Source organism: Sapajus apella, unplaced genomic scaffold (genome assembly GCF_009761245.1).
Source record: "Sapajus apella isolate SASKATOON/1434 unplaced genomic scaffold, GSC_monkey_1.0 scaffold51, whole genome shotgun sequence".
NCBI lineage: Eukaryota > Metazoa > Chordata > Mammalia > Primates > Cebidae > Sapajus > Sapajus apella.
In genome coordinates this window covers 15,958,716-16,026,137 of record NW_022436991.1, presented here as the reverse complement: position 1 = coordinate 16,026,137, position 67,422 = coordinate 15,958,716, and the positions used below count along the sequence as shown (strand labels likewise).

Here is a 67,422-nt window from a genome sequence, read left to right as displayed (position 1 = left end):
CTTGATGAGATAGATGGAGGGATGGATGGTTGGATGGCTGTCAGGGAAGCCTTGCAGAGTGGAACTAGGCCTGGACCTTGCTGAACCGAATTTACTCACTAAAAGAGATGGTGAAAAGATATGGTCCTCAGGGCTGGGCGATTATGGGCTCATGCCTGTAATCCCAACACTTTGGGAGGCCAAGGCAGAAGGACTGCTTGAGTCCAGAAGTTTTTTTTTTTAATTAAACTTTTTTATTTTTATTTTGAGATGGAGTCTCACTCTGTCACTCAGGCTGGAGTGTGCAGTGGCGTGATCTCAGCTCACTGCAACCTCTGCACCCCAAGTTCAAGTGATTCTCCTGCCTCAGCTTCCTGAGTAGCTGGGATTACAGGCCCCTGCCACCTCACCCAGCTCATTTTTGTGCTTTTAGTAGAGATGGGGTTTCACCATCTTGGCCAGGCAGGTCTTTAACTCCTGACTTTGTGATCCACCCACCTCGGCCTCCCAAAGTGCCGGGATTATAGGTGTGCTGGGATTACAGGTGTGAGCCACTGCACCCAGCCTTTTTATGTTAAAGTTCTGACATACATGTGCAGAACGTGCAGGTTTGTTACACAGGTATACATGTGCCATGGTGGTCTGCTGCACCCATCAACCTGTCATCTAGGGTTTGTTTGTTTAGACAGAGTCTCATTCTGTTGCCCAGGCTGTAGTGCAGTGGCGTGATCTCTGCTCACTGCAACCTCTGCTTCCCGGATTCAAGCAATTCTCCTGCCTCAGCCTCCCGAGTAGCTGGGACTACAGGTGCGTACCACCAACCTGGGCTAATGTTTTTTTCTTTTATTTTGAGACACAGTCTTGCTCTGTCGCCAGGCGCCAGGCTGGAGTGCAGTGGCACGATCTCGGCTGACTGCAATCTCTGCCTCCCGGGTTCAAACAATTCTCCTGCCTCAGCCTCCCGAGTAGCTGGGATTACAGGCGCGCGTCACCATGCCCAGCTAATTTTTGTATTTTTTTAGTAGAGATGGGGATTCACGATGTTGGCCAGGATGGTCTGGATCTCTTGACCTCGTGATCTGCGTGCCTTGGCCTCCCAAAGTGCTGGGATTACAGACGTGAGCCACCGCACCTGGCCAATTTTTTTTTTTTTTTTTTTTTGTATTTTTAGTAGAGATGGGGTTTCACTGTGTTAGCCAGTATGGTCTCGATCTCCTGCTTGTCATCTAGGTTTTAAGCCCTGCATGCATTAGGCGTTTTTCCTGATGCTCTCCCTCGCCTTGTCCCTTGAGTCCAGGAGTTTAAGACCAACCTGGGCACCATGGCAAAACCCTGTCTCTACAAAAAAAATTAGCCAGGCATGGTGGCACATGCCTGTAGTCCCAGGTACTCAGAAGGCTGAGATGGGAGGATCGCTTGAGCCTGAGGGTTTGAGGCTGTGATGAGCTATGATCCCACCACTGCGCAACAGCCTGGGTGCATGACAGAGTGAGACCCTTTCCAAAAAATATCTGAGAAGCTCTTAAGGAGGCTGGGTGCACACTCTCTGCAATTTGTCTTTTACACACATGCACCTCTTGGTCTACCTTCCACTAATGTGCTTTTGATTGACACAGGTTCCAAAAATCTATTTCTCTGTTCTATAAAAAACATCTATGTGGCTGGGCAAGGTGACTCACACCTGTAATCCCAGCACTTTGGGAGGCTGAGGCAGGTAGATCACAAGGTCAGGAGTTTGAGACTAGCCTGACCACCATGGTGAAACCCCATCTCTATTAAAAATATAAAAAATTAGTCGGGCATCGTGGCAGGCACCTGTAATCCCAGCTACTCAGGAGGCTGAGGCAGGAGAATTGCTTGAACCAGGAAGGCGGAGGTTGCAATGTGCCGAGATGGCGCCACTGCACTCCAGCCTGGGCGACAGAGCAAGACCCCATCTCAACAAGAAAAAAAAAAAAAAAAAAAAAGAGAGAAAGAAAAACATCAATACAAGTTGATCCTCAGGCTCTGAGTCAGGAAGATACTGAGGAGTAGTGGGGACTCTGGCAAACTTTGTGATGCAGCCTGGTCTAAAGGGAGCAGCTGGGCCAGGCACAGTGGCTCATTCTTGTAATCCCAGCACTTTGGAAAGCCGAGGTGAGAGGGTCACCTGAGCCCAGGAGTTCAAGACCAGCCTGGGCAACACAAAGAGACCCCATCTCTACAAAAGAGTATTTAAAATTATCTGGGTGTGGTGGTATGTGTCTGTACACACCAGATACTTGAGAGGCTGAGGCGGGAGGATTGCTTCAGCTTGGGAGATCGAGGATGCAGTGAGCTAAGATCATACCACTGCACTCCAGCTGGGGTGGCAGAGCAAGACCGTGTCTCCAAAACGAATAAATAAATAAGAAATAAAGGGGGTAGCCACTCCTCAGATCAAGCCAGTTGCTGAGTGCACGAACATGAGTGAAGTGCTTCTAGCTCTTTTATTAAAAAAAAAAAAAGGGCCGGGCGCAGTGGCTCACGCCTGTAATCCCAGCACTTTGGGAGGCCGAGGCGGGTGGATCACAAGGTCAAGAAATCGAGACCATCCTGGTCAACATGGTGAAACCCCATCTCTACTGAAACTACAAAAAATTAGCTGGGCATGGTGGCACGTGCCTGTAATCCCAGCTACTCAGGAGGCTGAGGCAGGAGAATTGCCTGAACCCAGGAGGCAGAGGTTGCGGTGAGCCAAGATCGTGCCATTGCACTCCAGCCTGGGTAACAAGAGCGAAACTCCGTCTCAAAAAAAAAAAAAAAAAAAAGAAAAAGCTGGAAACCTGAGGTTTTCCAAATGAAATCTCTCAATTTTAAAATAAATAATGGCTCCAATTTATTTATTTATTTAGAGACGGAGTTTTGCTCTTGTTTGCCCAGGCTGGAGTGCAATGGCGTGACCTTGGCTCACCACAACCTCCCAGGTTCAAGTGATTCTCCTGCCTCAGCTTCCCCATTGGCTGGGATTACAGGCACGTGCTGCCACGCCCGGCTAATTTTGTATTTTTAGTAGAATTTTGCATTTTTAGTATTTCTCCATGTTGGTCACACTGGTCTCAAACTACCGACCTCAGGTGATCCGCCCACCTAGGCCTCCCAAAATGCTGGGATTAAAGGCGTGAGGCACCGGGTCCAACCCAAATTATTTATTTAATTTTTCTGATACAGTCTCACTCTGTCACCCAGGCTGGAGTGCAGTGGCTTGATTTCGGCTCACTGCAACCTCCGCCTCCCGGGTTCAAGCTATTTTCCTGCCTCGGTCTCCCCAGTAGCTGGGACTACAGGCGTGCACCACCATGTCCAGCTAATTTTTGTATTTTTTAGTAGAGACGATGTTGTTGGCCACGTTGATCTCGAACTTCTGACCTCAAGTGATCCGCCCACCTCAGCCTACCAAAGTGCTGGGATTGCAGGATTGAGCCACCACGCCCAGTCACTGGCTTCAATTAAAAAAACAAAAAAGAAACTCTCCAGGCTTTCGAAACACACTTCCCAGTTGTATCTGCCAGTCTGTGACCTCTACTTAGGGAACCAACAGAGATTAGGTTAGAGAGGTGGTCTTGAGCCAGGTTTCAAATCGCCTTGAATGGCAAGCTAAGGAATTTTGACTTGAACTCACAACCTGTGAGTAATCACTAAAAGGTACTTTTGGAACAGGAATGTGGCCTGAGGCAAGGATTTGAGGACTCCTTGTAGTGGAGTTCCACGTGAAATAAAGGGAGAGGCAGGCAGGGTTGCAGGGTGTTGCAACGACACAGGTTTGCGGCTGCCGAGGGGAGGACTGGAAGGACGGGTTGGATGAAAAAGATGAAGCCTAAAAGTATAGTCAGAGAAGGATGAGGGGAGCAGGCGCGAAGCAGGAGAGAAAAACTGAGGCTCCGAGTTTACTAAGAATGAACCCACTCTCTTGGGAGGGGCCAGGAAGTTTGGTGCCGGGTGTGCTGAGTTTGAGAAGCCGGCCCAAACATCTGGTCTTGACAGCAACACGAAGCGGGGCCTGAGCTCCTTAGTGCAGCCCCCGCTCCGCTACACGCTGCTGAGCGACCTGGGACGAGCCCGTGTTGATAAACCAGTCGCCTCTAAGGAGGACCTGGGATCCCCTCCTTCCCAGTCTGGCGCTCGGGAGAGGAGGATGGAGAGCGAGGGCCCTCCCCACGGGGGGTTCAGGGTCAACAGCGAGGCGGGGAGGGGTCCCTTCCAGAAGAGGCAAGAGAGGGCCGCTCCCTCGGCCAGCCTCAGGTTGCCTGAGCTCCGCGGGCACGAGCAGCCGAGGTCCTGGTAGACTCGCTGGCAGCCCCCGTGCAGAGCCGCAGCCCTCTGCTTGCCTCCCCAGCGCCTGGTTCTCCCTTGCTGGAATTCTGGGGTCAGCGATGCCTTTGGGGGACTCCCTTCCCTCCTATGGTCCGAGCGCCAGCCCGGGAGCCGCAAGTCAGGAGCCGGAGCCGGAGCCGGAGCCGGAGCCGGAGCGGGACCCAGGCCGGAAGTGCGGCACTCTCCGCGGGCCTCTCTAGGAGCGGGGGCGCTGGCGTCTCAGTGGGAATAACCCCTTCCGCTCCGGGAGGGCAGCGCCACGGGTTCGCTCGCTTTCTTCCTGAGAAGGGCGGAGTGGTCGCCGCTAGTCACTCTAGGGACATTTGGAGGATTGAGTGCCTGTAACAGCGCAGGGCCCCGATCCGCCTCATGGCTTAGCTCCTCGGACAAGTTATTCAACGTCTCTGAATCTCAGCTGTCTTCCTCGCAAGCGGTTGCTGTAAGGATTCCATTAATTAATGCACCACTCAGAAGAGCGGCTGGACCCGGCGTGGTGGCGCGCGCCTGTGATCCCAGCACTGGGAGGCCGAAGCGGGAGGATAGCCTGAGCCCAGGGGCTTGAGGCGCTGCAGTGAGCTATGATCACACCACTGCACTGCAGCCTGGGTGACAGTGAGACACTGTCTGGAGGGGGAAAAAAGCTAGGTGTCATTCTTTTCATTATTTTTACTCTGCTGCGAAAGGACTGTTGGTGGAGGGTCAGGTTTGAGAAACATGATAAAAATGATAGTAATAACTGCTATTTACTGAGGGCCTTCTGTGTGCTAGGTTCCTTATACACCTTATCTCTATAACCTCAGGGCAATTGTGTGAAGGGAATGTTAATATTATTCCCATTTTATGGATTAACGAGTTAATAACTGAGTATATGTCAGAGTCTGATTTGAACTCAAAGCCGCCTGATTCCAGAGTGCATGATTTTCGCTCTCCTCTGCACTGAATCTCCATTTGGGAAATTTTCCTGGGAATTCCAAACTAAAGCATCAAACTTGGATGTCTAGTTAGTTCAGAGCTGTGCTAAATCACCTAATTCCTACAACAGGATGAAAATCAATCATGAACAGTACTGGCCGAGAACAGCCACCAACTTCATTTAAAGAAGAGCTCACACCTGTAATCCCAGCACTTTGAGAGGCCAAGCAGGGAGGACTGCTTCAGCCCAGGAGTTCCAGACTAGCCTAGGCAATAAGGACACCCAGACTCTACAAAGGAAAAATAAAATAAAATAAAAAGCCAGGTGTTGTGGCCTGTACCTGTGGTCCCAACTACTCAGGAGGCTGAGGTGGCAGGATCGCCTAAGCCCAGGAGGTCGAGGCTGCAGTGAGCTGTAGTCATGCCTCCACACTCCAGCCTTGGTGACAGAGTAAAACCCTATCTTAAATTTAAAAAGATAAAAAAAAAAAAGGCTGGGTGAGGTGGCTCATGCCAGGACTTTTCGAGGCCAAGGAGGGTGGATCAGGAGGTCAGGAGTTCAAGACCAGCCTGGCCAAGATGGTGACACCTCATTTCTACTAAAAATACAAAAATTAGCTGGGCTAGGCATGGTGGCGGGTGCCTGTAATTCCAGCTACTCGAGAGGCTGAGGCAGAGAATTGCTTGAACCTGGGAGATGGAGGTTGCAGTGAGCTGAGATCACGCCACTGCACTACAGCCTAGGCAACAGAGCAAGACTCCGTCTAAAAAAAAAAGACGCCGGGCGCGGTGGCTCACGCCTGTAATCCCAGCACTTTGGGAGGCCGAGGCGGGTGGATCACGAGGTTAAGAGATTGAGACCATCCTGGTGAACACGGTGAAACCCCATCTCTACTAAAAATACAAAAAATCAGCTGGGCATGGTGGTGCATGCCTGTAATCCCAGCTACTCCAGAGGCTGAGGCAGGAGAATTGCCTGAACCCAGGAGGCGGAGGTTGCGGTGAGCCAAGATCGCGCCATTGCACTCCAGCCTGGGTAACAAGAGCGAAACTCCATCTCAAAAAAAAAAAGAGGACCTTGTGACCTTGAAAAGAAGCAAGTTTTAGACAAAGACAGAAAGCAGACAGGGACTGTGTTTTAAAGATAAAATAAAATCATGCTCTTATGTGCAAGAACAATTACCAACCAGCCCCCTGTTCACACAGCCTGTGGAGTCTTGAAGAATAGACCTTCTGTGCTGCCTTTCTTCCTGCTTCCACTGCTTAAGGGCCCTCTGTGCAGTTTCCACTCAGCTCCAGCGTTTAGTACTAAAGGCTCGTAGAGTTTGTGGAGGCCTGGAGGACACGGCCTGTCTTGTCTTCCTTTCATTCCCTGCGGAGCTTGAACCCTAGGGACTTAGCAGCTAAACAGTCATGGAAGAGAGCAGGCCAGAGAGTAGGGAGGGCCTAGGGTGAGGACTTGCTCACAGCCATGCCCTTGGCCATGTTGCTGGCTCTGCCTTGTGTAAGCTTTGAGGAGCAGGGCACTGTCCATCTCACTATCTCCACATCCTAACCCTGAGAACAGTGTGGGGCTTTTTCAGGAGGACTCCACAGGTTCCACATGTTGTGGTTTAGTCAGGACTACAACTCAGATTCCTTACCTGCTGGCTGAGGGCTTCACATTGCATTCTCTCTGGTGGCCAGGTGTGGTGGCTCAGGCCTGTAATCTTAGCACTTCGGGAGGCCGAGGCAGGCGGATCACGAGGTCAGGAGATTGAGACCATTCTGGCCAACACGGTGAAAACCCATCTCTACTAAAAATACAAAAAATTAGCCGGGCGTAGTGGCATGCGCCTGTAGTCCCAGCTATTCAGGAGGATGAGACAGGAGACTTGCTTGAACCCGGGAGGCGGAGGTTGTAGTGAGCCAAGATCATGCCACTGCACTCCAGCCTAGAAGACGGAGCAAGACTCCATCTCAAAAAAAAAAAAAAAAAAAAAAAAAATATTCTCAGCCAGGTGTGGTGGCTCACGCCTATAATCCCAGCACTTTAGGAGGCTGAGGGGGGTGGATCACTTGAGGTCAGAAGTTTGAGACCAGCCTGGTCAACACGGTGAAATCCTGTGTCTACTAAAAATACAAAAAAAAAAAAAAAATTACCTGGGCATGGTGGCTCATGCCTGTAGTCCCAACTACTTGGGAGGCTGAGGCAGGAGAATCGCTTGAACCAAGATGCAGAGGTTGCAGTGAGCTTAGAGCAAGCCACTGCACTCCAGCCTGGGTGACTGAAGCAAGACCCTAAAAAAAGAAAAGAAAAGTGTGCATGGTCTTTGAATCCAGGGTTGTACCATACTCCTCTTGGTGCCCTAGTGTACTTTTTGTGAGACACTCAATGCCCTGGCCGTTTACACCAGAGATAATTCAATGCAACTTGAAGTTCCCCCACTTTTTCTTTTCTTTTCTTTTTTTTTCTGAGACAGAGTCCTCTCTGTCACCTAGGCTGGAGTGCAGTGGCCTGCTCCAGGCTCACTACAACCTATGCCTCCTGGTTCCAGCGACTCTTCTGCCTCAGCCTCCTGAGTATCTGGGACTATAGGCACATGCCACTGCACCTGGCTAACTTTTGCATTTTTTTTTTTTTAGTAGAGACACGGTCTCACCATGTTGGCCAGGCTGGTCTCAAACTTCTAGCCTCAAGTGATCCGCTCACCTTGGCCTCCCAAAGTGCTGGGATTACAGGCATGAGCCACCGCACCCGGCCACTCTTTTTCACTTTTAAATTTTTCTGTAGAGATGGGGGGGATCTCACTATGTTGCCCAGGCTGGTCTTGAACTCCTGGCCTCAGGAGATTCTCCCACCTCAGCTCTTTTTCACTTTTTATATTTTGAAAAAGAATTCATGGCTGGGCACAGTATCTCATGCCTATAATCCCAGCACTTTGGAAGACCGAGGCGGATGGATCACCTGAGGCCAGGAGTTCGAGACCAGCCTGGCTAACATGGCGACACCCTGTCTCTACTAAAAATACGAGTATTAGCTGGGTGCCGTGGCACATGCCTGTAGTCCCAGCTACTTAAGAGGCCAAGGCAGAAAAATCACTTGAACCCAGGAGGCGGAGGTTGCAGTAAGCCGAGATTGTGCTGCTGCACTCCAACCTGGGCAACAGGGCAAGACTGTCCCAAAAAAAAAAAAAAAAAAAAAAGTGAGTGGTGAATCTGTGAGCCTAAAAATTATCTGGTTGTGGCAGTACTCACCTGTAGTCCCGGCTACTAGGGAGGCTGAGGTGGGAGGACTGCTTGACCCTTGGGAGGTCGAAGCTGCAGTGAGCTAGGATTGTGCCACTGCACTCCAGCCTGGGCAACAGAGAAGACCTGTTTCAAAAAATGAATAAATAGGGCTGGGTGCAGTGGCTCACACCTGAAAGCACTTTGGGAGGCCAAGGTGGGTCAGGTCAGGAGTTCAAGACCAGCCTGGCCAAGATGGTGAAACCCCATCTCTGCTAAAAATACAAAAAAAGTAGCCAGGTGTGGTGGCGCGTGCCTGTAATCCCAGCTACTCGGGAGGCTGAGGCAGAGAAATACCTAAACCAGAGATTTGCCACTGCACTCCAGCCTGGGCGACAGAGCGAGACTCCGTCTCAGGAAAAAAAAAAAAAAACGAATAAATAAAGCCACTATTACAAATCATATGTTCCAGCCTTAATCCCAGTAGATGATCTAGAGAATGTCAAATTTTAAGCACTGGTTAGGTCAGGCATGGTGGCTCATGCCTGTAATCCCAGCACTTTGGGAGGCCAGGGCAGGTAGATCGCCAGTGGTCAGGAGTTCAAGGCCAGCCTGGCCAACATGGTAAAAACCCATCTCTACTAAAAATATAAAAATTAGGCAGGCGGCCGGGCGCAGTGGCTCAAGCCTGTAATCCCAGCACTTTGGGAGGCCGAGGCGGGTGGATCACGAGGTCAAGAGATTGAGACCATCCTGGTCAACATGGTGAAACCCCGTCTCTACTAAAAATACAAAAAATTAGCTGGGCATGGTGGCGTGTGCCTGTAATCACAGCTACTCAGGAGGCTGAGGAAGGAGAATTGCCTGAACCCAGGAGGCGGAGGTTGCGGTGAGCCGAGATCGCGCCATTGCACTCCAGCCTGGGTAACATGAGTGAAACTCAGTCTCAAAAAAAAAAAATAAAAAAAACTAAATTAGGCAGGCATGGTGGCTCATGTAATCCCAGCACTTTAGGAGGCTGAGGCAGGCGATTCATGAGATGCTGTAATCCCAGTACTTTGGAAGGCTGAGTCAGGAGTTCCAAGACCAGTCTGGCCAGCATTATGAAACCACATCTATACTAAAAATACAAAAATTAGCCAGGCATGGTGGTGCCCGCCTATAGTCCTAGCTACTTGGGAAGCTGAGGCAGGAGAATCACCTGGACCCGGAAGGCAGTGCTTGAAGTAAGCCAAGATCTCACCACTGCACTCTGTCTCAAAAAAAAAAAAAAAAAAAAAAAAAATTAGCCAGCTGTGGTGGCACGTGCCTATAATCCCAGCTACCCAGGAGGCTGAGGCAGGAGAATTACTTGAATCCGGGAGGTGGAGATTGCAGTGAGCCGAGACTGTGCCACTGCACTCCAGCCTGGGTGACAGGGTGAGACTCCATCTCAAAAGAAAATTTTTAAAGCACTGGTGAAGTCTAAGAAAAACCAGGACAAACTGTAACTTTTGGATCTATGGGGTTACTCCACAGATAAACAGTATCTCCTCTCTGCTCAGCTCCAGGGGCCAGAGAGAATGAAACACAGTGGCCCTGGAAATATCCAACCAGTAAGATGATGATTTCTGTTTCTTACTCTAAGAGGATAATATTTGGAGGTTTTGCTGTTTGTTTGCTCTTTTCCTTTTTTTCTCTTTGTAGAGACAGGACCTCGCTGTGTCACCCCGGCTGGAGTACAGTGGTGCAGTCATAGCTCACTGCAGCCTCCAATTCCTGGGCTCGAGCAGTTCTCCCACCTCAGCCTCCCCAAGTGTTGAGGTTATAGGCGTGAGCCACGGCACCCAGCCTGCTTTTGTACTCTTAGAGCTACTCACTAGGTTTAGAGCAAGCCTGCCTGTAGGGGCAGTCAAGCCGTGCTGGTGTCAAGCTGGTCTAGCTGCAGGTCATCTGTTAAGCCCCCTCCTTTTTTTCTTACAAGTCTAGGGTCTTGTTATGTTGCCCAGGCTGGTCTTGAACTCCTGGCCTCAAGTGATCCTCCTGCCTTGGTCGCCCACAAAGTGCTGGCATTACAGGTGTGAGCCACCTCGCCTGGCCAGTAATGGCAGCTTTAAAAGCATGACTATCAAATTCATGGCAGCCATACTCAGTATTATACAGTACATCATTGGGGCTTTGTTTGTCTATCCATGTCCACATTAGATTGGATCCAGAAATAGAGGATGGGGTTGAAGATGTGGCCCTGTGCATCACAAAGTATTAATTTGCTGAAGACCCACAGGAGAATTTTCCTGGATGTGGCACATGAATTGTGGACCCAGTATTTATTTGCACAGGTCTCTAGAAAAATCAGCCAATCTGCATATAGCATATGTTTTGTGTACCAACACGAGCTTCGTGTTATAATTCCCCCTTTAATTTCCCCTTGCCATTTCAGTTGTCTCAATCATACTACTTACTCCACTATTACTGCTACTGTCAGTAATAGCAATGCCAAGATTCAGCAACCCTGAGTCAGTAAGGATCAGATGCCAGGCACCTGTCGGGTAATATGTGGCTCTGTAAATGCTTCATGTCCTTTTTGAAACCAAGCAAGATATAAACAAAGAAACAAACAAAACTGTAAAATTCTCTCCTCTCCTTTATGGGACCCACTTGAAGGTGTTCTTTAAATATCTGAAGCCTTATATAACTAAAGAAAGACTGCACAACTTCGACTTCATAGGTAACCGTAAAACTGTGCGTTTCAAAATAAGCCAGCTGGGCGCGGTGGCTCACGGCTGTAATCCTATCACTTTGGGAGGCTGAGGCAGGCAAATCACTTGAGGTCAGGAGTTCGAGACCAGCCTGACCAACATGTTGAAACCCTGTCTCTACTAAAAATACAAAAATTAGCCAAGTGTGGAGGCATGCACCTGTAATCCCAGCTACTCAGGAGGCTGAGGTAGGAGAATCACTTGAACCCAGGAGGCACAGGTTGCACTGAACCAAAATGGCACCACTGCCTGGGTGACTCTCTGGTGCATTGCAGTGAGCACAATCTCAGCTCACTGCAACCTCTGCCTCCTGAGTTCAAAAGATTCTCTAGCTTCATCTTCCCGAGTAGCTCGGATTACAGGCATGTATCACCAAGCCTGGCTAATTTTAAATTTTAGTAGAGACTGGGTTTCACCATGTTGGCCGGGCTGGTGTCAAACTCCTGATCTCAGGTTGTCTGTCTGCCTAGGCCTCCCAAAGTGCTGGGATTACAGGTGTGAGCCACCTCGCCTGGCCTATACATTTATTTACCCAATTATATATTTTTTAATAGCTTAAAGTTATGTTGACTTTAAAAATGTAAAAATTCCATGATTTCAAAAAGAAAAACCTGTGTTTAAGTCCTCTACTGATACTAAGGACCATGGAGGGTTCTGAAGGGGAACACAGCAGTGCTTTAGGGAGATCCATGGGGCACCAGATGGGCAGGGAGAAGTAAAGGGTGCTGGAGTGGGACAACCCATTTGAAAGTCACTACGGTGATTCAAGAATGAGGACCTGAAGACTCCAGTGGCCTGGGGTAGGGAGGTAAGAGTAGCGGGAGTGCCACAGGCTTCAGGACCTACTGATGTAGGGGGTGGATCCCTCTGGCCTTGGGGAGCAGAATGATCAGGTGTAGTGTAGGGCAATGGAGCTGGTGAATCTGTGGTGACTGCCTAGTGGAAAGATCTGTTAGGGAAATGGAGAGAAAGAGCAAGGCAATGAGGCAGTGGCTCATGCCTTTAATCCTAGTGCTTTGGGAGGCTGAGGTGGGAGGATCACTTGAGGTCAGGAGTTATAGACCAGGAGTTCATGACTAGGAGTTTGAGATCAGCCTGATCAACAGAGCAAGACCCTATCTCTACAAAAAATACAAAAATTAAGTGGGTGCGGTGGTGCATGCCTGTAGTCCCAGCTTCAAGAGGCTGAGGCAGGAGGACCACTTGAGCCCTGGAGGTCAGGGCTGAAGTAAGCTGTGACTGTGCTACTGCACTCCAGCCTGGGTGAGAGAGTCAGACCCTGTGTCTTAAAAACAGGGGTACACCAGGAGTGGTGGCTCACGCCTGTAATCCCAGCACTTTGGGAGGCTGAGGCGGGTGGATCATGAAGTCAGGAATTCAAGATCAGCTTGGCCAAGATGGTGAAACCCCATCTCTACTAAAATTAAAATAATTATCATGGTGTGGTGGCGGGTGCCTGCAATCCCAGCTACTCAGCAGGCTGAGGCAAAAAAAAATGACTTGAATCCAGGAGGTGGAGGTTTCAGTGAGCCGAAATGGTGCCCCTGCACTCTAGCCTGGGTGGCAGAGCAAGACTGTCTCAAAAAAAAGCAGGGGGGTGGGGGTGAGGAGAGGGCTAGGTGCTGGGCAGCAGACATCTAGGGATTTGGGAATTGGCCACACTGAGATTTCTCAGGAAGAGAACATAAGGGAAGGGCTCAGGTCTCAGCTGTGGGAAATGCAGCTGTTAGCAGGCACCAGGAGAGCAGGAGGTCTGATGCGTGAAGCATTACGGAGACACGGTAGGTTTTTGGGCAGAGGAGTGACTGATTATGAAATCCCAAGGTAAGAGGGACCTGCCAGTTCCTCAGCCTCAGCTCTTGCCCCACATTTAAGGACTGCAGTTCTGAAAAGCAGCTGTCAGCACACCTGTGGCTCACATGTCTTCAGGAAGGAGGCCTACCCTCAGCGTCCCATGCCTGCAGTGAGACTCTCTCCAGGTGAGAGGGCGCCTCAGTTGCGGAACAGCATGGATCTCTCCAGCATCACCATCCTGCCCTCTAGAGTGTCCCTGGTCAGAGCTCAGAGGTTGGAGCTTGTCATCTCAGGAAGTGGCTTTGAAGATCCTCTATCTCCTGCCTACCAGGAGGAGGCTGTGGGCTCAGACGAGGAAGAGTGAGGCCAACCCAGCTCCACTGGTCGCCTCCTTTGGGAGAGGAAACACATTCTTCCCAAATGCTTGGACATGCATTACCTCATTTACCCCTCCATCCCTTGGGTACCAAGGCTCATCTTCCCAAGGAAGAGGAAGCTGAATCTCCATGAGTTGCCCAAGACCACACCAGCCAGTGAGGATGGTGCAGGATTTAGACCCGGGTCTACCTCCAGGACCTCACTGGAGTTTGTTTGTTTTTTGTTTTGAGATGGAGTTTTGCTCTGTTGCTTAGGCTGGAATGCAGTGGCACGATCTCAGCTCACTGCAACCTCCAGCTCCTGGGTTCAAGCGATTCTCCTGCCTCAACCTCCCATGTAGCTGGGATTACAGGCACCCACCATCACGTCCAGCTAATTTTTTTTTTCTGAGATGGCATTTCACTCTTGTTGTCCAGGATGCAGTGCAATGGTATGATCTTGGCTCACCACAATCTCCGCCTCCTGGGTTCAAGCAATTCTCTTGCCTCAGCCTCCGAGAAGCTGGGATTACAGACATACATCATCATGCCTGACTAATTTAGTATTTTTAGTAGAGACAGGGTTTCTCCATGTTGGTCAGGCTGGTCTTAAACTCCTGACCGCAACCGATCTGCCCGCCTTGGCCTCCCAAAGTGCTGGGGTTACAGGCGTGAGCCACCGCGACTGGCCAGGAACTCACTGTTCTTGTAGCCCCTCTGGGCACAAGGCCCATTAACTAAGAAGAACATTGGGCAAGTTGTTCATGACAGGTGTGGGGGTGGGACCCTCTTCATCCCTGCAAGAGCTCCCCTGCCAGGCAGGTCACCGCCATGGCTGCGATGCCAGCTGACTGTGGGCAATAGGACATGGCAGCCTTTACATCCCTAGGAGCAAGACACCCAGACTGTTCCTGGAGGATGTATTGGCCCAGATGGGGGTGCCCTGCTCTTCCCAGCTCCTCTCTCCAACTCTGAGGGAGAGGATGGAGGGACTGAGAGGCTCACCCTTGGGTCCAGACATGCTTGGGCCCATCTGAGCAGGAGAGGCGTGTTTAGGATCCACAGTGGTTCTGAAGCCAGTATGCTTGAGTTTAAATCCAGCCCTGCCAGTGGTAACCTGTGTGCAAGTGACTTACCCTTTTTGTCCCTGGGCTGATAATAATGTTAGTGCCATGACGCATGGAGGTTTAAGGAGTTGCTACATGCAAACACTTGGAACAGCATCTAGTGCACAATAAGTGATCAAAAAATGTAACTATATCAGTAGGCACCATCCTCATGTGTTACTCTGGGGCTGGACGTGGTGGCTTATGCCCATAATCCCAGCACTGTGGGAAGCCAAGGTGGGAGGACAGCTTGAATCCAGAGGTTTGAGACTAGCCTGGGCAATACAGTGAGATCCTACCTCTACAAAATATTTAAAACTTGGCCAGGTGCGGTAGGTCACACCTGTAATCCCAGCACTTTGGGAGGCCGAGGCAGGTGGATCACGAGGTTAGGAGTTCAAGACCAGTCTGGCCAATATGATGAAACCCTGTCTCTACTAAAAATACAAAAATTAGCCAGGTGCGGTGGCAGGCCCCTGTAATCCCAGCTACTCAGGAGGCAGAGGCAGGAGAATTGCTGAACCCGGGGGTGGAGGGGTGGCGGAGGTTGCAGTGAGCCGAGACTGCTCCACTGCACTCCGGCCTGGGTGACAGAGTGAGATTCTATCTCAAAAATAAATAAATAAATAATTATTCAGGAAGAAGTTTTGTAAGGAACAAAAAATTACTAAATTCAGTTAGCCAGGCATGGTGGCATGCACCTGTACTTTCAGCTGCTTGAGAGGCTAAGGTGGGAAGATTGCTTGAGCCTAGGAATTCAAGGCTGCAGTGAGCTATGATCATGCCACTGCACTCCAGCCTGGGTGACAGGAAGACATTGACCCTAAAAATTAAAAATTATTTTGAACCTGGGAGACATAGACTAACGGGTCCAGAATCTATCCCTACAGCTAAACAGGGGTTAGAAAATTAGCAGTGAAGAACCATTTATATAATGAAGCCACCTCAGCCTCAGGGTTGAGGACACAGAGGAGTGACAGGGATGGTGACCAGCTGGCAGGTCAGTGCCGGGTAAAGACGGAAGCTGCCCAGCCACAGCCAGTTACTGACATGAAAATAAGGATAATGTTGCCACATCTTTGGATTTTCCAAAGAAGCAGGAAATTCTATTTTAATTTTTTTTTCTTTTTTGTTTTTTTGAGACAGAGTCTTGCTCTGTTGCCCAGGCTGGAGTGCAGTGGTGCTATATCGGCTCACTGCAACCTCCGTCTCCCAGGTTCAAGCAATTCTCCTGCCTCAGCCTCCTGAGTAGCTGGGATTACGGGTGCATGCCACCATGCCCAGCTAATTTTTTTTGTATTTTTAATAGTGACGGAGTTTCACCACGTTGGCCAGGCTGGTATTGAACTCCTGCCCTCAAGTGATCTGCCCACCTCAGCCTCCCAAAGTGCTGGGATTACAGGTATGACCCACTTTGCCCACCCAGCCACCCCCCCTTTTTTTTTTTTTGAGACAGGGTCTCACTCTGTCGTCCAGGCTGGAGTGCAGTGGCTCAATCTCAGCTCACTGCAGCCTCTGCCTCCCTGGCACAAGTGATCTGCCTGCCTTGGCCTCACAAAGTGTGGGGATTATAGGCATAAGCCACTGCACCCAGCTAATTTTTATATTTTTAGTAAAGACGAGGTTTCACCATGTTGGCCATTCTGGTCTCGAACTCCTCACCTCAAGTGATCCACTTGCCTCGGCCTCCCAAAGTGCTGGGAGTGTAAGCCACTGCACCCAGCTTCCTTTAGTATTTTCTTTTGCTTTCTTTTCTTTCTTTCTTTTTTTTTTTTGAGACAAAGTTTCACTCTTGTTGCCCAGGCTGGAGTCCAATGGCACGATCTTGGCTCACTGCAACCTCTGCCTACCAGGTTTAAGTGATTCTCCTGCCTCAGCCTCCCAAGTAGCTGGGATTACAGGCATGTGCCACCACACCTGGCTAACTTTTTGTATTTTTATTAGAGATGGGGTTTTACCATGTTTGTTCAGGCTGGTCTTGAGCTCCTGACCTCAGGTTATCCACCCACCTCAGCCTCCCAAAGTGTTGGGATTACAAGCATGAGCCACGGCACCTGGCTGCCTTTAGAAATTACTGACTTTGGTTTGCTCTTCCCCCAGACCCGTCAGTCTCTGGACAGAGCCCTTCGCATGCTCCCAGGATTCCTCTGTGACTGTAACACATACACAATACCAAACTTCTGAAGGCTAGAAAGCCTGACTCCCATGCATCTCTGCGGTATGCCCACCTCGGTGTGGACCACAGTCCCCAGGAATAATAATACAATGTGTTCAACTGAAAGAATAAGGTGGCCTTAAGTACATCACTGGCTTCTCATACCTTCATTTCCTCACCTGTGAAATAGGGATGATGGGCAACCTCACCCCATGGGGTTGTGATAAGGAAGACAAGAGAGAAAGGCTATAAAAATTGCCAACATAGATAACTTGGACCTTGCGAGGCCATCAGTGTTCCTGGGTTTTTAAAGCTTCTGCTGTGAGCCAGGTGCCTTCTGAGCTATGGGGAAAGAGGTTCTCCCTCCTGGGCCAGAGAACCCCCACTGGCTTCTTTCCTGCCACCATGAGCCTCAGTTTCCTCCTTTGACGGGAAGTGTTTAGGGAAGAGGGGCTGGGACACAGGCTGTCACAAATCCTTCCCGGCTGTGCTTATCCCTGCAGCCCCAACTCATGCAGCCATGACTTCTATCAACCATTGGGGCCATGTTTAGTTGGTAGGGTGTTCCCTCTCAGGTCTGCCCTGCCAGACCCTGCTCCCACCCCAGCCCCATCTCTGGGTTAGTCCAAACAAAGGCTGGCCTCAGGGGACCAGCAGCCGCCAAATCTGAGATAGGGCTTTCTGGGCGCGGCCGGCACAGCCCTGGCGAGATGGAGAGCGGCCAGAAGCCCAGGGACCCTCGCGGGCATTGGGGCTGCCCCAGATGCCTAAGCTGCCTGCTCCCACTGGAGACAGGGTCAGGGGCGGCTTCCCAGCCTCCTCCCCGCTCCCACGGCTGTCCCCTTTTTTCCCCAGGCTGCGGGAGGCAAAGGGTTAAATCCCATAGAGCTGATGCTCTGACTCCAGGCTAGAGGGGCCCGGGAAGCTGGGGTCACTTCCTGCTCCGTCCCAGTCACCCTGAACTGGTCCCCGGGTCCTCAGCCTGGAATCACCCCTTGAGAAGGACCCCAGAGTCCTCTGTGCCCAGCCCGTCCCCCGAGGCAGGGCACTGAAGGGGTTAAGTCCCCTGGGGCTGGATTCCGCCTTCCAGCTTTTCCCAGACCCCAGAGCCGTGAGTTGGGGACGCCTGGGTTCCTGGGGGGTAGCCTGGAGGGCCCGGGACGGCCGCCGGGGAACAATGGGGCCTGGGAGGCGGGGGCCGGGAGTCTGGGCCTGAGCCCCCCACCCCCGCCCGGGGCCGTGGCCGGGGTGGGGGCGGGCGGGGGGCGCCGAGGGCCGAGGATTCTGGGAAGCGCGGGGGTCGGCGGCGGGGGAGGGGAGCCTGGGGATTCTGGGAACAGGAATCGGCCAGGGCCGGGGGCCGGCGCTGCCAGCGCAGCCCTGGAGGAGCCCGGCGGTGCTGGAAGGAGCCAGAACCTGGGGGCTGGGGGTGGGGGCAGAGATGCCCAGGCTCTGGATCAGCAGCGGGACGGGGCCATGGCTCCGGGGAACAGAAGTCCGGGTGGTGCAGGCAGTGGGGGGGCCGAGCCAGGCGGCCGCATTCCCACCGCCTCCATGTCAGGGTCACCCTGCGCCGCTCCCCACAACTCTCGGGAGGCGGCTCCTCCTTCCCTCCCTCTGCAGCTAGGCCATCGCGAGGTCTCAGGCTGGCGTGCCTGGCGCCTGGGCTCCCAGGGCCTTGGCCTCCCTCAGTCTTCCCACCTCCATGCTCTGTGCCGGCCCTGTCATTAACCCTTTCCCTCCTACCGCTGGGTGGGAATTTCTCGGAGGTCATCGATGTCCACAAGCTCTTACCTGTTCCCAGCAAACACAGCAGAGCATCCTTCCCAGATGGGACATCAGGCAGCCCCCAGCCCCCAGCGTGGCAGAGGTCTCCTCTTCCAGCATCCCAAAGACACTTACAGGCTGGGGAAGGGGGATTCTCCAAGCTTAAGTAGCTGCAGAGACGAAGAAATTAATTTACTTCCTAAATGCTAACTTCTGTCTCTCCTACTGCTCTTTGGTAGGGTGTAGCCCGTCTTGCTTCACTTTGGTCACCTCTCGGCTGCCTCCTGCCATGTCTCCCTTGCCCCACTGCCCCTGTGCACACAGCGCCCACCCCACACAGCCATCCAAAGTTTCCAGGCCCCACCCCAGAATTCTCCCAAGGGTGTAAATGGTGTGGGACGTCCTCCTCCTAGTGCTTTGTTCCTGTGGCTCCGTTCCCTCATCCTGGACTCATCTCACTATTTTGGAGTGACAGCCGGCTGTTTTTTACCAGGGGGCCACTTGGAACTCCTGCTCCTTTGCTGCCATGCCCTTGCAAACTGATCTTTAAAGGCATTAGACCAAACAGGTGCTCCAGGGGTAGGAACATTTCATTCATTCATTCAACAAAGTTTCTGGAGCAGCTATTCCATGTCAAGCACCATCCTAGGCTTGGGAAATAGCCTCAACAAAGCAGAACAAAAGGAGTGAAGGGAGGGTTCAGGTGGGAGTGGGGATAGGAGGGCTTCGGTGGGGAGTATGGTTCCAGCTCATGGGCACAGACCCACAGGCCTAGTCACTGGGTCCAACTCCTTTTCTAGCCTGGGAAACCTCTGGGCTCCAGGAATTTCTCCAGCCTATTCTCACAGCAGGCTCCCCGTGAACTGTCTTCATCACCTGTCTCCTGCCAGCCTCCCACAAGCATGAGAGTTTCACATGACTCCCAAGGTCACCTCATGCTCTCAGAGACAGGGACGAGCCAGACACGGAGCCCTGCTTTTGTGATCTTAGCTCTGCCACTTCTCAGCCTTGACCTTGAAGAGGTCTCCCCGGGCACTGATGTACTAATCTGTAAAATGGACAGCCTGATTCCTGGGTCTCCTCATCAGGCTGTGGGAGAACTGGGTGAGAGAAATGATACCATGGCAGGTGCTATGTCCCCTGCAGTGTTCACACAGCGTCCATTCTCCCCTTCTTCCTTTTTCTCTCTGTCTGGGTGGTTCCTGCAGAGGCTCCTGGCAGCTTTAAACTTCCCCTCCCCCCACCTCTGGCCTGACCCTCTTTCTGTGCTTGGATAACGGGAAAGTGCCCCAGTCCTTTTAGAGGGCCCTATCCCCTCTGGGAAATTTTTTTTTTTTTTAACCCTTTAAGTGTCTCAGGCAGCCTCGGTTCTCTTTGGGGCACAGAAGGGAAAAGTTTATTGGTCTCAATTAGCAGCCCCATTAAAGAGGAAAATTAGAGTCTTAATGAGCTTCCTCTGATTAGCAAAATAACAGGTTTCCCAGCCTCTGGGCATCAGAGGTGTGGGGTGAAAACCTCCTTCCCTTGTGGATGTTAGAGACATCTCCAGCCCCCAGTCTGTGTTCAAAGGCTTATGAGTGATGAGTTTTTAATTACACTCTTAAAAATTCACCTGCTTGCTTAGTTGTGATCTTAAGATCTGGAGCAGGAATCAGGCCTGCAGGGGATGGTGGCCACAGCAAGAACCTGTGCCCAGAAAAATGGGGTGGGAGGACACTGAAGCTCACACAAGGAGGAATGGGGCAGGGCAGGGCAGGAGTGAGGTTCAGGGGGAGTAAAGCAGAGTGCAAAATCAGCTCCCAGTGTGCGCTCATCACTCTCTTCCCCCGCAGGGTCCCTGGAACACTGCAGTCCTGAGCTCTGGGATGGAGCCGGAGACTGCGCTGTGGGGCCCGGATCTGCAGGGTCCGGAACAGAGCCCCAGCGATGCTCACAGAGGTGAGGGACACAAGATGGGGCCTCAGTCCTGGCAAGACGGTGGCCCCGGTTCAGGGAGGGGTCTAGACTCTGGGGGACACGCAGGGGAGGGAAGAGAGAACAGACCCCGTGTTCTGAAAGGGGCTGGGGGCTGGAGACTCCCTTTCTCTCTGTAGGTGCCGAGAGTGGGAACGAAGAGGAGAGCCCTCATCAGGAAAGTTCTGGGGAGGAGATCATCATGGGAGACCCAGCTCAGAGTCCAGAATCCAAGGACTCAACAGAGATGTCCCTGGAGAGATCCTCCCAGGACCCCTCTGCCCCCCAGAAGCCCCCAACCCCACTGGGTCACTCCAACCCCTTGGACCACCAGACGCCCCTAGACCCCTCAGCCCCTGAAGTAGTCACTACCCCATCTGACTGGACCAAGGCCTGCGAGGCCAGCTGGCAGTGGGGCACTCTCACCACATGGAACAGCCCCCCGGTGGTCCCCACCAACGAGCCCAGCCTGCGGGAGCTGGTGCAGGGCCGCCCGGTGGGGGCAGAGAAGCCCTACATCTGCAACGAGTGTGGCAAGAGCTTCAGCCAGTGGTCCAAGCTGCTGCGGCACCAGCGCATCCACACCGGCGAGCGACCCAACACCTGCTCCGAGTGCGGCAAGAGCTTCACGCAGAGTTCGCACCTGGTACAGCACCAGCGCACACACACCGGCGAGAAGCCCTATAAGTGCCCCGACTGCGGCAAGTGCTTCAGCTGGAGCTCCAACCTGGTGCAGCACCAGCGCACGCACACGGGAGAGAAACCCTACAAGTGCACAGAGTGCGAGAAGGCCTTCACCCAGAGCACCAACCTCATCAAGCACCAGCGATCCCACACCGGCGAGAAGCCCTACAAGTGCGGCGAGTGCCGCCGGGCTTTCTACCGCAGCTCGGACCTAATCCAGCACCAGGCCACGCACACAGGTGAGAAACCCTACAAGTGCCCCGAGTGCGGGAAGCGCTTCGGCCAGAACCACAACCTCCTCAAGCACCAGAAGATCCACGCGGGCGAGAAGCCGTACCGCTGCACTGAGTGTGGCAAGAGCTTCATCCAGAGCTCGGAGCTGACCCAGCACCAGCGCACGCACACGGGTGAGAAGCCCTACGAGTGCCTAGAGTGCGGCAAGAGCTTCGGCCACAGCTCCACCCTCATCAAACACCAGCGGACTCACCTGCGCGAGGACCCGTTCAAGTGCCCCGTGTGCGGCAAGACCTTCACCCTAAGCGCCACGCTGCTGCGGCACCAGCGCACACACACGGGTGAGCGGCCCTACAAGTGCCCCGAGTGCGGCAAGAGCTTCAGCGTCAGCTCCAACCTCATCAACCACCAGCGCATCCACCGCGGCGAGCGGCCCTACATCTGCGCCGATTGCGGCAAGAGCTTCATCATGAGCTCCACCCTCATCCGCCACCAGCGCATCCACACCGGCGAGAAGCCCTATAAGTGCTCTGACTGCGGCAAGAGCTTCATCCGCAGCTCCCACCTCATCCAGCACCGCCGCACGCACACGGGCGAGAAGCCCTATAAGTGCCCTGAGTGCGGCAAGAGCTTCAGCCAGAGCTCTAACCTCATCACCCATGTCCGGACGCACATGGACGAGAACCTCTTCGTGTGCTCCGACTGCGGGAAGGCCTTCCTGGAGGCGCACGAGCTGGAGCAGCACCGGGTGATCCATGAGAGGGGGAAGACCCCGGCGCGGAGGGCTCAGGGTGAAGCCCTGCTGGGGCTCGGGGACCCCTCCCTGCTGACCCCGCCGCCGGGAGCCAAGCCACACAAGTGTCTAGTGTGCGGAAAGGGCTTCAACGACGAGGGCATCTTCATGCAACATCAGAGGATCCATATCGGAGAAAACCCCTACAAAAATGCGGGCGGCCTCAACGCACACCCAGCCCCCAAACCTCCTCAGTTACGACCCCCGAGGCTCCCTTTTGGAGGGAATTCCTACCCCGGGGCTGCGGAGGGCAGAGCCGAGGCCCCTGGACAGCCCCTTAAGCCGCAGGAGGGTCAGGAGGGCTTCAGCCAGAGGCTGGGGCTGCTGTCCTCCAAGTCCTACATCTGCTCCCACTGTGGAGAGAGCTTCCTGGATCGCTCTGTACTCCTCCAGCATCAGCTCACCCACGGCAACGAAAAGCCCTTTCTCTTTCCTGATTATAGGATTGGCCTAGGGGAAGGCGCAGGGCCCAGCCCCTTCCTAAGTGGGAAGCCCTTTAAATGCCCTGAATGCAAAAAAAGCTTTGGCCTCAGCTCTGAGCTGCTGCTGCACCAGAAAGTCCATGCAGGTGGGAAGAGCTCTCAGAAGAGTCCAGAGCTGGGGAAGAGCTCTTCTGTCCTCCTGGAGCACCTCAGGAGCCCCCTGGGGGCCAGACCCTACAGCTGCTCAGATTGCGGGGCCTCCTTCCTCGACCGCGTAGCCCTCACCCGGCACCAAGAAACACACACCCAGGAAAAGTCCCCCAGTCCTGAGGACCCCTCTCCAGAGGAAGCCACCCTGTCCACAGGCCAGGAAGGTGAGGGGGAGGCCACTACCCCAACAGGGAGCAGCAGCCACGGGGAAGGGAAAGAAGGAGAAAGCCCCAAAACCCAAGAAAAGCCCTATCTGTGCCCCGAGTGTGGAGAAGGCTTCACAGAAGTCACAGCCCTCCTGCTCCATAGGAGCTGCCACCCAGGGGTCTCCCTGTGAAATGGGTCTGGAGACCAGGGGCCTCTCTCTCCAGAGAGGAACACTGGATTTTTTTCCCCAAAAAAAAAATTACATGGAAAGGAGGATAACCCTGTCAGATGGTAGTGGAGTGGAGGAGAAAGAACCCTGGGAAAAAACAGTGCTTTTACATCAGTGATGAGAAACCCTATAAAATTGTTGGTGGGAAGCACTTATAAGGCAGTAGATAAAAACTGTTGGGTTAGAAACCCTATAAATATGTAGGAAAAAAAAAAGCCCTTTAAGTCTGTAGCAGAAAAACCCTATAAACCATAGTGGATAAAAGCCCTATTAATTGTAGGAAGAGGTCCCAATATGTCTCTAAACAACCCTATAAAACTGTATCAAAATCCTTAGGAAAATCCTATAGGGTTGGGGAAGTGCCACGATGGCACTGACCCGGGAGGAGCGACCCTCAGAAGGTGCAGGAAACACTTCCCCTTCACTGTTCCACAGTGTTCTCTCCTAGCGGCCCTGGACAGTTCCATGGAGGAAGAAGCCCAACTGGGGGAGTGGTGTGGGAACTGGGTGGAACTGAAAAGGAGGAAAGAAGAAAAATAAGTGACCAGGAGCTCTGGAGCCCCCAGAGGAGATAAGACAGAGACTAGGAAGAGAAGGTCCCGCTCACTGCACCAGGATTCCTTGGGGTTTGAGGCCAATTTTAGATGAATTGTGTGCATTAGGGAGAGGCTGTGGAATTCCCTATCAAAAAGAACCCCAAAATGAAAAAGAAAAACAAATTGGCAAGCCTTTTTAAAGGCTGAAGTTTGGGGTGTAGAAACATGGTCAGTGTAAGAATACTGAGAAACCACCACAAAAATTAGGTAGAAATGTTAGATTGCTTTGAGGGGAGCAAACCAAGGTGGAGAAACTGATCACATGGAACCCAGCTAACTCCAGCCCCTTCTTGCTTCCGGGAGCTTGTGAAACTGCAAGTTATAGGCAGGTCCCAGCTCTCAGACTGTGAGGGTTCTCCTCACAACAGGCAGGACCACCCTTTGTCCCTGCCCAGCCAGGGACTTCTACTCTGCAAGGCCTCCAGGGATGGCGGTTGCCTCCCACCATGTTCTCAGGTCTCATCGTCAGGAGGTTTTTCCTGAAATCTAACTGCCACCAGTGGCAGCTCATTTCCTCGAATTCTGTCCTCAGTGGAGAGAGAGAACCGCTGCTAGTCGACCTCCAAAGAATAAAGCCCTTCAGACTTAGGGCCTGCGTGTGGGCCTCCCTAGCCTTCTCCAAGTCAGCAGGGCCACAGAATTTCTTAGAAAGCTTTGATTAGCCAGCAACCTGATTTTAAATTTCAGCCATTCAGTCATCTTTGTTGGTAGCAAGGCTGCCCCGCAGGATGAGGCAGCCCCCCTGGTGGGGGTCCAGACACCCCATGGACTGAGCCACAGGTACCTGAAGAGGCCACGGAGGCCGTACCACCCTCCTTACCCTGGTACCTGGAGCCCTCCAGGGTTGTGATGATCCAGCCTGATCTCAGCCTTGGGATGGATGGGATGGATTCCGCCCACTTGGCTCCTCTCTCCTCCTTAGCAAGAAACCTTCAGAGGGAAACAGAAGGATGAGAAAGGCTCCCCTGCCAGGCCCATCTCACCTCCCACACCATACAGTTACACGTTTATAAACCCAGCCAAGCCTGCTCACAGGCCTGGGCATATGTGGCTGGGGAGAGGCAGTTGCCCTGTGAGATGGTGGAAGAGAGAGAACTCGAGTGAAACATGCGTAACAAGAATCCCACTCCCTAACCCTGGAGACCCCTTCAGAAGGAGAGGACTCTGCTGGCGCTGGGTTGGAAAGGAAGTGCTCGCCGACCCCGGCAGTGAGCTGTCCTGGAGTAAGAGGACTGAGATGCCAGATGCAGGGAGTCGCGTCAGGAGTTGCGTCTCAGAGGGGGGTGACCTGGATTTCTGCAAAGCTGCGGAGGAGACCTCTTAATTCCATGACCTAAAGGTTCAAACAATGCAAATCCTTTGCCCTTCATCTATCCTGCCCCCAGAGGATGACACTCACATTTAAAAGGATCAAAATCTAGAACATTGCGGGAGGGAAACGCCAGGCCTGCTGGGGAGAAGGAGAAGGCAGGCCTCAGGATTGTGGGGAGAACCTTGTTGCCATCCACGTGTAATGCCCCAGCCCACCTAAGTGCCAGGAAGGGAAGCACTACTGAGGGAGGGGCTGCCTGCGGGTCTCTTCCTGAAAGAATGCCGATGAAGGGAGCGTCCTTGTAAGACTGAGGAAAGAAGTCCTCCAAGTCTAAGCAGATTGCCCCCCTGCCCCAGGATGGTAGCAGAAACTGAAATTGTAGAGACAAACCCTCACAAAGCCAGAAGCAGATGCCCTCAGAAATGGGCTTAAGGAATCTGTCCCCAGAAGAGGCCTGGGGAGCAGCTTTGGGGGCTCAGAGGCCAGTCCAGGGGGAGGCAGGCAGTGTGGCTGAAGGCCGGTGCAGGCCTGTTTCAGACTAGGGTGTAGCATATATAGTAGGATGCTCGCATGTTGTAGGGATGGGTGAGGGCTAAGGGGCTTGGCTCTGGTACGGGATGGATGATGTGAGCACAATTTGTGGGGTGAGGCATTTTGGAATAGGACAGGGGCAGGGTCAGAGACTTCTGGGGTGTGGCCTGTTATCTCTTGCTCATCTTCTCAAGCTCCTTTCACCAGGGGCTCCCCTCTTAAGAGTGAGCTATGTCTTGGGAGGATCGAAGCAGGGAGGTGGCAGTAGCTAGAGTTGCTCAGATCCGCCCAGATGAAGGCCTGGGGTCAAGGCATTTGCCCACCAGAACTGAGTCTGGAAGGCACTTGTCCAACTGTATGCAGGCCACAGGCCCCTCAGAAATGCCCTGGTGGAGGGCGGAGTCCAAAAAATAGGGTCAGGGAATCAGTGGGGAAAGCAAAGGGAAGAACTCAGAGTGAAACTCGAAACTGCTGTGGATATGGAGGTCAGATGGGAACTTGGAACTGGGCATGAATCCTGAATGGTGGGGAAACTTGAAGCCATCACAGCCAAGAGGTGGGGTTCTGTGAGGCCCTGAGGTCAGCAGCTCCCAGACTCCTTTGTCCCCACTAGGGAAGCCCCAGTCACCTGACTTGTCCCCGTGGAGTGAAGAGAGGCCCCACTTTTGAGTGTTGTGTGTCAAAAACAGTGTTGTGTCACCAGTGGTCATGTTGCTTAGCTGAAGAGAATAAAGGGAATAAGATTTCCTGGATGTTTCTTGTTTTCTCTTTCAGCCTAGAGAGAGCTGAAAGAGGGAGGCCTCGCCTTGAGCCGGGGCCCAGGAGTGACTGAAAAAGCTAAGCCCAGCCCCCAGGCCCAGTCTTCACCCAGGGGACCTAAAATCTCCATCCAGTGCTGGCTTGTGGGAGACTGAGGGGTTTATGAAGTTTTAAGCTGCACACCCTTGGTGAACAGAGGGATAAATCTAATGAGATGACGGCAGAGCCAAGCTGCTATCGGTGCCTGGCCTCCCCACCAGCAGGACTGCAGAGTGGCTGCCTGGTGGCTCTGGGACTGGCCAGCTCAGGCCCAGCTGTGCAGCCCCAGGGAGGCCTCTCCGGCCACCATGCCAGCACCCTGCCACGGGGAAGTTCTGAGGATCTAGTTTCAGAAGCTGGCATCCACCGGTCCTGGTTCACTTGGGGACCCTGGGGAGAGATGAATGGAGATCTGGCTTGTCATCTCACTCCCAGGATGTCAGCCCCCTGCACCTTCACTGTGTGGAGACACTGAGGCTCAGAAAAGGGCAGCCACTTGTGCAAGATCCACAGCAAACCCATGAAGGAGACCAGAATGGCCAGGAACTCAAGCATGCTCTGTGCCCACTCCATCCTAATGCCAGGCCTTCCTCAGTGCTCAGTCTCCTGGGCTTAGGCCTGGCCATGGGGGGTTGGGGGGAGGTCCTGCCCCAGCCAGAAAGTGTCTCCCCACCTTTCCTGTACCCCTGACCAGGTTCAGTGTCTCCTTCCCTTCCCCACCTGGAAAGTGGGGTGGGTAGGGAGAAACAAGTAATGAAAGCTACTCCACATTCTCTGTGTGCTAAGCCCTGGGGACACTGAGGTCCATCAGAAGAAGTCCCAGCATTGGAGAAATCTGCAGGAAAATGACCACAGAGGAAGAGCAGGCACAGGGCAGTGACTGCTTCAGAGATTTAGCAGAAGAGCTGTGGACCCAAAGATGGTGCCTGCCACAGTGGAGGGCCAGGAAGCTTCCCTGGGGAAGTGACCTGAAGGATGAGGGTTGCAAGAACACCCAAGAGTAGGTGTATGGGCTGGGGGTGAGACAGGGGACAGGGGTGCATAACAGCTGGGAATGGGCTTACAGCAGAGAGAACTGAGGGAAGATAAAGGCAGAAAGCAGAGCCCACACTGTGGACCCCCTGGAGCAGCTCAGGGAAGGCACCACATGGGGATATTTGAGAGTGACATGATCTCTCACCACAAGAACAGTGGTGATTCTCGAAGTCTGGAGCTCAGGAAAGAGAAGCGGCTGGAGCAGTTATGTCTTATCAGCTCAGCTAGAGCTATGACCATGAATAAACACACCCAGAGTGGCAAAGTAGGTCTAGTTTAGGAGTGGAGGCAGAGTATCAGCAGAAGACAGAATGAAAAAAACCAGGACAAGACAGTGAAGCACAGCCAGATGGACTGGAAGTTTTGAGAAGAGTGGTCAATGTCAGGCACCCCACTGGCCAATCACAGGCAGTGCCCAAGGTCTGGCTGAAACGGGCATGTCCACTACTGATGCCAACATCTGTTCACCCCCAAGAGGACAGCCAAGGTCAGGGTGTGCCCAGCAGTTTCACTCTGCCCATCCCTGGGCAGTGGCCCTGGGTACCACTGCCACTGGGACCACTAGGGGTGGTAAGCAGTCAAACCATTACGGTAAATCCTCCTGGCACCGCAGGCTCATGGGAAATGTTTAAGAGTCTGGTTCCTGGCCGGGCCTGGTGGCTCATGCCTATAGTCCCAGCATTTTGGGAGACCAAGGTGGGAGATCACAAGGTCAGGAGTTTGAGACCAGCCTGGCTGTAGTGAAACCCCGTCTCTAAAAATACAAAAATTAGCCAGACATGGTGGTGCGTGCCTGTAAATCCCAGCTACTTGGGAGGCTGAGGCAGGAGAATCACCTGAACCCGGGAAGCAGATGTTGCAGTGAGCTGAGATCATACCACTGCACTCCAGACTGGGAAACAGAGTGAGACTCCGTCTCAAAAAAGTTTGGTTCCTGACCTCGCATCAGTTTGCTGGCCCCCTGACATTCTGGGATTTTCATCCTGTTCCCTTGGACTTGACCTTGAGTAAGTGGTTTGATGCCAACTTTTATTACGTATGAAGAGCCACGAGGAGCGTTTTGCCTCTCTGATAAGGGGACTGACAGGCCTTCAGAGCAGATATCTAGGGAGACGATGTGTGGTTACTAGGCCTTTACTCAAGAGCCCAGGCGAAGGCGACTCCTGGAAGAGGGCTGTGCTCACGGAGGCCTGGCTGACCTCCACCCGCCACCGGTGCGGTGCTCCCGAGACTGGCGCTCTCAAGGGGCGCAAGTGGCCGCGTGTCTATGATGTAATATCCTGCGTTTCTCCCACCCTTGCACTGCTGCTCCTGGCCGTCGGCACTTCCTTGGCAGCCCGATGTCCTCCCCTGCCGCGGCCCGCGCTTCCGCCAGCTTGCCCGCCACCGGCAGCACTGCGCCCGAAGTCACCATGGCCCGCATCTCCGTCTCCAGTCCGCTGTGGTCCAGCAGCAGCAGCCCCCCTGAAGCCCCGGGTGCCAAGGGGGGTCCCGAAGCGGACAGAGCCGCTAGTCCTCGCGAAGGCACCACCACTAAGCAGCACGCAGCCCCTGCCATGGCCATGGCCCCGTCGCCCGCGCCGGAACCAACCCCACTGCACACCGGTTCTGGCGCCAGCCCCAGTTCCGCCTCAATGAAGGATTCGCGCAGGGGACCCGAATTGCGCTGAGCCCAGGGGCGCCGCTCGGCACGCGGCGTATTGCTCCCGAAGGCGATTGCAATTAAGGAAGTCATCCTGCTAAGGTGTCCCGATTTGTGCATTCAAGGGGTGAGGGGGTGAAGCCGTTCAGAAGTGGCCCGCAGGATCTGGTTCAGGCCCACCTTTGGCCAGGGCAACCGGGAAACCAGCTCTCCCTCCAAGAACCACTTTGCCTTGTGCAGAACTACACTTCCCAGGATGCAGCCCAAGGCGTCCTGGCATTCCCAGGCCAATGACAGCCGGGGGCGTGGCCAGCCCGGCGGTATGTGGGAGGAGGACAGGTGGCTCAGCTGCAGCCACCATTCTCTCCCCTTAGAGCCCAGTCTGGGATCCCTGCCGGCCGTTGTCCCAACAGCCTTGCTGTTGAGGTGGAAGGATGCGGGGTTTCATGTTGGCATAGGCCCCTCTCCCAGACTCACACCAAGCCAGGAAAGTGCGGGGCAGTTGCTGCAGCTAGAATCAGGGGACTACATTCGGGGTGTGAGGCCCAGCTACTACGGGTGCAGGCCGAGGGTTGAACGTTTATTCATCACAATTAACAGCCTATACAAGAATCTATACAGCAGAGGCTGTGGGTCCAAACGGGCCCCTGCAGTTCCAACCCTCTGGCCTTTCTGGGTGCTGCCCTCACAGCCCATGGAGTATGCCTGGGCAGGCAGACAGGACACAGGCTCAGTCACAGGATGTCAGGGGAAGCTCTTCTACCTGGAATGACTGGAAGTTGGCCCAGCGGCTGGGGCTGGTCTGTCTTCCCCTCCTGGGAAGTTCCACCTCCACTGTAGTTAAGGCCACCAGGATGAAAGCAGAGTTAGGTCCAGGGACCCAGTAGAGCCTTGGGGTGCATGAGGTGGGAATAAATGGGCTTGGAGAGAAGTGGAGATTGAGAAGGGGCCTGATTAGCATAGAAACTAATGATGTTGGTTCAGCACCCGCAAGATGAGGACAGTGCAGCAGCCTTAGAGCTTCACAGAGGAAGTGAGTGATGCCGCCGTTTGCCAGGAGGGTACCTCCCTTCAGCCCTTGGCACAAGAGCCAGACCAAGATGTCCAGGGAACTCCACAGGACAAAAGCCCTGCCAAGGTCAGGGGGATGATGGGTGAAGGAAAGTCTCCCTGGGGCCTGTGGCCCAGTCTTAAACAAGGGAACACGGACATGGCCCACCGGTCCCCACTTGTGAGCTGGTAGGCAAGGTGCAAGCCTTCTCTACGTAGGAGAGCACAGCCTGGGGAATTTCCCTTAGGGCTAGGATGCATCCATGGAGACAGGTTGGGTCCAGTTTCTGGGAAGCTCAGTTGAGTACTCTGGGCTCCTCAAACCTCTCAGGCAGACCTTGCCTGTAGGACAGTGCCCCTAGGCTGCAGCTCTGACCTTTAGGAAAAGATGGAACAGAGCTTGGCTGGTGCTAGGCCCACTACCATGCACCAGGGTCCCCAAACCAACTAGGTGGGCAGGGGCTGGGCCCATGGGGTCCGGAATGGAGGGTGGGACCACTAGACTTGGGATGGGGAGGGGCTAGGGGCACAGCCCCCAGGGTCCATGGTGTTCCAGAGTCCCCTGAGTTTCAGGTTCAGCTGATGTAGATACGATGGAAGTCGTGGGCACCAAAGGCCGCGTTGCACTTGGGGCACTTCCTCTGGCGGGCCTCATAGCGGCCCCGCACACACTCGAAGCAGAAAACGTGGAAGCACTTGGTAAGGACTGCATCCTTCTTGCGGGTGTTACAGCAGGGGCAGGTCAGCCGCGCCTGGGCCAGGCAAAGGCATCAGCTTGGGAACAACTCTGACAGTGCCCAGACCCCAAGCTGACAGCAGGAGTAGTCCAGGCCAAGCCCACCACACAGGAGACTGCACCTCATCCTCCCGTAACCCTGGAGGTAGGGACGAGCACTCTATGAATGAGCAAACTGAGGCACAGAGGCCAAGGTCTCAAAACTAGAAAGTAGCAGAGTCTGGATTCTAACCTGGGCAGTCACGTCTCCCCTCAAAAGAACAAGGACCCACAGGCCCAGCCTGGACTCTGCCTTGGGGCTTCACTTCCTGCCCCACTGGCCTTTTCTGGTGAAATCCCAATCTTGTCTACCTCTTCTTCACCTGCACTTGCTAAGTCACAGCTGGAATGGTAATGCTACTAGAAATCTGTTCTCTCTACACTCAACTGGGCTCAGTCCTGGCACTGGCCAGAGACCCTGCTATAGGTCCCTTCTTAGCCCGAGACCTCTCTTCTGCCACCAGGAGGGTCTCACCTCCAACTCCAAACATGAATTGACTCAACTTGGCATCCCCCAACAGTCCTCCTCTGGCCTGCTAAAACCTCAGCCCAGCCCGCTGCCTCAGCAGCCTCCCTGCCATCACTCCTGTCTCCCAGGACCCTACGCACCAGCACTGAACAGGCTCCCAAGCCTGCCTCTGCCCTTTAAGGCTCAACGGCTTCCAAGGGGTGACCAAGCCATACGTGGCTTCCACCTCTGCCTCTACTGACATTCCCCAACCCCATTCTTCAGCCCAGCCCTCTGCCTTGAGTGAACTTTCCGGCCTCCCAAGAGGTCCCACAGGCACCTTTTCAGCATCCTGACACCACTTCACAGAACCTCTCCTCCATAGGCCTCCTAACCTCCTAAATGGTACTGGCCATCCACCCAGTTTCTCAAACCAGGAACCCAGGAGTCCTCCAAGTGTTCCCTTTCCCTCACTCCATTCATTCGATACATCCTGAGTCCAAGCAATTCTGCCTCCAAAATGTCTCCTGAACCCATTTACTTTGGTTTCTGCCTCAGTGACTGCAATACCGTAACAATTTCCCTGCCTCCAGTCTACCTCTTCCAGCCCAAATCCAACAGCCAGTCTAACCACATCACTCTCCTGTTTAAAACCTTTTGGCTAGGCACAGTGGCTCACGTCTGTAATCCCAGAACTTTGGGAGGCTGAGGCGGGTGGATCGCCTGAGGTTGTGAGTTCGAGACCAGCCTGACCAACATGGAGAAACCCTGCCTCTGATAAAAATATAAAATTAGCCGGGTGAGGTGGCACATGCCTGTAATCCTAGCTACTCCTCAGGAGGCCGAGATAGGAGAATCACTTGAACCCAGGAGGTGGAGGTTGTGGTGAGCCAACATTGTGCCATTGCACTCCAGCCTGGGCAACAAGAGCGAGACTCTGTCTCAAAAAAGCAAAAACAAAAACAAAAAAAACTCTTTGAGGTCTCAACCTGGCCTACTGCACCCTTCAGGAGGTGACACCGCCTCTCCACACTGGCTCCTCTGACTACAACCTCCAGTGCTGTCCCACCAACAACCCCCCCCCCCAGGCCTCCACATCTGCCATTCCCCTTGCCTAAAGCCCCTCACCCCATTCCTCATGGCCACATCTGGCCCTTTCTTCCAGTCCGCTGTAGTGACATTCCCTCCAGGAAGCCTGCTGACCCCAGGGCCAGGGCAAGGGGCTCCTTGAGTTCCCTCAGTCCCTCTGGGCTCTGCCATCACATTACACATCTGGGATGAAGAAAATCATTTGGCTGCCTCCTCCCACAACTGACTGTCAGTTTCAAGAGGTTAGAGACCAGGGCCAGTTCCTAGCCTCCCAGCCCACACCCAGCCAGGCACTATGCCTGGTACACGGTCTGTGTGCACCGAACACTTGGTTAGCATTTGACACTACAACCACTGTGTTGTGCTGCCACTTTCTGCTGCCCTATGTTACTTCCAGGGACCCCTGACTCTCCACTAGTCTCACCAATCCCACATCTATAATTCCCAGGTGGACAGGGCACAACTTGGCCCATAGCCCCACCTTGTATTCCTTGATCTCCTCCTGGAGGATTTCGTCGGCATCCGCGTAGACCTCCACCTTCCTCTGCTTCTCTAGCTTGCGCCGCAGCCGTGAGATGTCCTCCTGAGGCAGGAGAGGCCTGGCTAAGGGTAAGGGTCCTCACCCTTAAGCAGCTTGCCCCCAGGCTAGGTCCAAGACCCTGGACCAACCTGGCCCAGCCCCTCACCCCTGCACACACCTGAGCTCTCTTGAGGTTGAAGCTCTCTTTCTCACGAGCAGCTCGGCTCTCTGCCAGGCAGGGCTGGATCTCCCGCAGCCGAGTCTGCACGTGCTCCAGCTGCACCTTCAGGTCCTCAGCCAGCTGGGCGGCTTCCACAGCCTGAAGAGTGTGGGACAGGAAGGAGGTACTACTGGTCTGACCCTGGGGACTCAGGCATGTGGAGCCATGGCCCACCAATGGTTGTGTCCAGTGCCCCAGTGACACCTGCCCTGGAGCTGGTCCTGCTTCCTGAGCTCTAAGCCCTCCCCTCCTGTTCTCCCTCTCAAGTTCCTCCCCTGTGTGATGCTGTCTGGTTTTTGAGACTTCACAGGGCTCTCCTCTCTGCTGCCCTCAACTCCCCCAACACACACACACAGCTCCCCTTGGACTCAGCTCAAATGTCACCTTCTGAGAAGCTCCCCTATTTTTCTTTGACAACACCTTGGATTCCTGAACATTTACTATGACCTGCACTATTTTATTTGGGGGATTACTGACTTACTCTGTCTGCCAAGACCTGAAGTGCCAGCTTTGACTGGAAGGCAAGCACCTTGTTCCCACTGTCTCCACAGCAATCAGCACAACTCCTAGTACATAGCAGGGGCGTAAAACATACTGCTTAAATGGGCCGGGCGCAGTGGCTCATGCTTGTAATCCCAGCACTTTGGGAGGCTGCGGTGGGTGGATCACGAGGTCAGGAGTTTGACACCACCCTGGCCAACACAGTGAAACCCTGTCCATACTAAAAATACAAAAATTAGTTGGGTATGGTGGTGAAAGCCTGTAATCCTAGCTACTCTGGAGGCTGAGGCAAGAGAATAGTTTGAACCTGGGAGGTGGAGGCTGCAGTGAGCTGAGACTGCACCACTGCACTCCTGTCTGGGCGACAGAGTGAGACTCGTCTCAAAAAAAAAAAAAAAAAAAAAACACACACACACACACTACTTAAATCAATGAGCTAACTAGTGAAGAAAACAGCTTCGCAAGAAATGAAAATCAGTGTTAATTTTAAGCCTTTAGCCTAAGCTAGACATTTTTTATATTTAATACAACTATGTGACAGGGAACATCATCCCCACTTTACAGCTAACCAGTGAGTGATTACAAGGGAGAGCATGGAGCTAAGGAGGCTTGAACTCAAATACCAGGGCCACTCTTTCTTGAGCAGATCAGTCTACCTCCCTGAGCTTCAGTTTCCTTATTTATAAAATGAGGCTAAAAACAAAATCCATCTTTTTTTTCTCCTAGGGACAGAGTCTTGCTCTTGTCACTCAGACTGCAGTGCAGTGGTGCGATCATAGCTCACTTCAGTCTCAACCTCCTGGGTTCAAGTGATCCTCTCACCTGTCAGCCTGTCACCTGAAAAGCTGGGATTATAGACGTGCACCACCACACCCAGCTAATTTTTAAATTGCTTGGTAGAGATGGAGTCTCACTATGTTGCCCAGGCTGGTCTCTAACTCCTCGTCTCAAAACCTCCTGCCTCAGTCTCCCAAAGTGCTGGGATTACAGGCGTGAGCCACCACGCCCGGCTCTAAACCTCATCTTGATAGAATTAGTGAGACTGAAATGTGACCAAGCATGTCAAGTACTCAGCATGTGGTCTGGTAAATGTTCAATATGTGTGAACTGTTCTGTGAGAGCCTGGCTTCATCCCAGGCCATCAAGTCAGGTGCTCTGAGCAGAATCGGAAGGTAAGGAGGTGAGTCAGCAGCCCAAGCTGTGCATCCCCCAGGCTGGGCCTCACCTTCCGCTTGTTGAGCTCCAGGGCTTGGCTGCGCAGTGTCAGCTCCTTCTCCACACCACCGAGGCTGCCCTGCAAGGCCCTCTCCTTCTCCTCCAGCTTCTGCACCGTCAGTAGCTGGGCATCCACCTGAGGACCAGAGGACGACTCAGGGCCACAACCCCCGCCTCTTCAGCTCGACCCTACAAGCTGGAGGTGGCCATACCTGGGACTTGAGGCCAAGGACCTGCTCGCCCAGCTCATCCTTCTCTTCCCGCAGCAGCTTGTGAATCTGGTTGGCCTTGATCCGCTCCGACATCAGCTTAAAGTTGGCATCGTCCTTCTCCCGCAACTGCTGTAGCAGCCGCCCGTTCTGTTCCTGCATGTCCTCAAAAGCCTGACCTGTCACATCCATCTCTGACAGCAGAGCCTCCTCCTCCTGCAGCAAGTGGGAGTGGACAAGATGGAACGTGGGATGTGGACAGGATGGCTGTGAAGAACCATGGGAAGACGCAGCGAAGCAAGAACCACATAGGGGACTCAGACTCTCAAGATGCTACAGGTGCTAGAGGCACCCAACGGGGTATGAGGGGATCTCTCTACATTCAGACTCGAGGGCACCACAGGGGCTGTACCTGCTTGGTGGCACCCAGCTTGCGCTGCAGGTGTTCTATCTGCTCCTCTGCCTGCCGAATGCGCCGCAGGGCATCCTCGTCCGCGATCTTCTTGCTCTCCCTTCGATCCCTCTCCTCCAATTCCCGGATGCGGCTCCGCAGCTCATCCACCTACAACACAGGAAAAAAGAAGCTCTCTTGGCACCTCTTCCTGCCAACCTAGGACTCTGCTCTGGCCTCTCTGAATGCCCCACAAGCCCCAGCTGCCCTCACCTCAGCCTTGGCCTTGCGTTCCGCTGCCATGAGCTGCACCTTATCCCGCTGCTCCTTGGGCGCCGACTTGTACATGTCCAGCAGCAATTTCATCTCTTTCTGGCTCTCCTGGGCCTTCCTGGCAAGAAGATACAGGGGGAAGTCTTGGTGAGTGGGACTGGGGGCCACCTACCAGGGTCAGGAAGAAGACAGGAACAGAGGCTCACTTGAGCTCCACTCGGAGACCCTTGAGGAGTTCTGATTCCTTCCGCTTGGCCTCTTCCACCTTGGCCTTCTCCCGTTCGGCCCTTGAGAGACCTGAAGCTACAGGCAGAGGTCCCAGGCCAGGACCTTCCCGTTCCCGAAGCTCCCGCTTGGGCCTGGCCTCAGGTTCTCTGCCCCGGAAGGAAGGGCCCTGGGCCCCAGGGATTAAGGCCTGGACATCCTCTTCAGAGGAGACCAGCTCCTCTTTCTTCACTGAGGAGGTAGTGGTGGTGGTGCCAGGCATTGGAGCCATCTCCTTTCTGTTGTCGGGGGTACTGACAGGACCTGGCCCACTCTCCTCTTTCCCTGGGGCTGGGGCATTGAGGCCAGAGTCCTCTGAGTGGCCCAGATTGGGGGTAGAGTGGGTAGAGCCACTGGGCTGGGCCCGGAGCTGCAAAGGTAGAGAGGAAGAGGCATGAAGTGACATGGTGTTCACTGGCGTCTAGCCAAAGCTTTTCCCAGGCAGCCTCTCCTCACCTTGCCAATCTCAGCTTGTACTTCTCGAAGTTTCCGCTTGTATCGCTGGGCATCCCCTTTTAGCTGATGGTTGTGGTTTTGAAGACTACTAATCAGGTGGCGCATCTCACGGTTGATGGGCCCTGGGGGAGCATCAGAAAGGGTGTCAGAACCAGTTCCTGGGTTAGGGCTCCAACCCCTCAGTGGGGGAAGAGGCTGTGCCATCCACTTCCACTGTGCAGGAGGGAACATTATGGCCTCGATTGAGCATGGCCTCATCAAAATAAATAATGCTGACTTCAAGGAAACTCACCCAAACTGGACACTGCCTATTCCTATGACTTTTGCTAATGTAGAGCATTTGTTTTTTCAAATAGAAACAGTGTCTCATTTTGTTGCCCAGGTTGGTCTCAAATTCCTGGCCCCAAATGATCCTCCTACCTTGGCCTCCCAAAGTGCTGGGATTACAGGTATGAGCCACCATGCCTGGCCTAGGTTTTTGTTTTTTTTTTTTGAGACAGAGTTTCACTCTTGTTACCCACGCTGGAGTGCAGTGGCACGATCTCGGCTCACCGCAACCTCCGCCTCCTGGGTTCAAGCAATTCTCCTGCCTCAACCTCCCGAGCAGCTGGGACTACAGGCGCGTGCCACCATGCCCAGCTAATTTTTGTATTTTTACTAGAGATGGGGTTTCACCATGTTGACCAGAATGGTCTCCATCTCTTGACCTCGTGATCCACCCGCCTAGGCCTCCCAAAGTGCTGGGATTATAGGCATGAGCCACCGCGCCTGGCCTGTTTTTTTTTTAATATGTCCAATTTCCTTTAATAGAAAAGGTAATTGTAACATTCACAAAAGCTAATCAACTTCTAGATTCTTAAACATCACCATCCCCATTACATTTCCCTGGCCTCCCATCCAAAACTGCAACATCTTTCTCCTGATACTTCCCATCTTCCTTTTCTGTTTTACTTTCCTTAGTTTATTTGTCAGTAGCTAACACATTTTCCATTATTCTTCTACTAGTCCATCTTCCTCTAGTCTGTCTTCTCCTATTAGAATGTTGCTCCACATGGCAGGAATTCCTTGTTTTGTTCACTGGCATAACCCCAAACCCTAGAACAGAGCCTGGCTCATAGGTAGCATTCGAGAAATCTTTGTAACACAAGTATCTTGAGAGACAGACACCATCAGACCAGAGGACTGTGGACAGGGCTGACAGCTCAAAGTCTGCATGTGCCTGCTCCATTAGCTACCCCAGTTGGTGTGACCCTCACTGTGCCTGGGAGCCAAGCACTGTAGGCCCTGTTTTGCATAGGAAGCTGAGGTTCTGTGAAAGAATGGAGCTTAGCCTCTTGAAACTGGATAAGCAGCCCCACATCAGGGCCTAGCAGTCCCAGATAAAGCCCGACCTCTGCCCTATCCTCACCACATACCCGCCTGCTCGTTGGCCGCCAGATTCTGCTCAAACTCGATGCGCAGCATCTCGTACTCCTTGCGTACCTGGGCCAGTGTGTCCTCCAGCTGGATGACCTCTGTGCGCAGCTTCTTCTGCAGCCCCAGCTCGTCGCTCTGTGGGTTGATGTGTTAAGGACCTACAAAGCCCCTTGGTCCCACCTCAGGACTCAGTGGTTTAGGAAGAAATCTATTCTCCAGGGACCGCTGGCAGGCACACAGGGCCTCCAAAGCCAGGAACACCTCAACACTAGGGGTCTGGCCCTTAGCCCAGCCCCTATGCCTGTTTCAGGGCCATACCTCCATGTGCTCGATGTGTCGCAGATGGGAGTTCTTGGTAGCCAGCAGTAAGCCCCGAGCCTCGTCCAACTGTGTCTTCACTTGCAGAGATTCGTTGTACAGCAGTGAGAACTGGGACTGCAGCACGCGGTACTCCGTCGTCTCCCGCACCACCTCCTCAGGAAGGCTCCGCAGGGCCACCTAGGGGCAGGGATGCCCAAATGGGATCAGCAAGATTCAAGGCTCAGCCCCTCCCTTCCAGGCACAGATCTTCTCAGCCCCTATGGCAGCCCACCTTGAGGCGCTCATTGGTCCGCACAGCCCCCTGAAGTTCGGCCTGCAGTTTCTCCAGCTCTGCCATACGGCTGTTGGCCAATTCTTGGTTTTCCTCCAACTCTGCATTCAGCATCTCAAACTACAGAGTGGGAGGCAGGGAGGTGGGGCCAGGTGTGGCAGTAGGCCTCCCTTACATCCCCACCATACACTCTACCCCAACTGCCCCTGTGCAGGGCAGTGATCAATTCTGATGCCCCAAACCAAGGACTTTCCTAAGGGCTCCCAGACAAATTGGAGAAAATTCAATATTGCATGGTCAGTGCTGGGAACTAAGGCTCTTTACTGATAGGGAGTCAAGGAAGCATTTCAAGAAGCCCTAAAGTGACGGTAAAGGGAAAAAGGGCACAGTGACCACCGGATGCCAACTGACTCCAACTCACTTCTATCTCTCTCTCTCTGTACTTTGTCTTTGTGGTACTCATATCAAATTGATACATTATTTCACTGATTTCTTTTTTTTTTTTGAGACGGAGTTTTGCTCGTTACCCAGGTTGGAGTGCAATGGCGCGATCTCGGCTCACCGCAACCTCCGCCTCCTGGGTTCAGGCAATTCTCCTGCCTCAGCCTCCTGAGTAGCTGGGATTACAGGCATGCACCACCAGGCCCAGCTGATTTTTTGTATTTTTAGTAGAGACGGGGTTTCACCATGTTGACCAGGATGGTCTCGATCTCTTGACTTCGTGATCCACCCGCCTAGGCCTCCCAAAGTGCTGGGATTACAGGCGTGAGCCACCGCGCCCGGCCTTCACTGATTTCTTATCTGCTACCACAAGTAGAATCTAAAGACATATTCTTTTATTTATTTCCTGTCTAGTCCATGAAAGTTTTGACCTCTATTTTGTTCTTGCCAACATGCCTATTGCCTAGCACAAAGTGTTCAAAAATTTACTCAACAAGTATATGAATGCATGAAAGAAAGAGCAGCAGGAGTGACCAAGAAGGGCCTCAGCGGTGGATGTTTGTCCTTCGTCCTGAGGGGAATTTCAAGGGTGCAACAGAGAAGAGGTCATGGGTGGGGCTGGGAAAAAGATGCCACTCACCTTCTGCATGCTGAGTGTGATCTGGCCCCCCTGGAAGCCTGAGGAGCTCCCAGACACATAGTAGCCAGAGTTAAGCTGGGGAGAGAAGATAGGCAATGAATATGGAGGGGAGGAGCTAGGACCCCAGCACCCAGCCCTGTCTCACCTGCCCCAGCACCCCAGCCCCACCTGCTCTAAAGCCTCAGCCAGGTGCTTATTGAGCTTTTGCTCTCGCTTCCGCAGCTTCTCGATGTCCCACTGTAAGTCTTCCACTGTTGTCTCCATCTCCAACACCTTGGTCTCTGCCGATGTCACTTTATCCTGAAGCTCGGAGTACTGGGAACAAGGAGGAAGCAGTTGCTTGGATGGGGGACTTGGTTCCTGAAGTCCTTGGGTGCCCATCTAACCCAATTCCTGCCTGATTCTAATCCCACCCTCAAAGCCCCTGACTCCTCACCTCCAATGAGATGCGGTGATGCTTCTCCTGCAGCTGGGTGGCCAAATCCTGCAGCCGCCGGTTCTCACGGCCCAGCTCTCGGGTTCGTGCCCGAGCTGCCTCACTGAGGGGCTCACCGTCCCCTGGGAAAGCAGGGCCCAGGTAAGAGCCCAGCTCAGGGCAATGGGGCAAAGTACTAACTTATTCTGGAGTCTGCTATGTGCCATGTGATCTATCAGCTGTCTTGCCAATTTCTCATGACAAAGTCAAGAGTCTATCCCCACTGCACAGTGGAGGAAACCAGCTCAGAGAGGGATGCCACTTTCCCAGCATGTCCAGGTGAGGATGGCAGAACTCAAGTGGGAGGAGCCTGTCAACCTGAAAGGCCTGAACCTTTGATACTATGCCTTGTGGATCCACAACCCGCACAAAGTACTCCAGAGGGCTCTACCAGCATCAACAACTTCTCCAACCCATCTCTCTAGCATTCAATCCAGGAATCAAAGTTGGAACCTCCATTTATAGCCTAACCTACCCTCCCAAAAACATGGCTGATTTATTCCTTGGGAAATTCTGGCCGCCCTTGGACTCATGCCTTAGGGGAAATGGGAAGGAATGCCATTAAGATGCAGGTGGAGATGGACACCTCTTGGGTATGGGTACAAAGAACCCACCTCGGCTGTACACTCGCTGACAGAGTTCCTCCACCCGGCGCTGTAGGCGGTCTGAGGCCTCTACCACACGGGAAACAGCTGCCTTGGAGAACTCCATTCGGCCTTGCAGCTCCAGCTCCACCTCCTCGCTGCTGCTGGCACCCAGTGCCACCACAAAAGCCAAAGCCGGCTCACTGAGAGGGGGCCGCAGCTGCATTGGCAAGGGCTCTGAGAGGAATGGACAGACCCTCATGAGGATAACAGCAGCAGTTACCACCACTCTGTACCAATTTTCAGACTGAACCCTTCAATACTCATGACTCACTTAATCAACACAACCATTTTCTTCATCTTAAAAGTGAGACAAATGAGGTTCAGGGACGTAAATAATTTCCTCAAAATTACCAGGACCAGGAAGGGCCTCAGAGGTGGATGTCTGTCCTTTGTCCTGAGGGACAATTACCACCAAAGCTACAGAGTTTCATATCATGTCCTCAGGGAAGCCTCCTGTATCATGTACTCAGGGAAGCCTCCTGAGGGACAGTTACCACCAAAGCTACAGAGTTGTGTAACATGTCCTCAGGGAAGCCTCCTGTACTTTCCCATTGTAAATTATGCACTCACAAACACACACATGCATGCACACAGCTACTCCCTTTTGGGAGCCCCAGTACTTTTTGCTTACTATGTTTGTGATAGTTTCCTCCCTCATAGCAAGTGCAATACTCATTTCTAAAGCAGCGTCAAATACATAGTTAACACTCAACGGTAATACTGTTTTGAAACAAATAGGTGTCAAAACATGAATTGCCCTACAAACCAAGTTAGGCTCCAAAGCCTGTGTTTTTGTGCACTGCACTTTACTGCCCAAACATGAAATCCATTTCGTGGGGAGTAATAAGGCAGGCAATTCAGGGGCGCAACACCAAAGTCCCCTCCTTGGAAAGGAAGCTCCCCAGAACCCAGGACTCGGGTCCTACCCCTCAACTCTGATGTCCCCGGCTCTGGAAGAGGAGTCCCATCACATGTTAGCCCCTCCTGGGTCCCAGGTGCCTCAGGCACTGAAGACAGCTCCCTCTGGCTCTCATGGCATCGGAGAAGGGCTTCCACAGTTTCATCCAGCTGAAAGGAGAAAGAATCAAAAACGTTATGAATGCCTCAGTGCTTTCCAACATGATACTGCTTTCCCAGCAGGTGAATCTGAAGATTGGCAGCTGAATCAAGGCCTGGTTTTGGAAAGCAAATGGCATCCACCTGGGCCCAGTAGCGATTGACAATGAGGAGTGTGGCATCATCTGTGGCCTGCCGCTTCTCCAACTTCTCAATTCGTTCTCGGAGTTCATCTTCACAAGCCTGTCGCTGCTCCAACCGCTCTGCCAGTTTCTTGTTCTTGAACTGTAGTACCTTCAGGTCCATCTCCTCCTACCAAGGGAAACAAAGGGGTCAAGTAGGAGAGAGAGAGTCAAGTAGGGCCAAGAAACCAATCACAGAGACAGAGGAGCAGAGCATCTGGAATGCATGGGAGATGAGGGTTTTCCCAGACTAAACGCTAACAGGATCTAAGGAGGCTCAGACAACCCACAGCGAAAGTGTCTTGGTTGTGAGGAGGCTCTTGTTGTTTCTGCCTGGCCCCTTCTAACTCCTTAGTCTTTGACAACTCACACGCCCTCTGGGAACCTGTTTTCCTATCTGTAAAGGGAAGACAGGCGTCGTGTTCTCAGATTCTTTCAACAGAGTATCCTGTAACGCGTACCTTGCTAAACGTGGGGAAGTGGGTGTAAGACTCTGGACAGTTTAGGCAGAGAATAGGAGGCCTCTGACAAGTTCTGAGTGTTAAGGCAAGAGCCCACGAACCGTGGAAGAGATGCCTCCAAGACGAATGGGCTCGATAAGAGTGGTGGTGGTCTTCTCCTCACGACTCAGCTTCTTTTCCGGGGGCCCTGAGCCCCCGTCGCCCGCGGCGCGTTTGTTGACTGGCCCAGACATGGCCGCAGCGGCAGGAGCGGCGCAGGGTCCCCTGAGGGGCGTCAGGCGGAAGAGGGCAGTACTTCCGTCACCTGCAGAAGACAGGGAGCAGAGATGTGGGCACTGCTGGTGCCTCACAGCCCGAAACAACCTCCACTCTGCAAACACCTGCTGGATCCCGCCCCGGCCGGCGCCAGGGCCCTCACCGGCAGCAGGGTCAATCTAGGGCAGCCATCTTGGATTTCACCGGACGTCACTGGCCTCCCCGGTGCGCAGAACGCAGGCGCCAGAGGCAGCACCGGATGTGAGAAAACGTCTTTATCTTCTGATTCTATTGGTTGCGCTTGGTCCCGCCTCTCGGGTGCCTCGGCTTCTTCCCAAACACCTCCTCTTTCTCTCGGTGATTGGCCGAGAGGCAGTTCCCATGGTAACTGACACCGCGCTCTCACTTCCCAGCCTGGAGAAGAGTTCCGGCCCTCCCATTATTGGCAACTTGGAAGAGAGGGCGCCCAGGTGGGCACTCGCAACTTCTTACGTATCTGCGCGTTCTCTTCGCACACACTGGCGTGAGCCTGCATTTTCCACCCTTCTTCCCTCGCAAGCACCCTTGGCAACCGTCGCCGTTGAGACAGGGAGACGCCCCAACGGATTGGCCCCGCCGCGCCTCTCCGCGCGCAGACTGGCCAGAGCTAGGCGAGTGCCCGGGCTTGGCAGCCGCAGACCGACAACTGGCTGTCCTGGAACCGAGGCGGCGGGAGCCCGGGGCGTCCTGCAGTACAGTAAGAGCGGCGAGATGCTCAACCGCAAGGCCAGCCACTTTCTAGGAATGAGGGTGCAGTCGGAGCTTGAACACCTCTCCGAGCTGCGGCGGGAAGGGGGGAAGGATCGCAGGTCAGTGCGCGGTTCAGCCGCGCGGACGCGGGCAAATATGCGGAACCAGTCGACAGCGGCGGCGGCGGCGGCGGCGAAAGCGGATGAAGACCCTGGAGCCAGCTTGTTCCCGGTGAGGGCAGGACAGTCTGGTCCGCTCGTATTTATAAACAGGCTCCCCCGCAGGCGCCTCCCGTCATTATGTTTACTAACGTTCGGGACGTCTCCCGGGCTGCCTGGGCAAGGAGAGGCAGGGGTGTGTGACCCCGGTGGTTACTGTGCTCGCTAAGAGCACTTGGGGCCTACTGAAGCCCGCCCTCGCCCGCGCCTCTCTAAGTCCTTGAGATGAGATGGCAAGTTACATACAGCGCGTTCTCGTGCCCGCTGGAGATTCGCCATTTGCCAGGACGCCATAGCTCTGCCTCCCTTCGCTTTCTTTCCGCAGCCGCCGCTGCCCCGGCCCCGGATCTGCATGTGGTGAGTGTGAAGAGACTTGGGGAAAAGTTATACTGAACACTTGCGTTCTTCCTTCATTGCCTCCCCAACAGTCCTGTCTTGTGGCCAGGGCATCCCCATTTTACAGATGAGGAGACAGGCCTGGAGATGCAATTATTCCAGGTGACTGGAAGCCAGCTTTCCAGCTTCCCCAGTCCAAAGAGGCGGTGTGAGAAAAAAAGAGCCAAAGACAGGATGTCAATGGAGTCTTATAGCCGCTGTGGAATATCGTACAGAGATGGACACTGAGGGCCACAGGGGGACTTGGCCAAGGTCATACAAGGTAGTGGCAGAGCAGAAAAAAGAACTCAAGATTCCTAACCCTAGGCTTTGGAAATGGAGAGACTCAAGAGTTCATTTAGGTCCAGAGAGGTAACAATTTGCATAGTTACACAGCAAGTTGGCAAAAGAGCCCAGCTTCATGCCAGTGGCCTGACTCCCTGTCCCATGCTCTAGCTGTCACAGCCGTGTCATGATATGTAATGCCACCAGTACTTTTTCTTTTCCTATAACAGGAAGTACCTGGACATCCACTCCATGCACCGGCTGGAGAAGACCACCAATGCTGAGGAGATGAGGGAGTAGGGACTGAGTGGGGTGGGAAGAGCTCTTGGGAAAGGCTGAGGGGGTCAGGTTGGGAAGACATGAGGAATGGCTGACTCCAAATCATGTGGTGGATGTGGGATGATGAAAGGAGTTTCCGGTTGTCACTCGCTCCTCTATCCCTCCCAAGGGTGCTGGCTGAGCTGTTGGAGCTAGGACATCCTGAGCAGAGCCTACGGGATGCCATCACCCTGGACCTCTTCTGCCACATGCTCATCTTCTGCCGCCAGCAGGACTTCTCACTGGAGCAGACGTCAGCAGCTTGTGCCATGCTCCAGGATCTTCACAAGGCTTGTATTGGTGAGAGGGGTCAGCTACCAGGAAGTTTGAGCCCCAGGGAGAAGAGGAAGCAGAGCTGGCACAAGTGACCATGAGAAGCAGAAGCAGATTTCTGCCTAGATTCTGTCATTACTAGTAGCATTATCACACACAAGCCATCACCTTGCTAATTCACTACTTCCTTATCTGGAAATTAAGGATACAGTACACATTTTACAGGACTGTTATGAGAAATAATATATGCAAATATATGCATAATGCACAATAAAACCTGCTTCAGAACGTTTAATAGCTGAAATGATCTATTTCTTGGTTTATTGCATGGCACTTCCACTAGAATATAAACTTCGTAAGAGCAGGAACTTGTCTGTCTTGTTCAGTGCCTAAAACAGCATACAGTAGGCATATAGTGGGTATTCAATATTTGTTACATGAGTTAAGGAAACAAGCCAGGGCTGAAACCCAGATCTGTCTGCCTCTGAAGCTTATGGTCATAAACAGCTACTGAGTGAGGTGAATGAATGGATATCAGAGAGGGGCCTCACTGTCACATCTTGCTTTCCCTACCAGCAACCCCCTTGGGCAACGTGGAGGAGTGCTACCGCTACTTCACCAGTGTCCTTTTTTGCCATGGAGTCAGGGTCAGTTCCCCTAGAATATTCTGGAACCTTTACCTGTCCCCACACAAGATCTGGCCCAGTCTCTCTCATGTTTATCACCTTTATCTTCCTCTGAAGATCCCAGCAGGTGCTCCCTGCTCCTAGATTGCTGGGGCTTTTGGAGGCAAAGCCAGGGCTCTGGGAGATAGTTAGGGTTCTAACTCCCAGTCACCACCACAGCGGCCTCCTTTCAGCATCGACCTCTTCAAGGAGGAACAACTGCTGGCCCTGGAAGACTACGTGGTCAACACTTACTTCCGCCACTTCAAGCTCTATAAATACGTCTTCACATCCCAGGTAGGGGCTGGTGGACCATGAGAGGCAACCCTCAACCTCCCCTTTCCCTCAGCGCAGGTGCCCTCCTCTCAGCCTACCTCTTCCTTGCTTCCCAGGTGCGGCTGGATCTATCTTTGACTTACATGGGGCTACAGCCACCTATACTGTGGCCAGAGAGTGAGATGGGTAAGGAAGACTGCCAGGGCAGGGCAGGGCTGGGCCGGGCCTGGCCTGGGGCCACAGTCTCTTCCTGCTTCCGGTTTGCAGAGAAAGAAGAAAGCAAGGAGGTGGAGGAGCAGGCAGTTACCCCCCAGGAAGAGGAGCTGGAGACAGTGGCCCCTCCAGAGCTAGAGCCAGAGCCAAGTGAGGATCTGGAGGGGGCAGGCTGCCCTATCCCTCTAAGCAGTGTAAAATGAAGGGTTTAGATCACATCAGGACTTCAGACTTTTTGTTTTTAGTCATACAGTCCTTTCTCCAAATGATCCCTTATGTAGAAGTCCAAGATGACAGATAAAAGCACAGCTGCAGGCCAGGCGTGGTGGCTCATGCCTGTAATCCCAGCACTTTGAGAGGTCGAGGCAGGCGGATTGCCTGAGCTCAGGAGTTTGCAACCAGCCTGGGCAACATGGTGAACCCCTATTTCTAATAAAATACAAAAAAATTAGCCAGGCATGGTGGTGTGCGCCTGTAGTCCTAGCTACTTGGGAGGCTGAGGCAGAATTGCTTGAACCCGAGGCGGAGGTTGCAGTGAGCCGAGATCATGCCACTGCACTCCAGCCTGGGTGACAGAGCAAGACTCTGTCTCAAAAAAAAAAAAAAAAAAAAAAAAAAAAAAAAAAAAACCACACACACAGCTGTTTAGGGTGGGGCAGAAGAGGTGGCTCCAGAGAAATTATAATTAGAAAGCCAGTAACAGCCAGCACATACTTGGCAATAGATGTGCTGTGCATGCCCCGATCTAAGCATTTTACATACTAACTGATTTAATCCTCCCTCAAGCCTACATGGTAGGTATTATTACTATCCACATTTCACATGAGGAAACTGAGGCACAGATAAGTTAAACAATCTGCCTAAGGTCATACACCTACTTAGGAGTAGGGACCAGAATTTGAATCTGCAAAGTCCAGCATAGCCACCCTACCCAACTGCCTCTCACATAAGGGCTGGCTGACATTTCCTAAAGGGAAGCAACATTCCCACCTGTATATCCCCCAGGGGAACTTTGGGGGCTGTGTTTACCCAGCTAGGGACCATCCCCTATTCCCAAACAGCATCTCCTCTTGACCCATCCCTTCTTCCCTGCCTGTGCAGGCCACATCCAAGTCCTCCGAGCCTACATCAAGACCCAAGTGAACAAGGAGCTGGATCAGCTCCAGCGGCTGGTGGAGGAGCAGCTCAAGGCCAGCGAGGAAAGGCTCAACAGCAAGTTGACTGCATTAGAGCGGCCCTTCCAGCTACCTCCTGGAAAAGGCAAGAGCAAGACTAAGTGACCCCCAGCATTTTCTCCAATAAAGGTCTGGGCTAGAATGGCCCCATCCCTGCGCCTTGCTGAGTATCTTCTGGGCTTTCCTGCCCAAGCCAGAGAGCAGACACAGGGGCCCCACTCTCCCTGGCATGTAGTGGATTTTATTTCATATGCAGCGCAGGCAGCACTGACCGGGCCAGGCATGGAGTTCAGAGTGGCTCCCTTCCACCCCAGCTCTGATCTCAGAGCCCTGGCCAGTGGGGAGAGAAGTACTGGGTTGGTCTTTAACAGGGTAGTGGGATTAGTGGTGGGCCTGAGGCCAGAGCCCAGCAGGGCTGGAATGATCAAACCCTTCTTCTAGACAGTTCTGCTTCCTGGGAATCCCTGGCATTGAGGTCCTAGCCCAGCACCAGTGCAGCCTCATCCTCAGTTATAGCAGTAGAGTCTCCCTCCTCTTCAGGGCCCATGACAGGGAAAGGCCCAGGGGGCTGGTGCTGAAAGAGAGCCGCCCGGTTCTGCTGCTCGCCTTTCTTCACCCAGTGCCCATAGAGCCGGAAGGCACAGTTGTCGATGAGGCGCCGCACTGACCGCAGTGCATAAGGGTCCCTCAACAGTGCATTCTTGGTCAGCGGCCGTACGCGATGGGTGCTTAGGGCCACTCGTCCAGCAGCCAGCACTGTCCACACTGCCACCTGGGAAGGGAATCAGGGTGAGTTCCAGCACAGGGGAAAGATCATGGGACAGAGGCATGGGCCCAGACCCTGACACTCTCAGGCTTACCCGGAACCGCTGGCGGGGGGTGAGGTTCCAGGCTTGGCTGCCTTCACAACGCTCAAAGAAGGGATGCTGTAGGGCCTGCTCAGCTGTCAGGCGTGCCTCAGGATCCACCTGCAGCAGCCTGGAGATCTAGGAGAGACCCAGAACATGAGGGGCAGCTCTTGGGCTTCCCCCATGTCCTCTCAGCCCCAGCTCACCAGGTCTTTGACAGTGCTGGAACGGTCGTCCCACTCAGGTGAACTGAACTGGTACTGGCCCTCCATGATCATGCGTAACATCAGGATCTGCCGCCGGTGCCAGAAGGGTGGCGAGCCAGCCAGGAGTGTGAACAAGATCACCCCACAGGCCCAGCTGGGAAAAAGACCGGAGTCAGGCGGGACTGGGTGACGGGCAGACATGGCAAAAGACAGCAAGCACAGGAGGGAGGGGGAGACCAGGAACTTACAGGTCGACCTCCTTGCTGTAGCCTGGGTGGGTTTCATCCATGGAGCATTTAAGGATCTCTGGTGCTAGATACCCTGGGGTCCCACACAACTCTGGGGAGAGAGGACCAAGATTGACAGGATGCCACCAGCCCCTCCAGGGCCCTTATCAGTGGATATCTGCTGGAGCCTCCTCAATGCCGCCAGGACCACCATTGTTCCCATCCTCCTGCCTGTCTTCTGCCAAGTCTCCCACCAAGGCACTATCTCTGCTCAACAACTCAAGTACCCACTACGATCCTGGTGGCCTTCCTAGAAAAACCTGCGTTTTTGGATTGATTTCAAGGTCCTGTCCAACTGTATAATTTGCCTCCTCCAACCCTACCTACCCACTATCCAAGCCAACCTACCTACTCCTCACACAACTTAGTGACCTTAGTTTTACACATATCATGCATAATGCATATGGAAAGATTATATATTTTTACATACATCACAATACATATGAAAAAAAAATTTTCTGTATTCCTATCTGCCCAAACCTCTTCCTCCTTCTATAATCTCCAAGCATCCCTCAACCCAAGGGGAACAAGCGGGGATAGGGAATTTATATTAAATTACATAATGGGTAAGTCCCTTGTTTAAAACTCTTCCCTGGACCGGGTGTGGTGGCTCACACCTGTAATCTTAGCACTCTGGGAGGCTGAGGCGGGCGGATCACGAGGTCAGGAGATGAAGACCATCCTGGCCAACATGGTGAAACCCCATCTCTACTAAAAATACAAAAATTAGCTAGGCATGGTCGCGCTACCTGGGAGGCTGAGGCAGGAGAATTACTTGAACCAGGGAGTTGGAGGTTGCAGTGAGCCCACATTGCGCCACTGCACTCCAGCCTGGTGACAGAGTAAGATTCTGTCTCAAAAAAATTTTTAAAAACCCTTCCCTGATTCCATATCATGACACATGGTCAATCTACAGTTCTAAAGCTCAGAGCCCTCCCAAACTTTATCCAAGTCTGTATTTTTATAATTTATTTATTTTTATAGAGAGGCTCACTATGTCACACAGGCTGGAGTACAGTGGCACTATCACAGCTCATTGTAGCCGTGGGCCCCTAGGCTCAAGTGATCCTCCTCCTTCAGCTTCCCAAGTAGCTGGAATGACAGATGTGTGCCACCATGCCAGGCTCAAGTCTGCATTTTTAGTTTGTTCTACCACTCGGGTACCAATTCTTTCAGTAATTTCTGAACTGTGTTCCATGGCACACTTCCAGTAGATTTTAACAGCCCCAAATCGCAACTGACTTTCTTGGGAAATTCATTCCTACGCCAAGTATTTATTGAATAACGTGGCATTGATTCACCAGTGGCAAATCAGATGTGCCTTTACCAAGCTCACTGTCCACCTGAAGGCAAGCAAGAGATAACAATAGGGCTGGGCCCAGTAACTCACGCCTGTAATCCCAGCACTTTGGGAGGCCAAGGCGGATGGATCACAAGGTCAGGAGATAGAGACCATCCTGGCCAACATGGCGAAACCCCTTCTCTACTAAAACTACAAAAATTAGCCGGGCATGTTGGCACATGCCTGTAGTCTCAGCTACTTAGGAGGCTGAGGCATGAGAATCACTTGAACCCAGGAAGTGGAGGTTGTGGTGAGCTGAGATGCCCTTGTTCTCCAGCCAGCGCAATTTTGAGACTCCGTCTCAAAAAAAAGAAAAAGAAATAACAATATAGTAAGACGTGTTGTGAATGAAGAAGATAAGACAACAAAAAGCAAGGGGACCTAAGCTGCCCTGGAGGTTTAAAGTGAAACCTGAATTACCCCAGCCAAGGGAGAGGATGGAGTGGGCAGAGGCAAAGATGATTCCAGAAAGGGGAAACGTACATGTGTAAGCCCAAAGGGTTTTAAAGCACAATATCCACCAGACATGTAAGTCCACAGGTTAAGAGTATAAACTCTGAGGCCGGGCGCGGTGGCTCAAGCCTGTAATCCCAGCACTTTGGGAGGCCGAGGCGGGTGGATCACGAGGTCAAGAGATCGAGACCATCCTGGTCAACATGGTGAAACCCCGTCTCTACTAAAAATACAAAAAATTAGCTGGGCATGGTGGCGCGTGTCTGTAGTCCCAGCTACTCAGGAGGCTGAGGCAGGAGAATTGCCTGAACCCCGGAGGCGGAGGTTGCGGTGAGCCGAGATTGCGCCATTGCACTCCAGCCTGGGTAACAAGAGCGAAACTCCGTCTCAAAAAAAAAAAGAGTATAAACTCTGGAATCAGACTGTCCAAGTTCAAATCCTGGCATTAGGACCCTGGAGAAGTCATCTCACCTCTTTGAGCCCATCTATTAAAAGGAAACACAAATACTCTCTGTCACACAGGGCTGTGGAAAGGATTTAGGAGAATAAGCCATGTAAAGACTGATGCAGGTCAGACACAGTGGCTCACACCTATAATCCCAGCACTTTGGGAGGCTGAGGCAGGAGATCACTTGAGGTCTGGAGTTCAAGACCAGCCCGGCCAACATGGTAAGACTCCAACTCTACTAAAATACAAGAATTAGCTGGGTGTAGTGGTGGGCACCTGTAATCCCAGCTACTCAGGAGGCTGAGGCAGAGGAATAGCTTGAATCCAGTAGGTGGAGATTGCAGTGAGCCAAGATCATGCCACTGCACTACAGCCTGGGTGAGAGAGCCAGACTGCATCCAAAAAAAAAAAAAAAAAAAAAAAAAAAAAAGACTGGTGCCTGCCTCTTAGTGAATGCCCAGTGAAGAGCAGCTTTTCATAAATCCAGTGCAAAGCCACTGAGGGAGAAAGTCAGTGGCAGACTGAAGGCTCTGAAGAATCCCATAGGTGAATTGTATTTGAAGTTTCCCATTTGCACTAGCAATGTTCCTGTCATGACAAATGTATTCACATCAGGTGAGCCTGAGGCCCAGGGCCCAGGTGGGAAGTGCAGTTTGGACACATCACATCAGGTTCCTGTGGTCCTGCACTCCAGACTCCAAACATGTGGCTGAGCACGGCTCTGCATGCTCCTTTTTTTTTTTTTTTTTTTTTTTTTTTTCCAGAGACGGGGTCTCACTGTTGCCCAGGCTGGAGCGCAGTGGCTATTCACAGGTGCAATCCCACTACTGATCAGCATGGGAGTTTTAACCTGCTCCATTTCCAATCTGGGCCGGTTCACCCCTCCTTAGGCAACCTAGTGGTCCCCCGCTTCCGGGAGGTCACCATATTGATGCTGAACTTAGTGCGGACACCCGATAGGCATAGTGCACTACAGCCCAGAACTCCTGGGCTTAAGTGATTCTCCCACCTCAGCCTCCCAAGTAGCTGGGACTACATGCATGTGCCTCCGCGCCCAGGCCTGCTCCCTTTTTTACCTCTGTGGGGCTCAGGCTGAATCAGTATTCCTTCCTCCAGGCTCCCCTGGCATGGCCCACTGCCCACTTGTCTGTCTCCATCCTCCCCAGGTCAGGAAACCCACTCTGAGGTAAACACAAGCCTTGCGCCCAGAGGGTACTTGGCAAGTGCTCACCGACTTCTCCCTTTTTCTTGGCACCAGGGACTCAGTACTCAGACCCAGCCAACCAATGTCATCAGGCCTAGGTCTCCCCTCCCAAGCCTATTAGGACACCAGATCCCCTCACCTCGTAGCTTCTCGCCAGGTTCCAAGTGACAGGAGAACCCGAAATCTGAAAGTCGGATCTGCATATTGTCATCTAGGAGAATATTCTCGGGCTTCAGATCTCGATGCACAATGTTGTTGGCATGGAGAAAGCTCACTGCTTCCAGCAAAGACCGCATGATGGACCTTGGGTGGGGGTAGGGGTGCAGTCTCCTCCTCTGCTCCTCCCTGCCCTGCCCCACCCCCTGCTCACCCCAGGGGCTACAGGCTCAACCCTTACCTGGTTTCCTTTTCTGAGAGGGCCACCTTCTCCGTGAGATAGTCAAACAGCTCTCCCTTCCGCATCCTAAGGGAAGGAGGGGCATAGGAAGCAGCTGCACCCCACAGTGGGGGCTGAGAAAACAGACCAGTGCTCATGTAAAATATCGTGGAAGAGGCCACTAAAGAGAGATTCCTCTGCAGACAAACCAAAGGGTCTAGAGACACAGCACTCCAACAAGGCAGTTTGGCCTGGTGTGTTCGCAGCTGAAATATCTGTATTATGCCATGATGGGGCAATTGTAGCAAAAATAAAAGTCGTCTGTGACAATAATTTATAGGAGGTTCTTGTTGTCTGAGAATAACTATGCCTGAAAAAGGCCTCTCAAAGTGAATTTATAAAGAAAATGAACTGGTCAGGCATAGTACCTCATGCCTGTAATCCCAGCACTTTGGGAGGACAAGACAGGCGGATCACCTGACGTCAGGAGTTCGACAACAGCCTGGCCAACGTGGTGAAACCCCATCTCTACTAAAAAAAAAAAAAAAAATACAAAAATTAGCCAGGCGTAGTGGTAGACACCTGTAATCCCAGCTACTTGGGAGGCTGAGGCAGGAGAATTACTTGAACCCGGAAGGCGGAGGTTGCAGTGAGCCAAGTTTGCACCACTGCACTCCAGCCTGGGCGACAGAGCAAGACTCCATCTCAAAAAGAAAAGAAAAGAAAATAGACCAAAATTTCAGTCTTTTGTGGCACTAAGGTTGAATCGGACCTTATTTTGAAATTCTGTCTTTAAAACCTGAGGTTATAATCATGTGTCTGTTAAAAATAATACTTTCAAAATTGAGGTTATAGTTGCAACTCTGCATCAGTCCTCAAAGTAATTTATCAGGTGCTGTTTTGGGGAGTGCCGTCACTCTGCAGGGCTGCAGGATGGCATAACAGACATCCCTACTTCTCCTGACTTCTGCAGAGGGTCATTTCTGTAAATATATGGAAGCCTTCATGAACTTTTTCCAAGGGCCTCTCTTAAATCTTTGGAATTCAAATTATTGTCTTTTGAAATACCTTTGCAATTGGTTTGCATTATACTGTGTAACATCTGACATTCAGATTCTGACCAGAAAAAGAACTGATGGGCAGAGACAGACACCAGAGTAGTTAGTGTGTTAAGCAGTGGGAGATGCTGGTGAGTGAGGATCTATTTTCTAAGTGGTCAGTCCACTGCTGAACACTCTCAAAACAGCTTTCCCCCTGCTCACCTTATCACCATGGGGAACACTGGGAAAGTGACCCCTTCAGTCATAAGAACCCTTTGTATTTGACTAGTCAATACTACTTTCTTTTTTCTTTTTTTTTCTTTTTGAGATGAAGTCTCACTCTGTTCCCCAGGCTGGAGTGCAATGGCATGATCTTGGCTCACTGCAACCTCCGCTTCCCAGGTTCAAGCAATTTTCCCACCTCAGCCTCCCCTGTAGCTGGGACTACAGGTGTGTACCACCACATCCGGCTAATTTTTTGTAATTTTAGTGAAGACAGGGTTTCACCATGTTGGCCAGGCTTGTCTTGAACTCCTGACCTCAGGTGATCCACCCACCTCAGTTTCCCAAAATGCTGGGATTATAGGCATGAGCTACCACACCTGGCTGGTCACTATTACTTTTAAAGAATTTGCCTCAATCATGGCACCGAGGAAGAAGGCCAGAGCCACAGGCTAGCAGGCAGGCCCAGGTGATAGAGAGAGCCCCAGCTGGAGCAGGAAGGTGTGAGGAGAGTGCCACTGAGCAGCAAATGCTGGGCTATACATGGAGGCCCAGCACATGGAGGTGGGGAGGAGGCTTCTCATATGGTGGCAGGGAGAGATACTCACAGGTCAAACACCAGGAACATGAAGCTAGAAGACTCGTAGGAATCGATGAGGGTGACTGGGGAGAGAGGAAGAGAGGCAGAGAGACAGAGATGGAAAGGAGTGGATGCATATTAACGGTGCTAGGCCACCCTGGGACAGCAGCGGGCTGTTACTGGGAAGGAAGGAGAACCAGAGGAGACAGTGGGGGCCCAACGGCTGGCCACTCTTTAGTGGAATGAAGCCAGAAGGAAGGGAGGAGAGGCGTGGGGGCAATGTTGGGGGAACGTGGGCTATGGGCAGGGCCAGGAGGAGGTCGGTGGGTCGTCTGCTAACAGGAGCAAGGAAGACAGCCTCACTGATATGGGGGTGGCCGGCGACCTGGCGAAGGATGTGTGTCTCTCGCCGTGTGGCTTCCCGCACCTCCTCCAGCTGCTCAGGACTCAGCCGCTCAGCTGTTACTTCCATAATCTTCACAGCAAACTCGTGGCCAGTAGCTCGATGAACACAACGGCGGACCACAGAGCTCACTCCTCTGTCAGAGCCAGACAACAACACAAGTCAGGGCCTCTGTACTCCCATTTCAGCACAGGCTGGGGCCTCAGAATCCTCATGCTCACTGTGCCAGACTGAAGACCCATCTGGACCATGGAGCGACAAGCTTAGGAGCTCACCCTGGCTTCACAGCAGCCTCAGGAACCTGGGTACCCAGCAAGGTGCAACACAAAGCCCACAGGGAAGGCAGGTAGGACCTGGGTTCAAATCCAGGCTCTGCCACTTCCTCCATGGGAAAGCCTACACAAGTCACTCCCACCCTAAGCCCCAGCACCTGCTCCTTCCAGGAAGGAAGAAGAAAGATCTAACTCTCTCTCCATATACCACTCGCACTTCCCTGATTACCCCATCCAAATCCCAAAGTTCCTTCAAGTGTAGGAAGCTCCAAATAAATATGAAGCCATTGACTGGAAGACCAAAGCTGAGAATTAGACATTAGTGTAGACCCCAGATTTGCTACCAATTAACCTAAGTGGTCCACTGACATAAGGTCCTTGGGTTTTAGCTCCTGCAGCTGTAAAATGCAGCCAAAAGTATCCTGAGGGAATACTGAAGGGCATCCATGAGGTACACACAAAGTCCTAGACAAGGATTTCCTTGCTCAGACTGTCACCAACTCCATATGACCTTACACATTCCTCAGACTAAGGAGCAAATCCCTCCAGGATCTGGCCTTGAATCCCATTTCTTCTGCTGGTTCCCTGGCTGCCCTTCACAGAGCCTTACTGCTATGCTCTCTGGGCCTCCTTGTCATCATGTAACTCACTTGGGAATTCACTCACCCACATCTAGTTAAATCAAGGGATGTAAACTGATCCCTTGATTTAACTAGGGTTGCAATGATCCACAGCCAAGAATAGCCCTCAGATGTTACATTTTGGCCAGTACAATTTTTTTTTTTTTTTTTTTTTTAACAAATCTGAATTCACACATCACAGGTGGGATAAGAACCCTCCACCTTCCACAATACTCACCACTTCCTACTCTTACTCTTGGCCACTTCACGGTTTTAATTTCCTGTGCAAATCTGAGTTTGAGGCCATGTTCTAATTATGACCCAGCTTCAATGAGCCTCTGAGAATCTGATGAAAGCTGGAAACATCTACCACAAGCATACATTTTTAAGATTTTAAAGACACCCCTGAACTCCTACTCATACCTCAAGACCCAGCACAAAGGGACTCCTCCTGGGAAACCGTGCTTTTCTGGAATCCCATAGCACATGATACAGACCTCTACCTATCTAGCCTGATGCCTTTTTAATATTCAGGTTCCAATTTCAGCCACTTCACATGTTGCACCTCCAGGCATAAGCATCTTTTCTAACCTCCCCGTGTTGAGCTTTGTGTCTGGCATGGCAGGTGCGCTTCAAACCATCCGTGTGTGTTGAAGGCATAAATAAATGAATCCGTGAAAAAACAGGGTTGACCCAAGAGTCTAGTCACCAGGTGTTCTCCACAGACCACTGATTCTTCCCATTTAGAACTATCGGCCGGGTGCAGTGTCTCACACCTGTAATCCCAGCACTTTGGAAGGCTGAGGCGGGCAGATCACGAAGTCAGGAGTTCAAGACCAGCCTGGCCAATATGGTGAAACCCCATATCTACTAAAAACACAAAAATTAGCCGGACATGGTGGTGCACGCCTGTAGTCCCAGCTACTCGGGAGGCTGAGGCAGGAGAATCACTTGAACCTGGGAGGCGGAGGTTGCAGTAAGCCTAAATCGCACCACTGCACTCCAGCCTGGGTGACAGAGCAAGATTCCGTATATTAAAAAACAAAACAAAACACATCTAGTCCTCTCCTGAGAAAACCTGAATTTGAAAGAAAAGCACACACACACAAAATCCCAGAACTCTCCAGCCCTCAAACGGAAACGGGAATACTGGCTGGGGCCCGACCTCTCTGTACCTCCGTTTCGCTAGCCGCCGCCTCACCTGCCGATGACGTCCTTAGGGTCGTACTTCTGATAAAACTCCTTGGCGGCGGCCCAGTCGGGCAGCTCATCCTCTGGACCCACGTCCAGCGTCATCCTGAAGGAGGCAGGTGCCTGAGCGGAGGAGGAAGGCAGTGAGGGCAGGGAGGCCCACAGGCTCTGAGACGACGCGCATCGCGGCTCCCGGGGGCGCAGCCCTTGCGGCTGGGGCGCCAGGGTCCTGGGGGTTGGGGGAGGGGCGGGGGAAGGACCGGGCCTGGGGAGACCCCGCAGAAGGGCCTGGGGGTGGAAGGATGGCAGGGGCAGGGCAGGGCAGGGCAGGGAGGGGCGGGCGGGGGGGGGGAAGAGGTGCCCAGGAAGCAGGGGGAAGAGGCGCAAGGGAAGCCGGCTGTTGCCGCGCAGGCGCACTCAGGCGGGCGCAGAAAGGGGACGGGGGTCTCGCGCAGGCTCACCCGCTGGGGCAGGCAGAGGGGCCAGGGTCGACGCGAGGTGCGCTGTCGCCGGGTTCGCCTGCAGTCCCTCACCTTAACCCCCGGCGGCTGGCGACGACCCGAGGCTCCACCTCCATCCTGTCGGCCAATGGCCAGCGCCGCCCGAAGACTGAGCCTCAGAAGCCCTGCAGATTGGAAACCGGCCGCCCAATACAGGCTGGGACAGGCGTCGGGGCTCTGCGTCGACCTAAGGCCGCGAAGCCGGGGTGCGGCTTCAGACACCGCCAATCACCGCGTGGCACCTGCGGGCCAGCAGAGGGCGGAGCTTGTTGTCAATTTGGCTTGGAGGCCTGGAATGGGACCCGGAAGTTGGGTTTACTGGGAAACGTGAGCTCTGGGTAGCCGGGAGGCAGGAACTTCCTGCGCCTCCAGTTCCCAGACTTGAGCAGGGTTCCTTTGGTCTCCTGCAAACATCCCCAGCTGAATTCAGCGTTTTTTTTTTTTTTTCTTTTTTTTGAGACAGGATCTCGCTCTGTAGCCCACGCTGGGGCTCCTGTTGTAGTGGCGCGATTATAGCTCATTGCAGCCTTGAACTCCTGGGCTCAAGCAAATCAAACCCATCGGCCTCCCAAAATGCTGGGATTACAGGCTTGAGCCACAGCGCGCCCAGCAAGCTCTTTTCAATATTAGCAGCCTAGCCCAAAGCGCCTGTCTTGAGTACACTCCAGCCCTTAAAACATTTGGACACACGCAGCTTGGACCCCAGTTTGGCCTTCGTTTGAACTTAGGTCAGAAGAAGCCTCCCCGTTCTGCGGCCACTTCAGCTCCTCCTGAATACATCCAAAGCCCTAGTGTTTACTATCTGGGATTGTTTAAACACTTTCTCAATCTTCCACTCTTTCCCAAAAGCCTTGTATCATGCTCTGTTCTAAACCCATCAGGTTGCAAGATTTTGCCGGGAGTGACTCAGTGCATAGCTGACTTGGCATTCACTTACAAATTTTTGATGACCATCTAAGACCTATGGACTAGGCTGAGAGCAATGAAACACACACATACACACACCCGCCCTTGTGGAGGTTGTGTTCCAGCCAAAGATGAAAGGAATGAATTTATCTTCCAACAGCTATCTTAGAAATGACACTTTGGGGCCGGGCGCGGTGGCTCACGCCTGTAATCCCAGCCCTTTGGGAGGCCGAGGTGGGCGGATCACGAAGTCAAGAGATCGAGACCATCCTGGTCAACATGGTGAAACCCCGTCTCTACTAAAAATACAAAAAATCAGCTGGGTCTGGTGGCGCGTGCCTGTAATCCCAGCTACTCAGGAGGCTGAGGCAGGAGAATTGCCTGAACCCAGGAGGCGGAGGTTGCGGTGAGCCGAGATCGCGCCCTTGCACTCCAGCCTGGGTAAAAAAAAAAAAACCCCGTCTCAAAAAAACCCACCTAGCCAAAAAAGGAAATGACACTTTGGGATTACAATTATAGAAGAGAAGAAACATGAATTCAGGTAACTTTATTTTTTTTTTAGATGGAGTCTCTGTTGCCCAGGCTGGAGTGCAGTAGCGCAATCTCAGCTCACTGCAACTTCTGCCTCCTGGATTCTAGCGATTCTTCTGCCTCAGCCTCCGAAGTAGCTGGAACTACAGTCATGTGCCACCACTCCCCGCTAATTTTTATTATTATTATTTTGTATCTTTAGCAGAGACAGGGTTTCACCATATTGGTCAGGCTGGTCTCAAACTCCTGTGAATCGCCCGCCTTGGCCTCCTAAAGTGCTGGGATTACAGGCGTAAGCCACTGCGCCCAGCCTCAGGTAACTTTTTTTTTTTTTTTTTTGAGACGGAGTTTCGCTCTTGTTACCCAGGCTGGAGTGCAATGGCGCGATCTCAGCTCACCGCAACCTCCGCCTCCTGGGTTCAGGCAATTCTCCTGCCTCAGCCTCCTGAGTAGCTGGGATTACAGGCACACGCCACCATGCCCAGCTAATTTTTTTGTATTTTTAGTAGAGACGGGGTTTCACCATGTTGACCAGGATGGTCTCGATCTCTTGACCTCGTGATCCACCCGCCTCGGCCTCCCAAAGTGCTAGGATTACAGGCGTGAGCCACCGCGCCCGGCCTCAGGTAACTTTTTATAGAGTACTTTTGACTTTATACCATCAATCAAAAGGCAGGCCGAGCGCGGTGGCTCACACCTGTAATCCCAGGACTTTGGGAGGCAGAGGTGGGTGGATCACCTGAGGTCGGGAGTTGGAAACCAACCTCACCAACATGGAGAAACCCCATCTCTACTAAAATTACAAAATTAGGCATGGTGGCACATGCCTGTAATCCCAGCTACTCAGGACGCTGAGGCAGAATTGCCTGGATCCGAGAAGTGGAGGTTGAGGTGAGCCAAGATCGTGTCATTGCACTCCAGCCTGGGCAACAAGAGTGAAACTCCATCTCAAAAAAAAAAAATCGAAAGGCAAAATAATTGCAAGGAAATCTTGAATTTTAGATTTGTTGTTTGGTAATATAACGGGATAATTATTCTGAAGCTGGGTAATCAACATATTGATGTGACTGGAAGTCAAGGTTCTTACTGTGGGAATCTGGAATGGGGAAAAGTGGAGGAAGAACCCTATAACTGACTGGAATTTTTTTTTTTTTTTTTTTTTTTTTTTTTTTGGAGATGAAGTCTTGCACTGACGCCCAGGCTGGAGTGCTATGGCACAATCTCGGCTCACCGCAACCTCTGCCTCTCAGGTTCATGTGATTCTCCTGCTTCAGCCTCCTGAGTAGCTGGGATTACAGACACATACCACCACACCCGGCTAATTTTTTGTTTTTAGTTGAGATGGGGTTTCACCATGTTGGCCAGACTGGTCTCGAACTCCTGACCTCGTGATCCACCCACCTCAGCCTTCCAAAGTGCTGGGATTACAGGCGTGAGCCACTGCACCCGGCTTGAATGGAATTTTTTAAATAATGTTTTTTTTTTTTGAGACAGAGTTTCACTCTTGTTGCCCATACTGGAGTGCAATGGCACGACCTCGGCTCACTTCAACCTCTGCCTCCTGGCTTCAAGTGATTCTCCTGCTTCAGACTCCACTGGGATTACAGGCATGTGCCACCATGCCCGGCTAATTTTGTATTTTTAGTAGAGATGGGGTTTCTCCATGTTGGTCAGGCTGATCTCCAACTCCCAACCTCAGGTGATCCACCTGCTTCAGCCTCCCAAAGTGCTGGGATTACAGACGTGAGCCACTGCACCTGACCCTAAACAATTTTTCAAAGATTTAAAATAGATAAAATTCGGTATTTACAGGCTCTTACCTCTGCTTTCAGAATGCCCCAAAGCAGTAATGTCCCAGTAAAACACTTAGTGTCTAGATATTGATTTCTCAGTAACAGTCCCCAAAAAAAGGAACTAACTCTGTTCAGGAGAAATGGCCAATTTCTAGGCTTCAGCAGGTAAAGTACAAGGTGAGTCTGGAGCAATTTGTGCCAGAAAATTACTAATGAAGGGGGCTTGTCACAAGGACACAGGAACCAGATTGAAGGGGTTTCCACTGATCAAAATCAGGGATAAAAATAATAATGAGGGGCATGAAAAAGCTTGCTGATGTGCTGCAAGTGTTATATTCCTCTAGGTGGTGACTGACTACACAGGTTTATTTATGATAAAACATTCATTAAGCTGCACACTTAAGATCTGTGTGTTTTACTGTATGTAAATTATGTCTCAACCAAACACTTTAAGAATACTGACAGTAGCTGGGCGCGGTGGCTCATGTCTGTAATCCCAGCACTTTGGGAGGCCAAGGCAGGCAGACCACAAGCTCAGGAGTTCGAGAACAGCCTGGCCAATATGGTAAAACCCTGTCCCTACTAAAAATATAAAAATTAGCCAGACACGGTGGTGAGCGCTTGTAGTCCCAGCTACTCGGGAGGCTGAGGCAGGAGAATTGCTTGAACCAGGGAGGTGGAGGTTGCAGTAAGCCAAGATTGTGTTACTGAACTCCAGCTTGGGCAATAGAGTCAGACTCCGTCTCAAAAGAAAAAAAAGAAAAAAAAAAGAATACTGACAGCAATGGATATAACAAATAGAAAAATCTGAGCTCATACTGAAGCTAAAAGTTGTACGTAAATAAATGAAGAAGTTCTTTATAGGATGCCACCTAACAATGTAGAAAGAATGATGGCTAGAAGACCAACATTTTGCAAGTCGCATAAGTGACCTGGGCATTAAAATCATTAGTGGAAGTTTGCTAAGGAACAGGGTATGTATATACTTTTTAATTACAAAGAAAAAAATAATCTTTACCTGCAAAAATGACAGACATTATCTTAACCAAGTTGTTGCTAACACTACCAATAAGAGGACAAACCAATGTCACATGCCTCCTGATGTAATAAGGAGTGAAGAGACACAACTTATGTAGTATTTCTGGCAAAAAGTTCATACCTGAATCTAATTATAACAACCTAAATTGGAGGGGCATTCTACAAACAACTGGCCTTCCTTTTAAAATGTTATAAAAGCTGGATGTCGTTGCATGCGCCTATAGTCCCAGCTACTAGGAAACTGAGGCAGGAGGATCTCTTGAGCTCATGAGTTCAAGGCTGCAGTGAGCTGTGATCACACCACTGCACTCCAGCCTAGGCAAAAGAATAGAAATTGTGTAAGTCCATAGTTTGCGGAGTCTAGCCTGAACAACACAGTAAGACCCCACCTCTTAGAAAAAAATTTTTTAAAGAGGAAAAAAAATAGTAATACTGACAGCAATAGATATAACAAATAGAAAAATCTGAGATCATACTGAAGCTAAAAGTTGTAAGTAAATAAATGCAGTCTGGGTGACACAGTGGGGCCCTGTCTCCAAAACAAACAAAAAAAAATGTCATAAAAGCTGGGGCAGTGACATACGCCTAACCCCAGCTACTTGAGAGACTGAGGCAGGAGGATCACTTGAGGCGAGTTAGAGGCTGCAGTGAGCTATGATAGCACCTGTGAATAACCACTGCACTCCAGATTAGGTAACATCGTGAGACAGTGTCTCTGAAATAAAAATTTAAAAAAATTGTTTGTCATAAAAGACAAAAAACATGAAGAAGAGCTATGCAAAAGTGAAGGACAGGCCAGTCATGGTGGCTCATGCCTGTAATTCCAGCACTTTCGGTAGCCAAGGCAGGTGGATCATCTGAGGTCAGGAGTTCAAGATCAGCCTGGCCAACATGGCAAAACCCTGTCTCTACTAAAAATACAAAAATTAACCGGGCATGATGGTGTATGCCTATAGTCCCAGCTACCTGGGAGGGTGTGGCAGGAGAATCAGCCTGGGTGACGGGGTGAGACTCCATCTCAAAAAAAAAAAAAAATTAGCTGGGTGTGGTGCCGTGTCTGTAACCCCAGCTACTCAGGAGGCTGAGGCAGAATTGTTTGCACCCAGGAAGTGGAGGTTGCAGTGAGCTGAAATCACCCTACTATACTCCAACTTGGATGACAAAGCAAGACTCTATCTAAAAAAATAAATAAATAATAAGGATAAACAGCAATTCAAGTTTTTTTGTTCTGGAGACAGGGTCTCACTGTGTCACCTAGACTGTGGTATAGTGGCGCGATCAAAGCTCATTGCAACCTCTGCTTCCCAGGCTTAAGCGATCCTTCCACTGCAGCCTCCTGAATAGCTGGGACTACAGATGCATGCCAACATGCCCAGCTTTTTGGAATTTTTTGTAGAGACAGGGGTTTCATCATGTTGCCCAAGCTGGTCTCAAACTCCTGGACTTGAGCGATCTGCCCTCTTCAGTGTCCCAAAGTGCTGGGATCACAGGTGTGAGCCACTGTGCCCAGTTGAGACATGACAACTGAATACAGTAAGTGTTTTCACTTGGACCTTAAAACAGAAAAGAAATGGCTACAAAAGACAATATTGGGACACCCAGCAAACTTGAATATGGACTATATATCAGAAGACATATGGTATCAATGCTACCTTCTCTGAATTATATAATTGTACTATAGTTAGGTGAGCTAATGTACTTGTTCTTAGGAGAAAATCATGACATTATTTAGGGATGAAGTTCCCCCCCCCAAATAGTTTAGCAATAAAGCAAATGTGATGAATGTTAAAAATGATAAATCCCGGTGAAGGGCATACATGAGTTTGTTGTACAATTATTTCATTGTTTTGAAATGTTTTCAAAATAATTTAAAAACTAGTAAGACCTCATTTAATCAGTGTAGAGTAATGGGATACTCTCCTCGAGTAAACTAAAGCTGCTGCTTAATCCATTGGCTCAAAAAGTTTCCATAAAAATCTTTCTTGTAGCCATAAAGAGGAATGAACTCATGTCTTTTGCAGGGACATGAATGAAACTGGAAGCCATCATCCTCAGCAAACTAACAAAGGAACAGAAAACCAAACACCACATGTTCTCACTCATAAGTAGGAGTTGAACAATGAGAACACATGGACACAGGAAGGGGAACACCACACAACAGGGCCAGTTGTGGGGGGCGGGGGTCCAAGGGGAGGAGGGGAGCATTAGGACAAATAGCCAATACATTCGGGGCTTAAAACCTAGAAGATGGGTTGATGGGTAAAGCAAACCACGAAGGCACATGTATACCTCTGTAACACACCTGTAGGTTCTGTACTTGTATCCCAGAACTTAGGGTAAAAAAAAAAAAATTTTTTTTTTTTTAGTAGAGACGGGTTTTCACCTTGTTGACCAGGATGGTCTCGATCGCTTGATCTTGTGATCCACCCTCTTTGGCCTCCCAAAAGTGCTGGGATTATAGGCGTGAGCCACCGCGCCCAGCCAAAAAACGAAACTTTCTAATATGTGTTACCCTTTTTTCCTCCTGATTAAGAAATTGCAGAATGAACCCAGTAAAAATCTTCTCTAAAAAGCAATAGTTCTCAAACTATGTGCACTGATTCAATTGGGAAACTGAGAAATTCTGTTGCCCAGGCTGCACCTCACACCAATTAAGTCAGAATGTAGGCTGGGTAAAGCCCAGGCCTAAGTACTTTTTAAGGCTCCCAGGTGGTTCCACTGTGAAGCTATGTTGAGAACACTGCCCTGTATATGGTTTCTACCCACTGTTGTAATTCTAACTTCTGGGATCACCAATCAATTTCCTCTTTCTTCCTGGAGCACTTGGGAACACTGAGGACAGCCATCATGTGCCTCTCCTTCCCCTCCAATCTCTCTTCAGTGTGCAACATCTCTCATTCCTTTAGGTGCTCTTCTGGACTCTGAATTATGGTAAGGTACTTGCCAGGGCACATGTACTCCAAAAGGCATGACTCATAATATCCCCAAACTGCAAACATCCCAAAGTCCACCAACAGAAAATGGACAAATTGTGATATATCCATATGACTGAATACTACACAGCAATAAAAACTACACCTACTCCAAATATTGACGAATCTCACAACGTCAAGAAATCAACATGAAAAGAATATATGATTCCATTTATATAAAGTTCAAATGCAGACAAAATTAAACAACATTGCTAGAAGTCAGAATGGTGGTTACCTGTGGGAAGAAAGGAAGCAGCAATGATTGGGAGTATAAAGGAGGCTTTGAAGTGTTGGCCATGTTCTAATTTCTTTACTGAATGTGGCTATTCACATTTGCTTTGCATTAATTTAAAGAACTGTATAATTGTCTTGGGTATTTTCCTATATGTATGATATAAATGTTATTATGAGGCCCAAGATAAAAGATATGAAAATCCATTTTAATCATTCAAATCACCATGTGCAGAATGGTTGTTGCTGTTACCCACCTCTTTCATTCCTCTCTCAGCTCTGGAACCAAAGTGTCTGGGTTCAGTCTCAGCTCTACTATTTACTAGCTGAGCACCTTGTGCAAATCTGTGTCTGTTTCCTCAAGTATAAAATGAGAACACTGTCATTTTAGAACACTTCCTCCATTTTCACTGATAGTAGGTACCTATCATATGTGATATATTCATAAGGTGGATATGACAGTACAGATACCTACTATCTAAGTGACTGAAAACTGGAGAAAGAAATATAAATTGCTTAGAACACAGCCTGGAATATAGTAAGTAATAAATAGTAGCAGCTGCTACTACTCTTGGCCTCAGAGTCTCTGTGAATGTACAAGGGAGAAGCTGGGGTCTTTCCAAGATGGGAAACTTCCAGAAGAAAACTAAAATTATTTCCTTCTCTTGGAGCTCTTGGATGAGGTGGATGCTGGCTTCTGCTATCAGTCAGATGTCCAGTCTGGCTCTCACCAAGGGCCCAAGGAAAAGCAGGGGGAGAACAATTAGACAGGAACATTTCACCACTAAAAAGGCTTTTATTACAAAACGAACTCTAATAAAACCAGATCTGGTCTTCAACCCCCACTCCCGCCGCCCTTTGCTGGGTAGAGGCCCTAGGGTGGGCTGGGGTAGGGGAGATGGGGGTGGTGGACCTTGAAAGAACCGAGCAGGCTGCCTTTCTCTCATCAGTCTCAGCCGCTGCCCTCCTTTTATAAAGGGCTAGAAGAGCTCTTCCAAAGCCCCTTGAGAGAGTCCCCATCCTTCCAACCAGGACCACTGCTGTCACAGGACCTTAGCAATGCCGCATTGCAGGATCCAGGTGGTCTTGGCTGGCTCTCAGCAGAGGCCACCCAGGGTCACTCAGCCTGAGCGATGGCGTAGGAGAGCAACCACAGCAGCAGGGGGCCCAGAACAAGGACAGCACACCAGACAGCAAAGCTGGCCAGGATGAGTTTCCGGGCCCGGGCCCCCCAGCGCACTGCCTCCTCGGACCGGCCTGCCTTATGCCGCTCTTCCGCCTGTGGGGGCAGGTTCTTGGTTAGGTTCTCCTGCTGTTTCTGCCCCAATGTGCCCATTTCCCCACTCCACTCCTCCTTCTCTGTCACAGATCAAAACCTCACATCCAAACCCTCTACCTCCCTTTCCAGTTTCTGATTTTCACCTCTGATCTGCAAAATATGGTACCCATCTCTGGGCCCTGCCTACTTCTCAGGGTGGCCACAGTTACCTCACAAGATCACACACGGGAAAGTACTTTCCAATTCTTTTATTCCCATTCTTTCCAACCATCCCAGATTGATTCAAAATTTGTAACTACTGGCAAGAAACAGTGAGCCTGGAGTATTTCACTCATGCCCAAACACTACCTCATTCTCATAGTCCATTGGGCCTCATCTTTTTCATCATGTTTTTTTTGAGACGGACTTTCACTCTTGTTGCCCAGGCTGTAGTGCAATGGTGCGCTCTCACTGTAACCTCCGCCTCCCAGGTTCAAGCAATTCTCCTGCCTCAGCCTCCTGAGTGGCTGGGATTACAGGCGCGTGCCACCATGCCGGGTTAATTTTGTATTTTTAGTAGAGATGTGGTTTTACCATGTTGGCCAAGCTGGTCTCGAACTCCTGACCTCAAGTGATCTGCCCACCTCAGCCTTCCAAAGGGCTGGGATTACAGGCATGAACCACAGCACCCAGCCTCTCTGTCATCATTAAGTACTCTTTTTAGTATTTTGCCCTAATGGAACCCCGAAGTTCTTACAGTAAGTTTCTGTTAAAATGTCTAGGATTGAGAAAATTCCAGGATGAAGTTTAAGTTAGCCTGTGTAGTCTTTCCAAAAGGACATGGTGCTGTTTTTAATAGGCTTTTTGAAATGGTGAAGCCCTATCAAAAACCCAATAGTGTCTTCCAGACTCCTAGAGATTGTGCTCATCACCATTCAGCTGCCTCCAGCCTTGTACCCTCGAAGTCACCTTCCATGTAGGCCCTGAGAGTGGATCTTTCTAAAACTCATATCTGACCAAGTCACTTTCCCCTGGAGGAACCATTCAATGGTTCCCCAGTACTTTTAAGACAAAGTCAAAACTCTTAAACATAGAATTGGAGGCCCTTGGGAATCTGGGTCCTCTGGCTTCATCTCTCAGTATTCCTCACTGGTACAGTTGTGCTCCATAGGCCTTTGTACACACTACTCCCTTGACCCAGAATGCCCTTCCACCCTTATTCACTCACCCTTTAAGGCTAACTCCTGTCACCTCTCCTAGGATGCCTTTCTAGTCACCCACTCTACCACATACACGTATATAATCACTCACACACACACACACACACACACACACACATATATATAATCTCCAACCTCCCTGGCTCCCAGAGTGTCCTGTGCTTCTTGTATTACAGTACTGATAAACTGCATTCTATTAATTAGCCATTTTCACTGCCATCTCTTTCATTAGACTATGGGTCCTCTGACAACAAGGAACACTGTCTTATTCTTATTTCTGGCACCAGGCCCAGAACCGAGCATTGATAGGTATTCAGTAATCGTTTGGTCAATGTAGACAGATCAAATACATGAACCCATTGCCTTATACCCATCCCCCTGTTCCCATGGGAATTGCACTCCTCACCTTGATGGCAAACACCAGAGCCATGACTCCCAGGCAAGAG

General features: G+C 51.8%; 5 protein-coding genes across 15 annotated transcripts in view; 2 read left to right on the top strand and 3 right to left on the bottom strand.

Moving 5' to 3' along the window:
• Positions 1-17,094: 17,094 nt before the first annotated feature.
• Positions 17,095-26,204, top strand: ZNF629 (zinc finger protein 629). Its single transcript, XM_032243250.1, has 3 exons — positions 17,095-17,690; positions 20,179-20,284; positions 20,440-26,204. Exons 2-3 carry the CDS (start codon positions 20,212-20,214, stop codon positions 22,977-22,979), a joined length of 2,613 nt encoding a protein of 870 aa, XP_032099141.1. The 5' UTR covers positions 17,095-17,690; positions 20,179-20,211; the 3' UTR covers positions 22,980-26,204.
• Positions 26,205-29,462: 3,258 nt separating this feature from the next.
• Positions 29,463-42,758, bottom strand: RNF40 (ring finger protein 40). 3 transcript variants are annotated; one of them, XM_032243236.1, is made up of 20 exons: positions 42,672-42,758; positions 42,355-42,557; positions 41,755-41,922; positions 41,481-41,622; positions 40,522-40,728; positions 39,869-39,990; positions 39,601-39,747; positions 39,433-39,507; positions 38,352-38,471; positions 38,078-38,257; positions 37,759-37,894; positions 36,344-36,465; positions 35,830-36,257; positions 35,624-35,741; positions 35,372-35,521; positions 34,963-35,175; positions 34,761-34,886; positions 32,993-33,133; positions 32,776-32,877; positions 29,466-30,734 (listed from the first exon to the last, which is right to left on the bottom strand). In XM_032243236.1, the coding sequence occupies exons 2-20, from the start codon at positions 42,484-42,486 to the stop codon at positions 30,558-30,560; spliced, it is 3,006 nt and encodes a 1,001-aa protein (XP_032099127.1). In that variant the 5' UTR covers positions 42,487-42,557; positions 42,672-42,758; the 3' UTR covers positions 29,466-30,557. The 3 variants fall into 3 exon arrangements, with proteins under 3 accessions (XP_032099129.1, XP_032099127.1, XP_032099128.1); XM_032243238.1 differs by lacking the exon at positions 42,672-42,758 and having other exon boundaries at positions 29,463-30,358; positions 42,355-42,486; XM_032243237.1 differs by lacking the exon at positions 42,672-42,758 and having other exon boundaries at positions 30,690-30,857; positions 42,355-42,486.
• Positions 42,759-42,786: 28 nt separating this feature from the next.
• Positions 42,787-47,192, top strand: CCDC189 (coiled-coil domain containing 189). 4 transcript variants are annotated; one of them, XM_032243243.1, is made up of 10 exons: positions 42,787-43,468; positions 43,781-43,812; positions 44,346-44,411; positions 44,564-44,733; positions 45,283-45,353; positions 45,582-45,668; positions 45,764-45,830; positions 45,912-46,010; positions 46,437-46,439; positions 46,959-47,185. In XM_032243243.1, the coding sequence occupies exons 1-10, from the start codon at positions 42,890-42,892 to the stop codon at positions 47,138-47,140; spliced, it is 1,356 nt and encodes a 451-aa protein (XP_032099134.1). In that variant the 5' UTR covers positions 42,787-42,889; the 3' UTR covers positions 47,141-47,185. The 4 variants fall into 4 exon arrangements, with proteins under 4 accessions (XP_032099134.1, XP_032099130.1, XP_032099133.1 ...); XM_032243239.1 differs by having other exon boundaries at positions 45,552-45,668; XM_032243242.1 differs by lacking the exon at positions 46,437-46,439 and having other exon boundaries at positions 45,552-45,668; positions 45,764-45,833; positions 45,915-46,010; positions 46,962-47,192.
• Positions 47,193-47,254: 62 nt separating this feature from the next.
• PHKG2 (phosphorylase kinase catalytic subunit gamma 2) lies at positions 47,255-57,288 on the bottom strand. Of its 6 annotated transcripts, none has more exons than XM_032243244.1 (10): positions 56,989-57,281; positions 56,538-56,650; positions 54,405-54,580; positions 54,070-54,124; positions 52,221-52,286; positions 51,963-52,126; positions 48,338-48,428; positions 48,090-48,243; positions 47,896-48,021; positions 47,255-47,807 (listed from the first exon to the last, which is right to left on the bottom strand). In XM_032243244.1, the coding sequence occupies exons 2-10, from the start codon at positions 56,630-56,632 to the stop codon at positions 47,514-47,516; spliced, it is 1,221 nt and encodes a 406-aa protein (XP_032099135.1). In that variant the 5' UTR covers positions 56,633-56,650; positions 56,989-57,281; the 3' UTR covers positions 47,255-47,513. The 6 variants fall into 6 exon arrangements, with proteins under 6 accessions (XP_032099135.1, XP_032099136.1, XP_032099137.1 ...); XM_032243245.1 differs by having other exon boundaries at positions 47,257-47,807; positions 57,061-57,282; XM_032243246.1 differs by lacking the exon at positions 54,070-54,124 and having other exon boundaries at positions 47,257-47,807; positions 52,221-52,333; positions 54,427-54,580; positions 56,989-57,283.
• Positions 57,289-64,413: 7,125 nt separating this feature from the next.
• Positions 64,414-67,422, bottom strand: part of TMEM265 (transmembrane protein 265) — a 4,777-nt gene continuing 1,768 nt past the window's right edge. Inside the window, exons 2-3 of the mRNA XM_032243234.1 lie at positions 67,383-67,422; positions 64,414-65,777 (exon numbers count right to left, since the gene is read on the bottom strand). The exon at positions 67,383-67,422 is cut by the window's right edge and continues 131 nt beyond it. Coding sequence (XP_032099125.1) covers positions 65,616-65,777; positions 67,383-67,422 — 202 coding nt within the window. The 3' untranslated portion in view covers positions 64,414-65,615. The remainder of the gene's footprint in view (positions 65,778-67,382) is intronic.

What these genes read in the sequence shown, in the direction of transcription:
- ZNF629 (XM_032243250.1), top strand. Translation starts at nt 20,212, where the DNA reads ATGGAGCCGGAGACTGCGCTGTGGGGCCCGGATCTGCAGGGTCCGGAA. An exon ending in CCCCAGCGATGCTCACAGAG is followed by an intron (nt 20,285 to 20,439) that starts GTGAGGGACACA and finishes TTCTCTCTGTAG; the next exon opens with GTGCCGAGAGTGGGAACGAA.
- PHKG2 (XM_032243245.1), bottom strand. Translation starts at nt 56,632, where the DNA reads ATGACGCTGGACGTGGGTCCAGAGGATGAGCTGCCCGACTGGGCCGCC. An exon ending in CCTAAGGACGTCATCGGCAG is followed by an intron (nt 54,581 to 56,537) that starts GTGAGGCGGCGG and finishes TGGCTCTGACAG; the next exon opens with AGGAGTGAGCTCTGTGGTCC. An exon ending in CCCCCCGCCAGCGGTTCCGG is followed by an intron (nt 47,808 to 47,895) that starts GTAAGCCTGAGA and finishes TTCCCTTCCCAG; the next exon opens with GTGGCAGTGTGGACAGTGCT.
- RNF40 (XM_032243236.1), bottom strand. Translation starts at nt 42,486, where the DNA reads ATGTCTGGGCCAGTCAACAAACGCGCCGCGGGCGACGGGGGCTCAGGG. An exon ending in GGGGACATCAGAGTTGAGGG is followed by an intron (nt 40,729 to 41,480) that starts GTAGGACCCGAG and finishes CATTCCTCTCAG; the next exon opens with AGCCCTTGCCAATGCAGCTG. An exon ending in AGGAGATCAAGGAATACAAG is followed by an intron (nt 30,735 to 32,775) that starts GTGGGGCTATGG and finishes TGCCTGGCCCAG; the next exon opens with GCGCGGCTGACCTGCCCCTG.
- CCDC189 (XM_032243239.1), top strand. Translation starts at nt 42,890, where the DNA reads ATGGTAACTGACACCGCGCTCTCACTTCCCAGCCTGGAGAAGAGTTCC. An exon ending in CTGGAGCCAGCTTGTTCCCG is followed by an intron (nt 43,469 to 43,780) that starts GTGAGGGCAGGA and finishes TTCTTTCCGCAG; the next exon opens with CCGCCGCTGCCCCGGCCCCG. An exon ending in TTTTTTGCCATGGAGTCAGG is followed by an intron (nt 45,354 to 45,551) that starts GTCAGTTCCCCT and finishes TCACCACCACAG; the next exon opens with CGGCCTCCTTTCAGCATCGA.